This window comes from Taudactylus pleione, unplaced genomic scaffold (assembly GCF_031769625.1).
Source record: "Taudactylus pleione unplaced genomic scaffold, aTauple2 ptg000214l, whole genome shotgun sequence".
In the NCBI taxonomy this organism is placed as follows: domain Eukaryota; kingdom Metazoa; phylum Chordata; class Amphibia; order Anura; family Myobatrachidae; genus Taudactylus; species Taudactylus pleione.
In genome coordinates, this window is record NW_028284616.1 from 6,290,067 (window position 1) to 6,351,014 (window position 60,948).

The 60,948-nt window shown below is 43.6% G+C and overlaps 1 protein-coding gene across 1 annotated transcript; it reads right to left on the minus strand.

Moving 5' to 3' along the window:
• Window positions 1-6,101: 6,101 nt before the first annotated feature.
• Window positions 6,102-50,420, minus strand: CILP2 (cartilage intermediate layer protein 2). Its single transcript, XM_088478391.1, has 8 exons — window positions 50,360-50,420; window positions 20,886-21,155; window positions 18,352-18,534; window positions 15,729-15,878; window positions 12,712-12,984; window positions 9,525-9,633; window positions 8,868-9,025; window positions 6,102-8,784 (listed from the first exon to the last, which is right to left on the minus strand). Exons 1-8 carry the CDS (start codon window positions 50,418-50,420, stop codon window positions 6,398-6,400), a joined length of 3,591 nt encoding a protein of 1,196 aa, XP_088334517.1. The 3' UTR covers window positions 6,102-6,397.
• Between the last annotated feature and the right edge of the window lie 10,528 nt (window positions 50,421-60,948).

Sequence of the window (60,948 nt, forward strand, 5' to 3'; positions counted from 1 at the left end):
GAAAGTAGTGGTGTGTTAGACAGGTAATTATGTGGTGGAAAGATAGTGGTGTGTTAGGCAGCTACTGATGTGTTGGGTAGGTACAGTCGTTGTGTGTTAGGCAGGTACTGATGTTTTAGAAATGTGTTAGGCAGTTGTCACAAACCGTATGGGAAAAGCCGGGGGGTTAGGATGGCTGGGGAAGAAGCAGGTGAGTGATAGTGCTAGGTCTCCCTATTGTGGCCAAACCCAGGTTTGGCTAGACCTGCTCAGAGGCACGGAGCCTAACTCACTTGGTGGTCTTCACCAGTGACCCCTCCAGTTGGAATATGGGTTTCGCTGCACCAAGTGAGCAGGTCGCGGCCCTCTGGACAGGTACCTGGGAGAGGCAGGAAGACCAGAACTATATTAGAATGAATACTTGAACACAGGAGATCAGCGTGAACTGAATACTTGAGCACAAGAGATCAGGGTATGAACTGAATACTTGAACACAGGAGATCAGGGTATGCACTGCATACTTGAATACAGGAGATCAGCAATTGAACAAAATACTTGAACACAGGAGATTGGCAAATTAACTTAATACAGGCATGTACTGGGAAGTACTAGAGATCCAGCTGAGGCCTAACTGGTAATTAGCATGAAAGCTGAAATCACAGGAGCACAGGGAGGTGGTAGAGCTGAGCAGCACACTAAAAGACAACACAGGGATTTACACGAAACACTGGAGTTCTGTGAGAGCTGAAGTAACATGCTGGGAATTAGCATGGGAGCTAATATAAGTAACACTGGTGGTCAGCATGAGGGCTGAAACAACACACTGTAGATACTTTGTGGAAAACACCGAGGAGCATAATAATCACTAGAACAGCGAAGTTGAACAGCAGTTTCCTTTTCCTGGAGTCTGACTTAAATACTCCTGGGTAGCTTGTCACTGGATCAGAGGATCAGCTGAGTTACCACAGGACTAGCATTGGGAGAGACTAGTCAGGTGATATGGACCAACATGGCTGCGCCCATGCCCGGCACCCCGGAACCAGGACACACGAACGGAAGCCCTAGCAGACCCCAGGGAGAATACTCAGACATCACTCACCTCCACTCCCAGTGACTGAACAAAAAAGCCCAAGGACGCGGCACGGAGGTGAGTAGCGGCCGATCCCAGGCCACATCCTGATAGCAGGTACTGATGTGTTGGGCAGCTAGTAGAGTGTTAGGCATCTAATGATGTCTTGGGAAGGTAGTGGTGTGTTAGATAGGTACTGATGTGTTGGGTAGGTACAGTAGTTGTGTGTTAGGCAGGTACTGATATTTTGGGGATGTCTTAGGCAGGTACTGATGTGTTGGGAAGGTAGTGGTGTGTTAGGCAGGTACTGATGTGTTGAGTAGGTACAGTACAGTAGTGGTGTGGTAGGCAGGTACTGATGTGTTGAGTAGGTACAGTACAGTATTGGTGTGTTAGGCAGGTACTGATGTTTTGGGAAGGTAGTGGTGTGTTTGGCAGGTAGCGGTGTGTTAGGCGGTGATTTTTTCCAGTTCTGTAGATGTCAACATGTACTTTGTGCAGTAGCTTTTCTCTGATCCATTTCCAATTTCTTTAAGTACCAAAGTTCCATTGTATGACATGGCAGAAATAAAGATAACATTTGGCTTTCATGCATCTACAGTATTTATATAATATCTGTGCAGTCTATGTCAAAAAGAAAATATGGATAGTTCTTTCACATGCTGTTCAAACCTGCCTGGTAATCAGATTTGTTGTATGATCTTCACTTGCCTCCTGCTAAACATGTTCAGTATTAAGTAACGCTGTACCAAATAATACCCTTTATCAGGGGAATTTAGACTCTGATGTTCTAGATTGTAGCTAATTAATATGTAATAAATTAGTAGTTATCTGTTCTCTGTGCTCATATCAAGCTTTTATACAGTATTGGATTAACTTTATAAACAAGTGAGTGTGAATAACTAAACAAAAAAAAGAAATGACATTTAGTTTTTATCCCCTATGAGATACAAACATGTAAACATCTGCTCAAACTCACAGTTATAATAAAACATCTTAAATGTTTCTAAATAGTATATAAACATTATTTTAACCAATCCTTCCAACATGACCCATGTTTACAGTACGCAATGTTTTGCTCACATTTTTCCCACTGAGTTTCTAATGGAATGGACATCGACTGAATTTAACAATTTATGTTAAAAATTAAAATACCTTTAAGTTGAATTACAGTATATCATTTGGAATGGGTGACGTTGAAAGGTATACATTTATTGGGAAATAGTATATTTTTTCATGCTTTCATTGAATATTAAGACTTTTTGTTCAAAAGTTATTACTGGAATAGCATATCCTAGAACCTTTTCCCTTTAATTTAGTGTATGCTATGATCACACAATTTGTTGTTGTTGCATTGTTTCCATATTTAAAAGTGATTACTAACTATCCCCGTCCTGTTCCTCTCAGGCACTTTCAGACCTATCCTTTGTTCTTACAATCATGTAAGGATGAAGATAAGAGGAATTGCCAAGCATGTGCTGATGACCATGGGAAAAAGTGTAGCACACTCGCAGGATACTAAAAGTATAAAGTAATTCAAGCAATATACATAAAGGGGTCTACCCAATTAGGTGCGAGGTGCAAGTTGCTATTTTCTCTACGAATTTGCATAGCAAATTAATTTTGCAATCCAATTAGCAACTCGCACTGATTCAGTCAGACTGAGGGCCTGATTCAGAGCCGCTCGCTGTTTGTGAGCGCTCGCTCTGAATCAGGGCAGGGTTTTTTTTGGCCCCTAGGCCGCTCGCTAAGCTGTGGGTGACCACCCACAGCTTTTGCGAGCGGCCTGGCGATGGTTGCGATTATCACAACCATTGGGCTTGCGAGGAGACCCTGTGGTAGGGTCTCGGCTCCCGCAAGCCCGAGTGGACTTCCTGCACTAATAGAGCAGGAAGTCCACTACTGACATCACGAGTGATGTCAGTAGGGTTGCCCACAAACACCAGGTGTTCCTAAGGGAACGCCTGCGTTTGTGCAGCCACCCCCCCTCCCCGCCTACAAAACGGGGCAAGCTGTCAATCAACATCGACAGCCGCCCCGTCTTGTAGCAAGACCCGTTGCAACGGAGCTGCCGTCGCAGTACGGGTCTCGTGCATGCGCACGCTGGAGGCAGCGCATGCGCAGTCGGGGACCATCAAGCCACTTGCGAACGGGTCTGAATCAGGCCCTGAATTCACATTTTTCCATTCGCACCTCCCTGAGGGTGAGAGATGGAAAGAAAAATCATTATTTTAAGGTTACAAAGTCGGGACACTGTGTTGAATCACTTGAACCCCCCCTCCCCACCCTTAATGATTAATTAGGCAATTGGAAGTTTCCAATTAGCTTAATTAGTCCAATAATTACATGTAATTTTTTGGGGTAAAAAAATTGTCCTCAAAGTACCCCAAAATAAACTTATTCGTTAGGCGCCCCAAATTTAATAACAACAGTTTTTTAATTAAAAAATAATTGTTTTTATCATTTTTTTTTTTTTCAAGGTGCCCTCAAAATAACCCCAAAATCACCTTTTTTCCTACTTTTTTTTGCATTTTTCGTTTAATTCGTTTAAGATTAAATGAAAATAGTTTGTCTTTTATAATTTTCTTGCATTTAAAAAAAAACAACACAAATCAGTCATTTGACACAATTTAAAAACCTATAGTACCTTCTTAATGCCCACAAACAGCCGTCTATACGGTCCTGCGAACGAAATTATCCATTTTGGGGGGGTTCAAGGATGGTCTCCCCACTTATTCATGCACTTCTCTCAAATCTCATTTGGCAATCAATTCGCACCCCTCCGCAGCGAGTAGTTCGAATAGGCATTTTTAATTAGATTGGAGAATTCTCGGGAGCGTGCTTCGATGCAAAGTCTGCAAGTTTCAAGAAACAAACTTGCTACTTGCAATTCCCACCTAATTGGATTGACCCCAAAGTATCATCCGCAGCAGGCTAGTGTAATTGTGATATAGGGGACAGGATGCACTATCCTAAAATGCAGTTTTCTATGGCTTAAACGCGTTTCACATATGCACCAAGCTTTGTAAAGCAAACTTTCCGCAGCTTGGAGCCAGTGGGCAACACCATATTCAGATGGCATTGCCCAAAAGAAGTCTATGGGCTTCTTTTTGCATTCTGAACTAATTGCGCAGAAGGACGCCAGAGGGAGTTATGGGTCATAAACCCGTAAGTCTCTCTATCGAAAAGGACAGCTCTTATTGGGAGAGCTGTCCTTTGTGATTTTCTTCATGCATACTGGCGTTATTAATGCCGGCATGTATGCAATGAGTGGCGATATGCATTGCTTGCAAAATGTGATGCTTGATGCAGGGGCGTTTCTAGAGAGGAGGGGGCCCGTATGCAGTCTCCGACATGGGCCCCCTCCTCTTTGTCCGGCGGCCGGCAGCGCTCTGAGCTGTGTGCGGCCAGCGCCGGAGTTATAGACTCTGGGCACTAGAGTGCGCCCAGCGTCTATAGAGTATGGGCAGATCACCGGGAAAATGGCCGCAGTGGCCATTTTCCCTGTACTGCGCATGTGCAAATGACAGGAAAATGGTCACGGCGGCCATTTTCCACTCGTCTTTACAGCGCCGGACCCCCGCGCCGACGTGAGACTCCAGAGAGGTAAGGAATACTATTGCAGGGTGTGCAGTTTGGTGGCCCCCCTGGACCTTGGGGCCCATGTGCCCCGCACACCCTGAACCCATTATAGATATGCCCCTGGCTTGATGCATCCCGCCCAGGGTATAAGTCTTACATTGAATCCAGTCTTTGTGTACAGTTATTACAGGGAGTATGTTATGACTTTACACACGTGAGACATATATCATAATTATCAGTGGCGGATTGCTAGGGTCTGCAGTGCTCCGCCACCTCCAATGAGCCCCAGTTCTGTAATTGCAATCGCTTCACATTAGAAGCGCCGTCTGCTAATCACATGCTGTTTTCTACCCCTGTGACTGCCAGTACAGACTGCAATTAGCAATCTATTCTGCCAGCCTTAGGTCACTTCCAGGAGCTACAGCCATTGCAGTCCCTTTTTTTTTTTTACACCTTTTTTTACACATCACAGCTTAGCTTTGCAGCTCCCCTCAAGCCGACAGGTAGGAGCCGCCACTGATTAATATTGATTATGTATTGATCATTTCAATTAGTGGCGATGTAGAATAGCGTAAACAGAACTAAATTAAAGTATAATAAACTGTAATTATTTTCAATATATTTTTTCAAACACTTTCATTATTTTTTGGTCGGCTGATTTTCAGTAGCATGCTACCACTAACCCCTCTCTACTGGAACAAATAGACGTAACATGATTGCAGTACTTCCTAGATCTGTGATTAATTCACTATAAGTCAAGTACAGTAAATGAATTTCAGCTTGTAGTGTTTATAATGCATCCAATCACATGATGAGATAATATGATCATTTGATTTTTGTTTCAGTATACAGTATCTAGGGCAATGTTTCCCAACTCAAGTCCTCAAGGACCCCTAACAGTGCATGTCTACAGACCTCCTCACTATCACAAGTGAACTAATCGGTTCCACTTGTGGATCATTTAAAATATGTCAGCCAGTAATGAAGACACATGTGCACCCACTAGGAGATCTGTAAAACATGCACTGTTAGGGATCCCTGAGGACTGGAGTTTGGAAACACTGCGCTAGAAGTAACTTTTGTTCATTCTCTAATCACCCATAGCTTGTAACACAAACCTTGTTAGTGTAATAGAGGATTGCTTCCCATTGTAGAGCGGTGCCTCTAATTTTAATGCTAAAATATCTCTAATCTCATTGGCTCAGAATTGCAGAAAGGCTAAATAGCCTAGGGCCTTGATTTGTTTCTTCATCCTACTACATTTGTTTGTCTTATTTATGTCTGCCAGCATGACAACAATGCTAATTTGAAATTACAGGTAGAGTACACCTAATTCTTACATTTATTCTTCTACAGATAGTAGATTGGGTCTAAGGAGCTTTATGGCAATGGGGTAGAGGTGGTAGGGGCACAGAAAATGCATAAGTAAATACATTGAATCCAGGCCTGCTATTTCACTTATATGTTTGTCTGGTTGTGCACAACGTTACCTAAGATCTGATGGTATCTTCAAAGTAAATAACTTTGAATTCACTTTTATTAAAAAAAAAACTAATAATCAGTTGTAAAGAGTTTGACTACAGACCTGGGCCCAGCACCTATTTACCTGAAATAAAAACCATTAATAATTACACTTTCATAATTAGTCTTTAGGTTTCACTGACTCCTATCAATGTATTTGTACAGTGGTAATAGGATGTTTTAGGCTCTTCGTTTCAGTTAAGAAGATTTTGTGTCAGGTTCATACATATTAAATTATGATCATCTTCACATCTGTGGCAGTCGAGGTTTTCTTTGGATGGCAGAGTGTTTTCTGGTATGGTTAGAAGAGGAAACACCAGTAACTGGATAAGGCACTACACGTGTAGGTTTTTCTCTTTGTTTATTCTCTTGCATACCACGACGTATCTCACGAAGAGTTTCACCTGGGTTGTTAAGTAAACGTTGAAAGAAGCTTTCTTGTGTAACCGTTTTTTCCTGACAACGAAAAGTGAGTGCAATTCCTACCTGGGATTTCATTTCTCTGGAAAAACCATCTGAGGTGCCATCAAAACATCGCCCAATGGCAATTTCTTTTGCTAGCCTTGGATTCTGATCAGTAACCGTGTAAATTCCATAGTTGTGTCCTAGTGGGTCAACAGGAGCCAACATATTAAATGCTCCAGTGTCATTACCTAATGCAAGTGGTGGGTGTTGGCTGAGATAGTCTACCAGAAGCCTGTTGACTTCTATGACACGACAGCTGCCTTGAGGAGTCACAATAACCAGAGTACGATCAACCATACTTTGGTCATACAGCATTCCGCTGCACTTGAATTCCAGACAGGCTGCAGAACTGCTTTCCACATTCATATCCTTAACACTTCGGGTGTCACGCAATCCATATAGGAGACCCACAGTCTTTGTGTGACTTCCTCCAATATTCCGTGACCTGACCATGTACTCCTGTGCACCCTGTATCCGAACCTTTATATAACATGCCCGGAACTCTTGCGGGTTTGGCCACCAAGATAGATAGCCACCAATCCATGAGGTCAAGTCTGTATCATCAAATGGGACAACATTGTACTCATACTTGTCTTCTTCTACTCTATAAAAACGGAAGTGATTGTCTAAGATTGCAGCTTCTTCACATCCTCGTAAGTTTCGGTAGGCATATATTGGACCACTGGTCTCCTCAAAATTGTTTGGGTTTGGTTTAGCAAGGTTAATTTTAAAAGCTGTCTTTTTACCATTGCGATCTTCATGATCAGTTCGTTGATAGTTGAGTTTAGATAAATAAGGTTGAGAAACTCCGACAACATATGGGTTGAGTTTGGGGTAAGAGGAAGCAGCTTCAAGTTCCTCACCTCCCATTATAGCAGTGACATATGCAGTGTAAGCATCTGGCTGCTTAGTATCACAGAAAGCAGGAAGACAGGCTCCATTCCTTCCTGTTATCATACTGTCAAATCTACCCCAAGCTCTAGGGTTAGATGAAAATCCTAGCATAGGCTCTAGATTTATAAGAGTCACAACTACACCTTCTAGTTGTTCATTTGGCATGAACTTCTCATTCATGTAGGTTCGTACCTTAACAAAGCATCTCCTGAACTCTGGCACATCCAGGTTGAAAAGTCTTCTCTCGCGTATTTCCAACTGACCTATTAAAAATGACCTCTCTTCCCTTCTTTTCCTTTTGGTCTGCCCTGTAACCTGAAAACTACTTTCTTCTTCCCAGAGTCCAGTATTTGGGTTTAAAGACCAAAGTTTCATTTCTTTGAGATGCTGGGGCATTTTAATTTGCTCTGCATTCAGTCGCACCTCCACTTTCCCAGTTTGAAGCCAAGAATTAGTACCTTTTTCCCTGAAGTCCACAGCAAACATTCCATAGGTTCTGAGTGGAGAAATATCTCCATCTCTGTTGACAAAGTTAAGATCACTTGAAGCAGCAGAAGCAGTGCTGATGTTCCTAGGGTCTAGAAAGGTTAAACTGGCCTTGACTGTACCACTGTAGGATTCTCCATTACTTTTGGTGAAGGAGAGAGGCGGTATTACGATCTCACCAACTGGATCTTCTCCAAGCATTTCTCCAAGAGAAATCACATTTGTTACTGTAGGATTTAGATCAATTGGGTCTTTTTTTCTCATTACTTTCACATCCTGGTAGACCGTATTCCCATTTGGATCAAATGGAATTACTTTTATAGTCTCAACAAACTTATTTTGATGATCTACAAATGTGACCACCAATCTTTTGGTCCCATTTGGCACTTCCAGTGTAAAATCTCCTTTGTAACCTGTGAACCCCATATTTTCCCCATTCATAAAGATTTTCCCAAACCGAAGTGGTTCCTCAGTGTCATATGCAGTCACCCGTCCACGAACTAAAACTTTATGCTGAATACATTGGGCACAACCACACTCTACAACAACCATGACTGGTAGAGTGTATCCTGGGCATTTCACCTCCTGTAGTTTCATTAACTTGACCCCACAACAGTAGTCTACTTCATCTTTACACTGTAGGTCAGAGTTTAGATGATCTACACACTGTGAATTAGGACACTTGCCTACATTGTAGTAAAGAGATCCAGTTTTAGTTTGAAAACAGTCAGTTGGTAGCTTGATAAAATGTTCATGGGGGGACTTATCGCAGTGGGATTCACCTTTACCTTGAATGAAAAGAAACCATCATCAATAAAAATCATTAAGAGATGTAAAAATAAAGATCCAAAGCTATTCATTGTTTTGTTACCTATGACTATTAAATGGGCTACAGAAGACCTGATGACTCCCAATCCATTTCTGGCTTTGCATTGATATCTCCCAGCTTGTGTTCCTTTAACATTTTGCAGAGTTAGACTTTTGTTATACTTGAGATTATGCTTGTCCAGTAATGTACCATTGTGATACCTGTAAGAGAAAGGAGAAATGTGTCGATAACAGTTCAGTCAACTTTCCAACATGTATATAGTAATATATATAGTATAGTAGAGTTCTTGAAAGTCAAACACAAAGGATAAGCATCCAAGATCTATGTCCAATTTGGCCTCATATGCTCACGGTCAAATTGTCCTATGGGACACAATAATTGTGACTTGTTGAAAACATTATCTAATATTGTATGACTACATTTTCCACCAGTCACAATGAACATTTCACCAGATATTTATTTCTCCACACATGCATGAATTTTTAACCAAATTGGTCTAAAACAATGAAGTAGGATACCCAAATCACTGTATGCATAAAAACTCAATATTACCTAAACAGTGATGGATACATGGTTTAATAAATTGCAGGAAAGAGAGCATTATTTTATATTTTATCCATCTTCTTTGTAATGAATACATAATTAAGAGAAATTCATTGATGTTATAATTCAAATCAACTAAAGTATTTTATCCCTCACCAGTAATACTTAGAGGGAACTGGATTCCCAGTGGCTTCACAACACAGGGTCACCTTTTGTCCTTCTCTTCGGATTTTCGAGTATGGATGTTGCACCATGTATGGTTTTTCTGTCAAAGTATAAAAACAAGAATCATATTATCAGAGCTATGATACAACCACAGAACCTGGCCAGACTATAACATTGGGTGACACAAGTGATCTGTGCTCCTTCTTACAATCACGGTATTAGGGCTATGGTGACTGACTGACACAGTGAAAGGAATATTCGCATAAGTCCAAGAAAAATGCATCTCTTTGTTCTGTCCCTACTAGATTCCCAATGTCAGTCACTGCAAAACTCAGTCTCATGTCACCCTGCACTTCTTCATTCAATTAGTGCTGAGTCTGGCCAGTGTCCAGAACATGGGTGACACGTTAGATGCCAGGAGGCAAGATAAACACCATGACTAGGACCCGTGGTACCTGAGAAAAGGTTCTCATCTCACCTCATGGGAAGAACGATCCCGAGTCCAGAAAAATGCAAGGGAGCAAGATAAATAAAAGCAGGCCCAAATCCCAAACCTGCTAATGCCTATAGATTGTACATAGCAGGAACATGAGGTTATACCCAGTATATACAATTACCAGTCCAAGGCACAACTAAGCAAATAGTTTCTTTAAGTTAGAATGCTGGCAAGGTACACATACACATACACCTGGTCAGTGGCAGAACTCCTTGAGACAATGGAGTCAGTTGCTACAGGGCGCCAGCCCTGAAGGGCTGGCTCCATTGTCACCCAGGTAACGGTCGTTCCACCTACCGGCTTCAGTGAGTCAGTCTTCTAACTAGAGGAACGGAGACGCTGAGCTAAGCTGAGCTCAGTGGCGCTCCTCCTCCGGCTCCACCACGTCTCTCTGGTCGCGCCATTGCGGACGTCACGTATCATGTGACCGCCCGCGAGTCACGGGCGGTCACATCATACATGACGTCTGCCGCGACCGTGTGGCTGCCCCTTCTGAGGAGCCGAGACTCCGTATACGACACTGCTGCTGGCCTGCTGCGCTGCAACTTGGCACCGTGACCGGCGGCTGGCTGCGGGGAGAGAGTGTCCGGAACCTGGGAGAGAGGCTCTGTGGGCTGGCTGTGGCACTGCAGGAGACAGGCAGTATAAAACATAATTACAGTAAGTCTGTCTCAGTGCCTGTCAGTCAAGTGCAAGCCCTATGAGGGTGGGGTGGGGTGACAAATGAGTAAAGTTGATTGTGCTGTACTTTTGGTGTCTTGGCACAAGGGATATTGGGTAATACAAAGACATATTTTATGATTATATAATTTAATTGTTATTCCAAAAAGTGCAGGTAATTATGAAACATTGGACAAGTCACAACAGGTTCCACTTTATGCTTTTGTGAGGACACTATAGGCCCCATTTAGATCTGAACGAATGCCTGTTAGCTGAGTTTATTTAGAGTGTTTTCGCACTGCATATGCTCTGGAACTGAGCGTGCATACTTTAAGTAGGTCGATGCAGAAATGTACAATTTTTATTAAGCACTTCTACACAGGCGCAGAACTATGGGAGACAATGGAGGCGCCTGCATGCGAATTGCGACATTACAGTGTAATCGGCTTTGAGGGGGGGCACCAAATTATAACTTGCCTCCGGGCGTCTGGGATGAACTTACGCCACTGCACCTGGTAATCTTTTTCTATATGTTTTATTATTTAAAGACAAGCTACAAAGTTATTAAAAGCTGCTTTCTTCAAATCATGTACTCATTTACCCCACACAGGTCATTGACTGAGGATTTTCCTATATGGGATTAAGGGGCAGATTCTGAGTTGCAGGCAAAAGTGTATGCAGCAGTGTCTATTGGTGGACTCCTGTTTTTGACTTTATGCAAATGGCCTACAAACACTCCCTTATGTACATTAGTGCAGCTGAACGTGCAAGGACTGAGACGCCCTTTTTTAGTGCCCGTCCACATTGTAATACCGATTGGTACGTCCTTATACACCACCATCAATCGCACCATCAAAAGTTGCACCAGGCCCATAGCAGGTGAAGTGTTTCCATCTGACCACAGTCTCATATGCTTGCGTCTATGCATCTGGGAATGCAGCCGCTTACATTGACACACCAGTGACACTCCCATAATACACCCAATGAATGGACCATGTTTGCGTGCATTACTAGCCACCCCCAGTCACCACCCAGATGGTAGTGGGATTCACCACAGGTGTCTATAGAAGATGCTGCTGTCACTCCTGTTGGCAGGCTTCAAGCATTCAAAGTGGTCAAACAGAACATCTGTGCCAGTCAGCTTTATAGAGGGCAGACTCAGGAAAAAGATACCAGCCAATTAGGATAGAGCTGGGGTGGAGCTTAAACTTTATAACGGTGCTGTTTCCAGTGGGCTGGCAATCAATGCTGGATAAGCTGGCCGATCTAATAGAAAGGTGATCTATGGTAGGTTAGGAAGAATTGGATGTGTATTTAATTTTAAACATTGTTTGAGCTCCTGACAAGGAAAGTTTCACCAGAAACGTGTTGTCAGGGTCACCTCAGATTTGTCAGTTTCACACTAGTAAATTGAACAATGCAGAAAGCTCCAAACATGACCTGTTTGGGTATTTTAGTGACCCCGGTTTAAATAAACTACCCATGCTGTCATATGAGCTTGTTAACCAAGGATCAAAATATCATACATTTTTGTATAAGCATGTTTTAGTGACATCTTCAAGACAAGTGTAAAGCTCTCAACTACAGTATTACCTTGTGTTCAATATTGTTTTGAGCTATAGCTAGAGGTCTCCCATATGCTTAGATTTGGCATATGACGTATAGAGGGTAGGGTAGTTATTTAATGTGCTAATTACTAAAAACACTGTTTTTTGTTTGTATATACATATTAAATAGCCTGTTTATAGTTCAAAATAATCCAAACATTGTAATAGTACTGTAGTATTAGTCAAATCTCACTGAAATCTGTAAAAACTGATTTGAGTGAAATAAGCAGGATAGGCAAAGAGTATGGGTCTGCTCAGAAATAAGGACATAAGGTTTTTCTAGACATACAGTACTTAAAAGCAGGTAATAAATAAGGATTGTACTGATTAATAATTCAAGGTTTCGCTTCAAAGCAGCAATCATAAACTCTTACAAAATAAATCAATACAAAATTTATATGCATATTTGACCAACCTAAATTCTTTAAAAAGGCCTCAAAATAGGAGATGTTGGAGTCATTCTTAATGCTTTGCAAGGTTACTGAAGAGAATCCATCCCTCGTCACTGTGATGTTTGTGTGAACTTCTGTGCAGATACCTTTCAAGCTGAGCATGCCATGTAGATCTGTTGTACCCACAATCTTGTCATTTATAAGCACTTTGGCATTGTGCTGAACATATCCATGGGTGCTTTGGACTTTGCCCACCAAAGTGTGACCGACACATTTGCATCCAGTGCACAATGCTCCTTTTTCATTAACCAAAACAGATGCCAAGTTGGACAACAGGGGAAAAAAAAGTAATCAGTCTTGCAATTATATGCAACATAAACTAAACATTTCACATTCTTTACAATGTTGAAAGAAGCAAAATAGCAAAAAGTGGATGACATAAAATAAAATGATATGGTAGACGGCCATCTGCAGATACTTGGCTTGTATATATTATTGACATGGTTTTCATTTGAAAGGAAATGCTTCTCAAAACATTGGCATAGTAATGGGGGCTTACTCTGTACCCTATTTTGACAATTTACTTTTGAGCGGTAAGAGAGATAATATGTTTTTGTTGTTTATTTTTAAAAATATACCAATCATTTGGCTATAATAGATGAATGATTTCAGTCACATTTTTGAATGTGTGCAAAAAATTTGTTGAGACATTGAACGATAAAGTCTTATAAACATTCCAAACTTCAGTATTCTAAGGTCATATCAAGCAGGAGCCAATATGTGTCAGCTATTAATTTGACTTAATTGCAGTTATATTTATATAGACTGCTCATTGTGCTTTCTCATGAGATACTACTAGTTGTAATATATACACTGATACTGTGGTAAAAAAAAACACTGGGGATATGTTTTCTAATGGGGTGGTTTATCAAAGCTGCTCTGACCAACTGATTTAATATGGCAACAGAAGTAAATGCTAAACCCGGATTGTTTAGCATTTAGGGGGAGATTTAATAAAGCTTGAAGAGAGATAAAATTGTGAAACATAAAGCACCAACAAATCAGCTCCTAGCTGTCATTTTTCAAACACAGCCTGTAACATGACAGTTAGGAGTTGATTGATTGGTGCATTATCTCTCACAATTTTATCTCTCTCCAAGATTTATTAAATCTCCCCCTTATTTCTGTTGCTGGCTACACTGATTATCGACGTTAGTAAATCTACCACATGGCCTTTGTATGACACTACAGTCTTCTGTTTAACTCTGTTTCTAAGAAAACAATAGCCCACATTGTTACAACCATTAGACTCTATTGCAAACATTTTATTCAAGATTTATATAATAGATTCAAGATTTATATAATAATCCATTTTTTCATTCTCCCTATAAGACAACTGTATAGTGACGGGACCGGAGCTCCAGCTCTCCTACCTTCATATTAACCTAGTACATTCCTCACACTAGATATAGCCATACTGCAAACTGAAAGAGTTTGCAAAATGAAATTAGTGTCCATCACAAATATTAATGTGGAAGTGAGTTCGCTTTATATCTGCTTACTCCAAATATGCAAATTTAAGGGCTTTGAGTAGGTTTTTTTTACGAAAACTGCTCCAAAAGCCCTTTAATACATTTAAGTGATTCTAAAATAATTTTTTCACATTATTTTCGTAAAAATAGTAATGATAAATATGCCTGAATGTGAGAAAAAGAGTAACATGAAAATATACTACACCTGGTTACATAATGAAGAGATAGAGGAACGTGGACAGGCTTTTTCCAAGAAGTAGCAATTAGACCAATCACAGCACACACAATATGGCAATGTAATTTTAAAGTGTGCCTGGGGAAATCCAGGATAGGCAGAGGGAGCAGGGACTTATTTTGTATAATAAGAGATCCACAGACAGTGGCGTCACTAGAGGGGTGCAGGCCGCACCGGGTGACACCATTCGAGGGGGTGACACCAAGATAGCAGAGCTGCTCTGCAGTGGTGATGGATGACATGTGCATGTGCGGATCATCTGCACTGTGCTTGGTGAGGCTGGGGGCTGCCCAGCTGCTCCCTGACATAAATTTTATCAGCAGTCGATTTTGGCCAAAGAACCTGTGTAATTTAAATGTGTCCCTAAACAAAGGGATGATCCGACAATCCTGTCTATGAGCGCTGGGCAAGCCCCTATCATAACGAGAATAAGGGAGTGACATGACACGAAAACGGCACACATGGGTATCACTGGCACGAGGTTACTCCCCCTTTGGCACACACAGGGATTACCTGATTGCCACACTGAGTGTCACTACCCATAGTGACCACACTGTCCGCAGGTTAAGAATTTGAGAGGCCTAGTATATTTTTTTGTTATAATAAATCGACTACAGGTTGAGTCTCCCATATCCAAATATTCCGAAATACGGAATATTCCGAAATACGGAATTATTTTGGCATGATTGAGATAATGAAACCTTTGATTTTGATGGTTCAATGTGCACAAACTTTGCCTAAGGCACAAATTATTAAATATATTGTATAAAATTACCTTCAGGAGGTGTATATGAAACATAAATTAATTTCATTTCTGTACTCAAACTTTGCTTGAGCCACAAAATTATTGAAAATATTGTATAAAATTACGTTCAGGCTGTGTGTATTAAGTGTATATAACACATAAATGCATTCTGTGTGTATATTGAGGTCCCATTCCCAAGATATTTTATTAAGATAAGCAAATATTCCAAAATACGGAATATTCCGTTATCCAAATACCCCTGGTCCCAAGCATTTTGGATATGGGAGACTCAGCCTGTACTACTACAGTACTACAATATTTATGCATGTGTAAGATTTACTGATATGTATCATGCATGCCCCTCTTTTTCTATAGACCGTGTAATTTTCAAGTGTCTTACTAAACTGCTGCTGGTTTATATTTTAATACAGGGAAATTAACATTTTCATTAAACTGTGATATAGCATGGAGGTTATTACCACATGGATTTCATACTTCTTAAAATAGAGTATATTTTATTTGTTTTACCTCTACATGGAGATTTCCCACACTTTTGTATTTGGAATGAGCGTCCAGAACAAGGAATGACTTTACTGGAACATGTCCGGCGTCGGACACTTTCCCCCCCTTCACAAGTTTTTGTGCAAGGCATCCAGGCACTCCAAGCAGACCATTTTCCTGTAAATCACAGAATATAATAAAATTCATTATTTAAAACAAATAAAATTTCCAGTCTGAATTTTACTCACATAGCAATCAAATAATGTGTTAAATTCCACTGTGCGGTGAAAAGAATACTTACAGTTTGTTGATCATAGTATGCTGTTAGTATTTTATGTATGGGTACTGGAGGAACATGAGGGGTATAATTACTAAAGTGCAGATTTATAGAACTTAAGGTGTTGCCCATAGCGACCAATCACATTCTAGCTCTTATTTTCCAGAACAAGGGTGGGGAATCTTTTTTCTGCTGAGGGCAATTTTGATATATATAACATTATTCTCAGGCCTTGTGCAGGCCACGCCCCCTCCGTATGATGTCACATAGGGGCAGGGGCACAATCACTGTTGATTACAGCAATGTTCGAAGCATCCTGAGGATGCTCCGGAGAACTGTAAGGGCAGCGGTGTGACTGTCTGAAGCGTCCTAAAGACACTAAAGACAAAGGCAGCACTGCTTCATAGATTCTGGCTGTGGGGTGCCATTCTAGGCATCCTGCTAGCCCGATGAGGCTAGCAGAAAATAGCTCTGAGAGCCAGACCAACTGATTCCAGGGGCCTTATATGGCCCCCGGGCCGGAGGTTCCCCATCCCTGTTCTAGAAGGTGCTAGATAAATGATAAGTAAAATCTAATTGGCTGCTATGGGCCACACCTCCACTTTTATAAACCCGCACTGTAGCAAATACTGTATACCCCTTATTGTTAAGATAACACATAATTCAAATAGAAATTACTAATTTGCATAGTGCATATGCAGAGTGGAAAAAACAGCCGTAGTTTAAAAGAATGAAGGAAATTATTTAAGGTTTGTTTGTGTAAGAACACAACACCCACTGAAATCAGGAAATGAAATCGGTAGCAATAAAACAACATGTATCCAATTAAATCACAAAGTATTTCAGAAAATAAGGGGTTTCATCTTAAGAGAGGCAGTGACCTGTCCTTTGGTGTGTCTGTGTTAGCAAGGATAGGGGTGCATGTGAAAGTCATGATGGAATGAGTAGCAGGCCCGGCGACAGGGGGCGACTAAGGGTACACCCGTACCGGGCCCCGAGGTCCAGAGGGGCCCCGAGGACCAGATGGGCACAAAACGAGGTCGACCAGCTCTGCCTCCCTTGTAGCCTGGCCCGGGCAGCGCTGGGCTCTTCCAGGTGGCTCAGCTGTGGCCCGGGCCAGACATGGAGTGAGCAATGTGGCAGTGTGACATCATAGGTCATGTCGCCGCACGTCTTCCGTGCCCGTCAGGCAGGCTTCTGCGAACTGCACTGGTGAGGAGACTTGGTTCTAGCAACAACCTTGAGGAGTTTAGGGGAAGATGGAGGAATAGGGGCTGGGGGGCAGAGGAAGATAATAGGTTCTGGGGAAAGAAGAATGTGAAGGGGTAAGCTGATTGGGGTTGAAAACAGAGGAAGGGGGCAGAGGAAGGTGAAGGGTGCTGGGGACAGAAGAAGGTGATAAGGGATGGAGGAAGGTGAAGGGGGCAGAAGAAGATGGAGGGGGCTGGGGCAGAGGGAGGTGATGGGGGCTGGAGACAGAGGAAGGTGATGGGGGCTGGGGCAGAGGAAGTTGATGGGGGATGGGGCAGAGGAAGGTGTGCTTGGACAGAAGGTGATGGATGAAGGTGATGGGGACTTCTGGGCTGAGGATGGTGATGAGAGGCAGAATTTGAGGAAGGTGATGGGAGGCTGAGGACTGAGGATGGCTGGCTGCAGACACTATCCCTCCTACCCCTGAGACATCCACAACACTATCATCAAGAAGACCTTACAAGAGACGGCAGACAAGAACTGCAGCATGAGAAACAAAAAGGGATATTCCCTCCAGCACATTGCAGCAATATTGCTGCAGTGTGCTGGAGGGAATGTCCCTTTTTGTTTCTCTGGTTCAGTGTAAACCCTGCCCTTTACAAGCACCTGGGAAATATCATTAAGCTGATGTGAGCGACCACCATACTTTCTATTTGAAGTACTACATCCTGCATCATCAGGGACAGAGAGACAGTGTGATAAGTCATAGTATATTTTTACTTAATTAAAGGCTGGCATATCTTTCAGTTAACATTCTCATGCTTCACATATCACACATGCAGGGGAGGGATGTGCTGGGTCAAGGTGGTGTTTAGAAGGTGGGACCCCCAGAGACATCAGTGTACCGGACCCAGAGATTTCTGTTGTCGGCCCTGATGAGTAGAATGGAGGAAAACTGGGCAGAGTAAACTGAGAACTATTGGAAAGAGCAGGTTTACTCAGTAACAGAAATAGGCTCCTGTCAAACTGATGTAGGAAAATTGTACTGTCACCTTTATATGGAACAAAGTTTAAGCAGCCAGCTTGTTCTAAGTTAAGATAAAGTTACAATAATTATTTGTTGCATGGTACGTCAAGTGATCACTATGTACTGTTCAGTCTCCTGGCTCTTGTATTTCTCACCAATGCATGGACTGGCAACGCAGACCCTTCGCTCTATGGTCTGGCCAAAACATCTTTCTAGGCTCAATGTACTTAGAGGTTTTACACTTCTGCAGGAGCGCCGTCTGATCTGGATGCCTCTCGCTCCACAAGCTGTCTCAGAGCAAGCACTCCATGGAGACCAATGCGACCAGTACAATAGATCTGAAATTATATAGGGTTATATTAGTTCATTTGATTTTGGTAACCAATAGATCATTCAACTGCATACATACATTATGTACCCCCAAATATTTCCTCATATAATTTTGAAGGGTGTACTATAACTGTATTTTATAATCATATTTACTTCTGATCCAGCCAGTCATTTATTTAGCCCCTGGTTACTGGACTTCCTATAAACAATTTAAACTTCTCAGTGATTTCCTCTCCGTTTGTACAGCTCTTAGAGTTAACCAAATGCACACATGTAAAAACATACATATAAAATTACATACGTACAGGATTAGGGCTTGCCAGGAGTTTTGCCCACAGTCCATGCACAGCACTTTAATTAATTTATTTATTTATATACTTCATATGTAAACTATTATTTTTGTTCTATTTTTCCTCAGGGTGCCCATTTAGCTGGACACATTGGCATTCAGAACATACATTGAAAAATACACACATAATAAAAACGTATTTACTTGCATATGTTCAGTCTGATACATCTCAACATAGAGGAAAGAAGGCCAAATAGGTCTAATAGAGATTACCACAGTGCTGGATCCCTGAGTCATCAATAATATTATAATGACTAGGTAAGGGTTAAGCTGTCAGGAGCCAATGGGACACTTGAGGGTGGTAACTAGTAGAACTTATTTATGGGAAATGCCAGAGGACTGGTGCTTCTTTGTACCCTGGATTTGCCCATCCACCTGCCCTTTGGTCCTTTGATAAAGCTGTGGTTCTAACACAGGGAAACGCGTCAGTACCTGGTTGTGTTTCCTCTCCACCACTTTTTTATGCCAAAGGAGTGCTATCTATATGGTTTATTGGCCTACCATCAGAATTATACCAGCTCATCGCCATACCTTTGCCCAGGGGACCAGATCTTTTGCAGAGGCCTGCCAGCACTGCTAATTAGGACCCCTTATTCAAGTTGGACATTGGACTTGGTAATTATTTTGTTTGGATTTATCCTAAACAATTGAGTACAAACACTCTTGGAATTCTATTCAACCTATAAGCACCCATGGAACATTTTTATATGGTGGATTGGATGATGCATCTTTAATTGTGTCTATATTGATTTTATTGGTACATGTTTACATGTTATTAAATTATATTTTTGTGTAAATGTCAGATTAGCGCTGTGATTTGTGTATTTTTTGTATATTTATCTTAGAGGTCTGACTAACCTCTCTATACAGCTGCTTCCAATATAGAAACCTCACCCCATATTAGCGCTCCTCCAGTATTGATACTGTGTGTGTTTTTGTCTAGAATTAGACGCCTGTCTTTTAACCCTCGCCGGGATAAAGCAGTCGGGAAGCCAGCTCTCGAGCTTACGTCCGCCGGCTTCCCGATTGCATACCCTCTTGAGATGCGATTTCATCACTGAAAGCTCCCCTGCACGCAGTCACATTTTATGTGACCGTACCAGACAAGGGGCCTGATTCAGACCCACTCGCGAGCGGCTGTCCGCTCGCAAGTGGGTCGATGTTATGCACTGAGCATGCGCACGACGGAGGGAGCTCCGTCGTGCGCATGCGCCAGACGCGACGAGCGAAGGAAAGTCCTTCGCTCGTTGTGTCCGATCAAAGGGGGCGTGCTGTCAATGTTGATTGACAGCACGCCCCCTTTGGTGGGTGTGCCGGGGGCGTGCCTCCCTGACGGGGGCGTTCCCACGGGAACGCCTCCCGTCAGAAGCCGGCCCACTGACATCACTAGTGATGTCAGTGGGAGTGATTTTGGCTCTGATAGAGCCAAAATCACTCCGGAGCTTGCGGTTGAAAACCTCAACCGCAGGCTCCGGCTCGCAAATTCGATGGTCGCGATGGTCTCGACCATCGCGGCCATCACAAAGCACGCTCATATAGCCTGTGGGTGGTGACCCACAGCTATACGAGCGTCCAGGAGGACGCTCCATGAAAATGGAGCCCGGCCCTCATTCAGAGCATGCGCTCTGCTCAGAGCGTACGGCTCTGAATGAGGGCCAAGGGGTTAAATATACTCCATTTTGCATATGCTACTTGCGCTTCCGAGTTTTTCTGTTATACCTACTGGGAGATGTAGGAATGCAATTTCTTACTTGTCCCAAGCAGCTGTTTGCATTAAGTGTTTTCCATTGTGGACCAATGATCATAACAATAGTTCTCTATGTTAAGATAGCGAACAAATGAAACTCAAAAAGTAAACAAGAATAGCTAATGGAGATGTATAAAGCAGTCCATTCAATCAATCTATCAAGTCAGCTATAATCTTCACCCCCAATAATAAACTAGCATTTATTTTTCCATATGAGAACAATCATGTTAACTTTAAAATATGGATTATAAATTCTTACTTACCGGGTGGGCATTGAAACCTAACATGGTAGTTGGAGCAGTTTTGGCCTTTCCGCTGCTCTTTGTTGATGCACCAGAAGCCTTTTGCAGGATTAGAGTGAACAATCTCCTTTCTGTCTTTTGGGGTGGCCCATTCTGTAGTTCTGGCTTCAAGAGCTATAGGTCGTAGGCACAAGCGCTGTGGATAATAGAAGCGAATGGCCTCTACTGTTTCATAGTCTCCACCACCTCCTGGATGGTCTACATTAAACCAAGAGGTCCACTGTGTAGCAACTGAAGACATGAGATAATGAAATCATGGGAATTGTTAGAGAGATCAAAAGTGGGATACTCTGATGACCAAGCATTGTTCTTATCTAACAGCAGAATCCTTCTTACATATAATGAATCTATGGTAACATTAACATTTGACCAAAACAACTGCGCAAATCTTTTACCACAAAGTGTTTTTCCTCTGGTGATGGATGATCATAGCTAAATCATCCATTAGGCAACCTAAGCTCCTGACTAGGGCCAGGTGGGCATTGAGGGGCTCAGATTATTTATTATAATAATTATTATTATCGTTTATTTATATGGCACCACAAGTGTTCCGCAGCGCCTTACAAGGTACATAAACAATAAGTGACTTACAGTAAAATACAATACAATGAAGGACAAGGACATGGATAATATACATTGATACATTGGTGGCCATAACACCCAATTAAGCAACAAAGCATAGGCATCAAGTGTTAGGTGTCCTAGTGGTGAGTAAGAAGTAGATGAACATAAAGTAAGGAGAAGCACAAGAGGGTAGAGGGCCCTGCTCACAAGAGCTTACATTCTCAAGGGGAGGGGCAGACAGACGGGCATGATACAGATGGGGAAGACAGGGAGGAGGGAGCATGTAGTAGCAAGTTAGGATGAGAGCTGGAAAGCATTGATGAAGTAGTGGGTCTTGAGAGCCCGTTTGAAGGATTGTAGAGAGGTGGAGAGTATGATGGGGAGAGGGAGAAAGTTCCAGAGGTGTGGAGCAGCACGGGCAAAGTCTTGGAGGTGGGAGTGGGAGGAAGTAATCAGTTGGCATGAGAGGCGGTGTGCATTTGTTGAACGAAGAGGGCGGACAGGAGAGTGAAGCGAGATGAGGTCAGAGATGTATATGGGAGAGGAGTGTGTGAGGGCTTTGTAAGCGAGTGTGAGAACCTTGAATCGGGTTCTGAAGGGGAAAGGGAGCTAGTGGAGGGCTTGTAGGAGAGGGGAGGCAGATGTAGAGCATTTGGAGAGGAAGATAAGCTGTGCAGCAGCATTAAGGATAGACTGGAGAGGAGAGAGATGGGATTTGGGGAGGCCAGATATGAGGAGGAGGTTACAGTAATCCAATCTTGAGATGACCAGTGAGTGTATTAAGGTCTTAGTAGCATCCTGGGTGAGAAAGGATTATGCAAACTTGTTTTTATGTTTTGTGTTTTTTTTGCTAAACAGAGATTGGCCCAAACCAGTACTGTATATTGTCTAAGGACCCATAGGTTATTATCCAGCTCTACAGCAACATAGAGATCACTTCCACAGTTCTTTCAAAAACATCTTTCTCCAAGAGGGGAGTCATATAACTAAACTACTGTTGCAAAATGAAAACAAAAATTGTTGAAAAATTGGAAACTACATTCCCAAATCATTAAATTCAAATTAGTATGTGGGGGTTATGTAATAGGTTTCAGAAACTGTGCAATTCCTACTATCTCAGCTGCAGATTAAAAGGGCAATAATTTAAAAAGTAAACCCAGCCTGGTTTTGCCTTTTAAACTATTGCTGCTTTAAGTCTGCAGCAAAGATTGCCAAAATCACGCTGTTTCTGACAATTAGTTCCCTATTACATAACCCACTTTTTTTTAATGTCCCTTCTCTGGTTGACAATTTGGCATCCTCCACCAATCTTTGTAATATACAGACACTGGCTTCCTTATATTCACCTAAGATTCTGCTACTTTACTATGAGGCACAGGATGTTACTATTAAAAAATAATCTAAAAGCAACTCATGCTTTCAGGCTGTGAATCATAGGGGTATCCAGAGGGGTCCACAACGCACACCCTACACCCATGATTATACATACCTCTCAGGAAAATGGCGCTGAGGCCGTTTTCCCAGTGTTTTGCTCATGTGCAATAGAGAAGTCTCCAGGAACGTGGTACGGGTGCCATGCTCCCGGAGACCTGTACATGCTCAGTAGACTGACACAAAGCCACAGTCCAGGGGCGGATTGGGCCGCCGGGACGCCGGACCATTTTCTGCTGGGCCGGTCCCTTTGTTCCCTTTTGTGGCTGCTACCCATTACTTACCCCTGCACTGCTACCGCTGGCCGGGCTGCCGCGAAGCTCACTGAAGTAAACAAAAAAATGGCAGACGGGGGAGCTGCTGTTGCGCATGCCCAACTGCAGCAGCTCCTCCCATAGGCCATTGCGGAGTAAGTCAGTAACCACTGACGGCTCTGCTTGCAGCCCACCCCCTCTCCGGCATCTACAGCAGCAGCAGCCTTCCTCTGCACAGTCACTGCACACACAGAGCACAGGATCAGGAGGAGCCGCCATTCTGCCAAGCCCAGCTAATTTTGTCTGCTCATGCAAGTGTGGCAGTAAGTAAACTGAACTGTGTATTATATATTTATAGTGAAAATCTGCCTGCCTGTTTATGATAGGATAACAATCTATATATAGTATATAATAGCTCAGCTGCTGTGGCAAGAAAAGTAGTGTATATATATATATATATATATGTATATATATATACAGTCAGGTGCATAAATATTGGGACATTGACAGAATTTTCATTTTTTGGGCTCTATTCACCACCACAATGGCTTTGAAATGAAACAAATGATGTGCTTTAACTGCAGACTTTCAGATTTAATTTGAGTCCTTTCCTAATGGTGGACCTATGGACCCCCATTCTCTCCTTAAACTTACGTGAAGTTTTACCTATATAAGTTAAACCACAAGGGCATACAACTTGGTAAACTACATAGGAGGATTCACATGTTAGATGGTACCGAATTTTTAAGGCTTTGCCTGAATGTGGGTGATAAAACGTGTCACCTATAAGTAAAAATCTACAGGTGACACAAGTGCACCTAAAGCAACCACATTTTCTGGGTAAGAAGCTAGACCCAGGTGGTTTCCCCTTGCCAGTGATGTCACTTTTAACCAAAAGGTCTCTCAAATTTTTGCCTCTAGAGTAACAGGGACGTAGGGGGACATCTGACAGTCCCAAATCTTTATCTGTTTGAATGAGATTCCACAAATTCTTTGTAATAATATTAATTTGTGGCGACAATGTATTGTATTGTGTGACCTAAGTGAGTGTATTATTACTATTAACCTGTACCTTCCTCGTTAATAGGTCCTTCTGTTCCAACACCAACACTTTCTCTTTAAGTTCTAACAAGAGGTTGAAATCATAACCTCTGACCATGAAGCGGTCAATCAATTCATTGATCTGCACCTCCGCTAAAGCATTGTCATTATTGATTCTTTTAAGCCTAATCATCTGAGAATATGGAATCCCATATTTTAAACTTTTAGGATGATAGCAGTTTGCGTGTAGAAAAGTGTTACGGTCAGTGCTTTTCCTATAGACTGTAGTTTGAATTCTGATTCCCGTAGGATCAGTTTCACATCAAGGAATTCCATACTTTCCTGATGCATGTTGTATGTAAATTTCACAGGACACATGGAAAAATTATGGTTATCAAACACCAATTTGAGATCATCACAAGGGCCAATCCAAATTAAAAATACATCATCTATAAATCGCTTGTAAAACAAGATTCTGGACGATATCAAATTATCACCAAAAAACAATTTTTTCTCACTATCAAACATAAAGATGTTGGCACATGTTGGTGCCACAGATGAACCCATGGCATAGCCCCTCGTCTGAAGGAAAAATTCCCCATCAAAAAGAAAAAGTTTTTAGTCAAAATCAATTCTAGAAGCTGTAATATTAACTCCACAAAAGCCAAATCAAACATTCCCTTATTAAGCAGGAGTCTCTTAACCGCGGCTAGACCATCATAATGAGGAATCACCGTATAAAGGTTTGTGACGTCAGCTGTCACAAGCCAAACTTCCCCAGAAGGTATTTCCAGTGTGCCGAACAAAATATAATCGGCCTGCCTGGAGGGGGGGAGATACCCTTATGTTATTTTCTGTAAGGATGTAACTTCTTAGGGATGGAATCCGATCTACTGGGTACAGTAGTAATCTGCTTGGCAAAGTATTCCTTTAATTTTAATTTACGGCTAAGTTGTTGTTTCTCTGCTTGCCATCTTAAATCAGAAAATTAGTTAGAGGGAACGAATGATAGACCTTTAGAAAGTAAACTACGTTCACTTACAGATAGTTCATGACTGGACAAATTGAAAATTATTTCTTCTTCGGCAGAACTGGAGGTTTTCTTCCACGACCTTTGCCGCTGATGTTGGCCCCCTGTCCTTGTTGGTCGTCTATAGGGGCTCCCTTGGTGTGGGTAACCACTCCTAAAGGGACAGACGGGTCACGACGATTATGATGTCTGCTCTCACTCTCACTAGCAGTACTGTTCCATCAGCAGAGGTATCCGTATCCACCAAACTTTTGGGGTATTTATCCCTTCTATGAAATGGCTTTCTAGCATCAGATCTATTGCCTGATAACTTGCGATAGATTTGATGTTGTTCATAGTCTTTCACAACCTTCATAAGCTTCTCTCTTTTAAATGTATTCAAATCCCGTTTGTAGATAGAAAGTTGGTTGTTTATTTTGCTGATCCAATTATCATCTTTGTCAGATACTAGTACTTGTAAATGATCCTTTTCAAATAACGAAATTTTATCTTTAATTAAATCCATTTCCTTATTAGATTGGTCAATGACCAATAGCATCAAGTCTAGTGAACATTTATTTAATACCGCGATCCATTTACGGCAAAATATTGGGTCGAATCTTCCAATCGTCAGACAATTCCGAACACGAAAGCCTCTCGGTATCTTCTTAGATCGAAAATAATCACTTAAAGACATGGCATGATATGTAAAATCAATTTCTGTTTTCTTTAAGTGCAATAAATCGCAATATACAATATCAGTAGAACATGCTTCTAATTGTGAGAACAATGGATCTTTACATAAAATTTGTTCAGCCTCTGATTCCGAGAAACTCAAAATCTCATGTAACGACAGAGTTAGTGGATCAAATTGCGCAGAGTCATTAGTGTTGATAGCAGCCATAACAAGATTGCAGTGTGTCAATAGATATATCAATATCCAAAAATTAAAAACAAACATCAATGTTCCTACAAAACGTAAGAACACAAAGGACAAATGGTAATTCCACTGAATCAAGAGTGTCTAATTACAACAACTTAAGGGTGCCTTCGCCTGGTCCAATTCCATGTGTCAAAAAAGGAACTGTTCCAATATATAGCCCAAACTGGTCCGGCACTCCTATAACAGCAGATAACTTCACCCGGTTTCTATATGTGCCTCCCACTTTTTAAGGGGCCAAAAGTAATGCGACAAACTAAACAATCCTAAATCTAACTTTCACTTTTTAATACTTTGTTGCAAATCCTTTGCAGGCAATTACAGCCTGAAGTCTGGAACGCATAGACATCACCAGACGCTGGGTTTCATCCCTGGTGATGCTCTGCCAGGCCTCTACTGCAAATGTCTTCAGTTCCTGCTTGTTCCTGGGGCATTTTCCCTCCAGTTTTGTCTTCATCAAGTGAAATGCATGCTCACTCGGATTCAGGTCAGGAGATTGACTTGGCCATTGCATAACATTCCACTTTTTAGCCTTAAAAAACTCTTTGGTTGCTTTTGCAGTATGCTTCGGGTCATTGTCCATCTGTACTGTGAAGCGCCGTCCAATGAGTTCTGAAGCATTTGACTGAATATAATATTGCCCGAAACACTTCAGAATTCATTCTGCTGCTTTTGTCAGCAGTCATATCATCAATAAATACACGGGAACCAGTTCCATTGGCAGCCACACATGCCCACGCCATGACACTACCACCACCATGCTTCACTATGTTGCGGTTGTATGTATTATACTTCCTGATGACAATCTAAACCGATTGAAATGTTGAAGATCTACACTACTTGTGTCTGAGTGGTTTTATTAACCGTGAGTGCTGCACCTCTGTATATGCTATTGATCAACATTGTGCTGGCACCGGGTGAAGTTATCTGCTGTTATATAAGTGCCGGACCAGTTTGGGCTATATATATATATATATATATATATATATATATATATATATATACAGTCAGGTGCATAAATATTGGGACATTGACAGAATTTTCATATTTTGGCCTCTATTCACCACCACAGTGGCTTTGAAATGAAACAAACAAGATGTGCTTTAACTGCAGACTTTCAGATTTAATTTGAGGGTAATTACATCCAAATCAGGTGAACGGTGTAAGAATTACAACAGTTTCTATATGTGCCTCCCACTTTTTAAGGGGCCAAAAGTAATGGGACTATCAACTCAAAAGCTAATTCATGGTCAGGTGTGGGCTATTCCCTCGTTATTTCATTATCAATTAAGCAGGTAAAAGGTCTGGAGTTGATTCTAGGTGTGACATTTGCATTTGGAATCAGTTGCTGTCGACTCTCAATATGAGATCCAAAGAGCTGTCACTATCAGTGAAGCAAGCCATCATTAGGCTGAAAAATCAAAACAAACCCATCAGAGAGATAGCAAAAACATTAGGTGTGGTCAAATCAACTGTTTGGAACATTCTTAAAAAGAAAAAATGCACCGGAGAGCTCAGCAACACCAAAAGACCCGAAAGACCACGGAAAACAACTGTGGTGGATGACAGAAGAATTATTTCCCTGGGGAAGAAAAACCCCTTCACAACAGTTGGCCAAATCAAGAACACTCTCCAGGAGGTAGGTGTATAAGTGTCAAAGTCAACAATCAAGAGAATACTTCATAAGAGTGAATATAGAGGGTTCACCACAAGATGTAAACCATTAGTGAGCATCAAAAACAGGAAGACCAGATTACAGTTTGTCAAACAACATCTAAAAAAGCCATTACAGTTCTGGAACAACATCCTATGGACAGATGAGACAAAGATCAACTTGTACCAGAGTGATGGGAAGAGAAGAGTATGGAGAGGGAAAGGAACTGCTCATGATCCAAAACATACCACCTCATCAGTGAAGCATGGTGGTGGTAGTGTCATGGCATGGGCATGTATGGCTGCCAATGGAACTGGTTCCCTTGTATTTATTGATGATGTGACTGCTGACAAAAGCAGCAGAATGAATTCTGAAGTGTTTCGTGCAATATTATATTCTCATATTCAGTCAAATGCTTCAGAACTCATTGGACGGCGCTTCAGAATGCAGATGGACAATGACCCGAAGCATACTGCAAAAGCAACCAAAGAGTTTTTTAAGGCTAAAAAGTGGAATGTTATGCAATGGCCAAGTCAATCCCCTGACCTGAATCCGATTGAGCATGCATTTCACTTGATGAAGACAAAACTGAAGGGAAAATGCCCCAAGAACAAGCAGGAACTGAAAACATTTGCAGTAGAGGCCTGGCAGAGCATCACCAGGGATGAAAGCCAGCGTCTGGTGATGTCTATGCGTTCCAGACTTCAGGCTGTAATTGCCTGCAAAGGATTTGCAACAAAGTATTAAAAAGTGAAAGTTAGATTTAGGATTGTTTAGTTTGTCCCATTACTTTTGGCCCCTTAAAAAGTGGAAGGCACATATAGAAACTGTTGTAATTCCTACACCGTTCACCTGATTTGGATGTAATTACCCTCAAATTAAATCTGAAAGTCTACAGTTAAAGCACATCTTGTTTGTTTAATTTCAAAGCCATTGTGGTGGTGAATAGAGGCCAAAATATGAAAATTCAAGCCAAAGTCAATGTCCCAATATTTATGCACCTGACTGTATATATATATATAAAAAAAAAAATTCTTGCCATAGCAGCTAAGCTATTATATACTATATAAAAACATATATATATATATATATATATATGATTGTATATGTACACACACATGTCTAGGATGCCGCCCAGCCATTTGCTATATATATATATATATATATATACACACACACACACACACATACGCCCCCCTCCACAGACCATCCCCCTCAACAGACCCGCCCCCACTAGGGCTGCTACCGGAAATTTCCTGGTCTGGTTTTTGATCCCATTCAGCCCCTGCCACTGTCTACTGCGCTGCCAGAGACGTATGGTCCGCTCTGAGCCTATACACGGGCCCCCTCTTCTCTTAAACTGCCTCTGCCAGGAATTCTTCAAATTTGCTTCTCTACAAAATATACATCAACCTATAAAGCTACAAGTAGAAAATATGACATTTCAGCTGGAATTTTTGTTGTTGTTGCTGATTGAAGTAAATAATTAACAATATGGATGATCTGAGTCCACTGATTTGATTCTGATTACTTTGTTTTGCTCAACAATGTACAAACCTTTCCTGTCATGGTATGTTTCAAATGTGGAAAGAGTGATCGACATCCCATGCAAACCAAACTAAAAAAGATTTTTTTGAAAGAAACATCTGTTGTTGTGTAGTGAAGGTTGTATAACATTGTATGCATAACTAAAAGATCATGGATATTTTCATTTGTCTAAATCAAGGTCTGAAGAAAATATCCATTCATCCGTGTAATGTGTAACGCTCGAGATTTTACTGCTTACGTGATCTCCTGTGGAACAATGAAATACCAACTTGAAAATAATAGAATACATCATGCACTCTAGAAGGCATATAAACATTATTATTGTAATTAGCCTTTACAAAGATCTGTTATATTGTATCTGCATATGAGCTTACAATGTAATTTCCCTTGGCACATAGTCATAGGGCCAATTACATCAGAAGCCAATAAGTACAGTATGTCTTTTTGTTGTGTACTGGAAAAAAACATGCAAACACATACAAACTCCATGCAGATAGGACATTAGTTTGAAGAATCAAGCTTAAGGCTTTAGTACTGCAAGACAGCTATGCTAACCACTGTGCCACTTATTTTTCTCAATATAAGTAGATGAATGTCATGGCGTATACGCATAGAGAATAGTTTTTTAGCTCCATTGACGAACAACCAGCTCAATTTTCAGAGAACCAAATCTGCAATGTTTGGGATGAAATACCTCAAAATAGAAAGTTCCATTCTTTCAGACTGGTCAATAACTGAACAAACATCAAATATACTCAGGAGTTCGTAATGTCCTTCTGCAGTGACTATGTGCTAAGTATGTGACAGTCCAAAATTAAATAGGGGAGGCACATCAACTGCCAGTGAGTCCTGGACAGCGATGTTTGGCGGAGTTTGGGGTGGCAGTTGGCGTGGCTCCCCCATTTAAATTTTGGACTGCGCTGTAGCCATACCTCTGAAGCCGTCACTATCTGTCACGCACACACAGTCACTCAAAGCTGGTTCCAACCAATTTGGTGCTCTAGGCAAGATTTTGACTGGTGCCCACTATCAGATAATCCCACCAGCAAGCTTAATGTTGCATTCAAAATGAAAATCTGCACTCCAATAAATTCCTTAGTATCTCCTTTCAAACCCAACCAATTTGAATATAAATTAATTTAATGTAGATTAACACTACTGTTCTCCCCTCACAGCACCCCTCTCCTATCATTGCATAATACCCCTCTCCCAGTACAGCACCCATCACCTCTCACCCAGCACCCCTCTCACAGCACAGCACTCATCCGCCTTCACTCAGCACAGCACCTCTCTCCTAGCACAGCAATGTACCACTCAAAAGGCACATCATCTCTCTCCCAGCACAGCAACCATCACCTGGCTGGCTGGCTGTGCACTGCGTCCGGTCTGATGGCTCCATCCAGAACTGTGCTTCGTGGGGGTGGCTGCCACTGGTAGGCTTCAGGAAGAGGAGTCAGTGGTCCATGGGTGGAGGAGTTGGAGGAGTTGCTCAGCCGCCCTCCTCCACGGGCCATTTTTGTTGTTACCTGCAGCCCCCACTGATTGTCTCTGCTCCACCAGCCTGTTTGAGCTGCCCGATTGGAGCTGAGAGCTCTGAACGCAAAAGCCGCTGGTAAGGTAGCCGCGCACACCAGAGCAGAGAGTCTCCCAGTCATCCGTATCCAGCAGTTCCCCATGGCATGCCCCAAACTTCCGCTGCTAGTCATTTGCCTAGCAGTGACTCTGCCTAGGGCCAGAGTCACTGCGGAGGGACTTTCCGCACTCACTGTATAAACCATAGAATTAGGAGCTCGGTTTCAACTCGGTTTGTCCCTGAGAAACAGTCGGAGCACCAACACCGCATGGCCATCGCAGTTAATTGAATAAACCCTATATTGTGAAATTACTATTAAAACATAACTTGCAATGTAAACATGTTAATAACCTACAAAATGTAAATACATTTTAAAATGTAAGTAAATAATTAAACAATATTGAAGTCAAATCTCAGATTTTGCATATTTTGTTATCAGCAATACTATTCAAATGTTATAACTATAATAAATAAACTTTTAAATAAGCAGATATTTTACAAAGGATGCTGCTCATTTATGAACCATAAATATGCATAACAGCCAAACTTGTTTATGTGTTTAATTGAACACATGAAGGTTACAACATGCTGTTTCAAGTCAACTTGTGTATTTAATTGTTATATATTTTTGTAATAGTAAGTTAGCCGGTTACCTGCAGTATAATGCATAAATACAACATACTTGATTACTTTTGAAAAAGCATTTCAGGTAGATTGTGAAAGCAACACCTACTGTATAAGCGTGGTGGTAAAGTGGACGTGTACAGCTACATCTGAGAGGCGTGTAATAAAATGTATTTACATCCAAATGTAAATGAGCCCCAAAGCAGATAGTAAGATCTACGTGTTGATGAAAACACACAGATGTTTATCAGAAAATGCATGTAACCATAGGGATCATTGTGCCTTATAACCAATACAGGGAAATGATACTAATTATCCTATTTTAATGTATATATCTCTGTTTTTTTTATATATAACAGCTTCATAATGGGTGTAAGGTGCAATCGGGAAGATGGCTACACTCTTCAAGGAGACAGGGAGATTGCTACTATATCAGGGAGTCTCCATGACAATCAGGGAGAGTTGGCAAGAATGAAATACAACACAGCCAGTTTTATGTCACAAAGGATCTTCAGTTTCTCCATTATGGAAACACAATATTGAAGTAGCGACTGATGTTGTTACTACCCAAAATGCCTAAGGAATTTTCCTATTGATAGCAGAATATTTAATCTTTGCACTTCAAAGATGATACTTTAAAAGTTAGCAGACTTTTTTGTAGGTGTTGGCCCTGTAAAGCCAGATCTCGCCAGATGAAATTCATGTGATAGGATCTAAGGGTTTACTGCAGCCTCAGTAATTCTGAGTTTTCAAATCTAGAGATTTCAGAGGGGTTTGCAATACAAAGCACAATTCAAGTCTACTAGAAAGTAACACTTTCTTTGTAAGTATCCTGGCAAAAATAAAGTCTGACTCTTAGGGGCGATTTAATTGATTATGTCGGAGCCTGTCAGTGATGGACGCCTGATGATAAACCCTGCCTAATTGGGCACAACATGTGCGATATTTAATGGCCACCCAAAACAATTGAATTGCCCCATTGGGCGCCCATTATTTATTACAGCTATTTAATCGCCCCCTTAAAGGCCATACTGAAAAAACTTTTACGAAACCGAATGTACAATAAGCCCCAGAAAATTAGTTTGTAGCATGAGTAGGAAACAAACTCTTCTAGGTTTGTCATACGTGCAGTAAGTAATCTCAGTTATGACCTTGGATTTATAAATGTAATTGTGCTTTTAGCGAGGGTCTTCAATTGGTTACTAAAGCCAAACAAAAGTACTGCTACTTTATTTATCTAGCAAATGACCAGACACCTTTTTCCACTTGTCACTTCCATCAGTCAGTTCATATGTACATATGATAACAATCCCTGTGTAGCTATATGATGTGCAGCTATGGCAGATAGAAATGTTATAGTTGAGTACGTATATGTGTGAGCTTTGCAGAGAAACCATGATAACCATGATGACCCTCAGATTTAAAAATGAGCCAGTGGCTTATCTGCACTAGCAATTGCTATATATTGGAAATGGAATACATGCATTGTATTGAATATCTTTTAATAGTGTTATTCCTCGATTAGGAGAATATTTCCTGTTTACAAAGTATATACATCAAAGGGATATAAAAATCATTAGCTGCAAAATTCAGCACAATGGCACAAAAGTCTAACTATCTATGACAGTATTCATTAGGCTGTATTGTGTAACTTTCCATGTTAACTCCTAAAATAGAAATAGCCTTTCTCTCCAAGGGGATAAATAATGTTAATATTTAGGTCCTGTCCAACTAGCAAACTTTAGTTTATCCAGGAAGCTGGGACCAGGCTCGGACTGTTACGCCAGGGATTCGGGGGAATTCCCGATGGCCCAGCTGCTTCATAGTCACACCTTCTATCGCGGGAGGGTGTGGCCTAGCGTAGGTTAGTCGGCTATTTTTATTGTGTAGCAGCTGCTTGCTGGGCATTGACTGACCAGGGAGCAGGTGCATGCGGCGGGCAGCATTCTCCATCTGCACCACTGATTCTTCCATTATCCAGAATCAGCGGTGTCGGTGACCTCACGCGCCATCAGCGGGGTGAGGAGTTTAGAGCCCAGTCTGATGAGGAGGCCAAAGTCCAGGCTGCTCTAGGGGGTGGATAGGGCCGGCTCCAGCACGAGCAGTGACCTGTATGGCGAAGGACCCAGACGCCCCAAAACCTTTGCGCGTCCGAAAAGGGAGTGTGGCCTAATTATCATAGGCCACACCCCCTAAATGACGCTATTTGGAGGAGTGCCCGTATGGCACGCCTCCCATTTAACATCAGGCTGGGGGCGAGCCCAGCACTATGTCAGTAGCTTCCTGCAGCTCTCTCCCTGCACTGAATGGATGCCAAGCGCATGTGCGCGGCATCCATTCTTGTGCCTAGGGGCCAGCACCGCTGCACAGCTGCGGCGGTGGAGGTGCCCAATATCCCGACTGCCCGCGGGACACTTCGACCCACGCGTGGAACAGCGGGGCAGTGCCCGAAAAATGGAACTGGCTGGGTGGAGTGCGCCCTCTATGGGGTGGCGCCCCTGTTCGACCGCACTTGACGAACTTGCCTCGAGCCGGCCCTGGTTGTGGAGTCTGGAATCCAGGCTGCTGCAGGGGGGACAAGACTAGAGCCCAGGCTGCTGTAAGAGGAAGGAGTCTGGAGTCCAAGCTGCTTAAAGGGGGGGAGGCTGGAGCCCAGGCTGCTCCAGGCACACAGACACAACGTGACACAGAGGAGCCAGGTCCGGAAGAAAACAACAATGAGAATAGCAGTATAGATTAAGTGGCATATTTATCATAATCCACATCTTAGATGCGGATTGGCTGTGATATATCACAATGCAATATTTGAATACATCACATGTATGTATCAAAAATCGCATGCTGAACCAAGCTTGCAATAAAGCTTCTTCCATGCGAATCCACTTCACACACTGTTCACTGAATTTTTCCCCAAAAATACAGTGAGAAGGTGACCATGCATGCGCCGCCGGGTCAACAACCCACCCCCCTTGACCGCCCCTTCCTCCCCTCCACGACCACCCCCCCACGATATCTCCCCCAGCTGACCAGGGTCACAGTGCAGAAGCCCCCGTACACCAGCTGACTGGAGCCCTAGAGAGAGGACCTCTCCAGGGCACCGATCACCAAACCGAACCGGGATAATGCCATCTCCAGGTGGCATTATCATCACAGGACTTTCACCTTTTTTTTCACAATTTATTTTTAGTAAATTTGAGCAAATCACTTTTCCCATTACAAGTATGGGAAATGCAATCTGTATACTAAAAGTAAGTGAATTTTTCATTTTATTTATAGTAAAAATAATGCCTGTGTCACATCCACCTACCTGTCTGCCTACCTGACATCCACCTACCAGTCTTCTTGCTGCATCACATCCACATATAAGTCTTCTTCCTGTGTCACCTGCCTGACTGCCCGCCTGCGTCACATCCACCTTCCTGCCTGCATCACATCCACCTACCTGTCTGCTTCACATCCATCTATCTGTCTGCCTGCGTCACATCCACCTATAAGTCTTCCTTCTGTGTTACATCCACCTACCTGTCTGCCAACTGTGTCACATTCATCTGTCTGCATCACATTCACTTACTTGCCTGTATCACATCCACTTACCTATCTGCCTGCCTGTTTCACATCCACTTACCTGTCTGCATCACATCCACCTACCAGACTTCTTACTGTGTCACATCCACCTATCTGTCTTCCAGCCTGCGGCACATCCACCGATCAGTCTTTTTACTGTTGTTCCCTTGTACCCACCTGCATCACATCCACCTATCCGTCTGCCCGACTGTGTCACATCAACCTTCCTGTTTACCCACCTGCGTCACATGCACCTACCCGTCTTCCTGATTGTTTCACATCCACTACCTGTCTGTCTGCGTCACATCTACCTATCTGAGAATGCATAAAATGCTGTGTACTTTGTGGGAAGGTCACACCCCTCCCGTTGATGACCACATCTACAAGTGGTTGGTCACACCCCTTCAGCGGGCCCCTGTAGCTACATTTCCCTGATGGGCCCTTAATGCTCCAGTCCGACACTGGCTGGGACCCAGTAACTATTTCCTATTCCTTACCACAATTTCTCCCAATGCCCCAAACCTAAACCAGTGTCCAGTACACAAATATGGTTATGAAACTTTATCATTATCCACATTCACATGCTGCATGCTTAGTATCAGCTGCATCAGTCTTTTACGGAAGGTTTCTGGCTTAGACAAATATTAGACAATTCAGCTAATTAATTCCATTCCTCTAATGCAATACATATTTACTCTAGGGGGCACATTCAGTTGGGAGCGAGGTTTGAACCGCAAAAAACCTTGCGGACCTTGCGCCCAATTTTGGATTACTGCAGGTATGCACGCTCCCGATACCCGTGGTATCCAATTTAAAAAAATGCACATGGGATTTTCTGCTTAGAAGACCCTGTGGTGCGAGAAAAATCACTTATCGGTCCGGTGGTCTCGGATCGTCTTCCCTCCATCTTTGCACTCATAACAACCTACACCATGTCACCACAGTCCCCTGTATCTCACCACAGTCCCTGAATCTCACAACAGCCTCCTGCTTCCTACTCCTGCCCCCTGCATTGCACAACAACCTCCTGCTTCTCACTATGGCCCTGCATTTCACACACTATCCTATATTTCAACACAGCCCCTTGCATCTCACCACAGGCGCCTTGCTTCTCATTCTGCTTTTTACCATAGCCCCTGGCAGCACACCACAGGCCTCTGCATCTCACCACAACCCCCCTGCTTCTCACTCCTGCCCCCTGCATCTCACCAGTGTCACCACAACCCCCACTGCTGCTGCCCTGCAGCTGGCTGGGGCCCAGCCACTTGGATGTGCTGGGAAGGGCAGGAGGATCATGGATGAGAGATTTGTTTTGCAGCTACTGTAAGCATTATCAGCAGTATGTCCCCAGGGCTGGGGTGTACCTTGCATATTTTTGCAGCCTCCATGCGCATCCCTCTCCAGCTGCCGAACATGGTGATGAGCAATGTCCTTTTTGCATAATGTACCCTGTATTTCCTGGGCTTCCTGTTGAGCTTCCTCGCCGTGATGCCCCTTTTTGAGAACAGCACTGACTTCCATTGGAAGTGTCTCCTGTTCACCGAGGGCGAGTGGGAACATCACGCTGGAGAGGGAGCACAGTGGAGGAGTGGTGGCCGGAGTCCACCTAGAGATTCAGCGTAGGGATCAACATTGGAATCCAATGGCTACTAGCCATCAATGTTTGGTAGTATTTGTACTATTTGATGGTGGTGGTCCAATGTTTGCCACCATCGAATGGAAAAACATTGGATGGTGTTCTAATGGTTGTTTGTTTTTATTAAGTTCCTGATAGCTATGCCTCACCTGGCTGCTGCATCAGGGCATCTTTATGGGTTATTTGGAGGCTTTATCTCACTCTCTATCTGAATCAGATGTTTTCCTGCTCACTCCCTGTCTCCCTCCCCTGTCTAGGCTGCTGCTAAGCAACAGGGCACATTGCTAGCTCTGATTTGCTGTTTCAGTACCATGGGCAGCTACTGTGCTTCAGCTTGGTGTAAGATTAGATTCTTTTCTGTGACTGCTTCACTAAAATAGCTACTGCTTGGCTCCCTTTTGTCACAGATGAATGGTTTACACCTAGGGCCTCATTCAGAGGCGGTCGGAGGATGCAAGCGGTCGCTCAGAAACTGGGCGGCCACTTGCATCCTGACCGGCCGCCTCTGTTGCGGTCGTTAGGCTGTGGGTTAACACCCACAGCTCTAACGACCGCTCCGGTGATGGTCACGATGGTCAGAGACCATCGCGACAATCGGGGCTTACGACGAGACCCTAGGGTAGGGTCTCCCTTGTCGTAAGCCCCGGAGAGCTTCTGGCTCTGTCTGAGCCGGAAGCTCTCCACCGGCATCACTAGTGATGTCAGTGGGGCCGCCCCCAAACGGTAGGCGTTCCCATGGGGACGCCTCCGTTTGGGCTGCCACCCCCACGGCCCGCCTTCCAAACGGGGCGAGCTGTCAATCAACATCGACAGCTCGTCACCTTTGGATCGAGACCCGCTACGACCAGTGCTGTTGGTCGTAACGGGTCTCACGCATGCGCACGACGGCGCCGGTGCCGTCATGCGCAAGCTCTGTGGGGGGCCATCGACCCGGTCCCAGCGCATCGGCGCTAACGACCAGGTCTGAATGACCCCCCTAATCCTTTCTTGGCCAATGCTGTATAGAACAGTCAAAACCCTATCATAATCTGTCCAGTGGTTCAAGAGGTTAGCCCAAATGAACACACAGACCCCTGAACTGGGAACTTAATTTTATATATAGAGCGATAACAGGATACAAGTAATAGAATATAAAGAACAGTCAATTGGATAAGGTAGTAATCTCTCTTAGGCTAAATACTGTACAGGTCTGTGAGGCTCCAGTACATACAGTAACAGACTTGGGCACATGCAGACCCTTTTATAGAGCTAAATAAAGTCTTGCCGCCTGAGGCAAATTACTCTAATCTTTAAGTCCGGTGCATAATCATACTTACCTACTCTCCCAAAACGGGAATCGGGTGGCGTTCCCGGTCACTCCCGGAAAAGTGGTCAAGACTGCCGGCCAGCCGCCACCCACCCACCCACATAGTCCCCCCCCCTCTACACACACTAACACAGCAGGGGGAGCATGATGTGATTTGCTGAATTGCAGTCATTGTGGCTCTACCCCATCCTTCACAATGCTAGTCTCTGTATTGTGTAGAGGTGGTGGAGCTCCAGCAGGGTGCAGCCAAAATGTTTGCAAGTATGTGTATAATATTTACTCAGACATGGAATGTGTATTCAGACAGATTAGTCATGCACCATAATACACAATTAAGAGACATGTGATGCTATTGAGTCTGATGAGTCTTGCACAATAGCACTAGTTATAGAGTTTGTAGAGTTTAACCATTTAAATACATGTCTACCTTTTTTCTATAAGCTCTAATTGATAGTGGTGTGGCCCCATTTTCTTTTTTACTTGTGAAGGCAGTCTGTTCTATTTGCACCAAGCATTTATTTTCAACCTAACATACTTTTCTTTATTATGTGACAAAATTAAGTATGTACACATACCAAATTGTAGATCAAACTATAGTATCCCTGGTTAGTCAAGCACTTGAGAAAACATCAATATTCAAGCATGGACAAACTTGCTACATAGGCTATCTGGTTGCACTGCTTCGGATCTGTGAAAAAGCACTCCTGCAGCCCCTAGGTCAGTGATTCCCTAACCAGTGGCGCAACTAGGGGGAGTAGTGCGGGGCACTTGCCCTGGGCGCTGTTTGAACCGGCGTCGGGGTGTGTGGGTTTGTGTCCAGGTTAGTGCGGTTTGTGGCACTACACTGTCTACACACTTAAAAGAACACACCGGCACAGGGTAGTAACATTCACTGACAGTGAGTGTACTACCCGGCGGTGGTGTGTTTGTTTTAGCAGCCAATAAGAGTCAGCCAGACTTATTGGCTGCTGCACCGGGCTGGAGTCACTCATTAGCTCTGCCTTCTGACTCCCACAGTGGTTGAAGGGAGAGACGTCATGAGGTCTCTCCCATAGTGCCGAGTGGGAGGAGCAGACAGTGGCAGGCACAAGAGTGGGGATTCAGATAAGTACAGTTTTGTGTTCTGTGTGTTTTATGTATAAGGAACACTACTACTGGGGGCACTGTATAAGGGGCACTACATAAGGGGCACTGCATAAGGGGCACTACTACTTGGGGCACTGCATAAGGGGCAAAATTACTGGCAGCACTGCATAAAGGGCACTACTACTGGGGGAACTGCATAACTGCATAAGGGGCACTATTACTAGAGGTATTGCATAAGGGGCACTACTACTGGGGGCATTAAATGGAATGGAAAGCAATGTTCCCAGAGTGACGAGAAATGGTGGCATGTCATGTTGACATGCCCCCATGTTTTCAGTGACCATGCCCCTTTTGGCATGTGGCCATGCCCACTTTTTTGGTACGTACGGCTTCGACACGTTCACACAGTAGGGGGGGTTTCCAATTTTTCATCTTGCCCTGGGCGCCAAAGACCCTAGTTATGCCACTGTCCCTAACTCAGGGGCTAATTCGCACATGTGTGCAATGCTAAATGGAAATTCCCGATTATCGGAAATCTGCACGTATGCAGGACCTGTTCTGTGAATATGCAGAACGGGTCCTGTATGATTGCACCTTCTGTATGATAGACCCTTCTATGCCTCTGCCTGATTGACAGGCAGAGGCAATTAAGGAGCAGCGCGGAGGCGTCTGGTGTTCCCAGGGGAAGTAGTCGGAGAGGCCGACAGACGTAAGCTGGGCACCAGGCGCGGACAGCCGCGGTTTAGGTTAAGGGCTCCTGGGGGGGAACTTATGAATAGGCACCCCCCCGGTGGACTTAGGTTTAGGCAGCGGGGAAGCGGGGGTTAGGTTTAGGCACCTATGGAGGATTAGGGTTAGGCACTTGGTGGGGAGGTTAGGGTTAGGCACCCTTAAGGGAGGGTTAGGGTGTAGAATTAGGTTAGTGAATACTTACCTTTTGACGATCAAGAATTTTCACCCCTGCCGGGCTGCCAGCGGTGAATCATACTGATTCCGTTCCCGGAAACGGGGGCATGTCTGCCTCATTTTCCCGGGAGTGGCAAGGCCAGGTGCTACATCCATGAATGCAGTTTCTTGGCCTCGCAAGCCAGCCAGCCTGAGTAAGCTGAGGATCGCGATGATGATCCCAGCCTGCGACATGGGATTGGAAATGCAGCAAGGAGTGTCATACACCTCTTGGTGCATTTGCATATTTACAAAGACGGAATTGCAAAGCTGTTTGCATGCAGCTTTACAATTCCGTCCCAAGCTAAATCACCCCCTGAGTCCTCAAGGCACCTTAACTGTCCAGTTTGGGAAACCCTACCCTAGGTAAAATTACTTCCCAGTAGAAGTACTCTCTCTGCTTATCGCGGCCCGGAATTACAGTCCCAGTAGGAGAAAACTGCCACGAAAGACTCTGGGGTCAAACCAATTAGGTGCAAGTTTGCAAAAGCGAGTTTTGTAATAATCACACCAGTGTGTGCGATTTTTTTACAAAATGCAACCTGGGAGAAATGCATGAAAAAGTGGAGATACCATCTTGGACCCCTTAAAGTGCCAAGTTCAAATGGCTGATGTGTGCATTTTTTAAAAAATAAATAAATAAAAAAAATTATAAAAAGCAAACTTTTTTCGTTTAATCACAAAGGATTTAAACAAAAAATGCAAAATAAAAGTATAAAAAAAGGTGATTATTTTTGGTAATTTGAGGGCACTTTAATTTCTTTTAAAAAAAATAAAAAAAGAAGGATAAAAAGCAATTATTTTTCCTTTAAAACTACCTAAAATTAAATTTAGGATGCCTAATACAAGGAAAAAATTGATTTTGGGCTAATTTGAAGCCATTTTTTAACCACAATAATGACATGTAATTATTGGCCCAGTTAGGATAATTTAAAACTTGTAATTGCCTAATTAGTCTAATTAGGGAAGGGGGTGTCCAAGGGATTCTGAAGGAATTCCCAAACTGTTTTCCTTAAAATGAATATATTCCCTACTGTGTCACACCCTCAGGGAAGTGCAAACACCTAGCAGGACCCGACTCACACTTCATTGTATTGACTCCTCTGTCTCCCTGGAGGCAGGGGTGGATTGGGCATTACATTTTGCGGGGAAAATACCGGTGGGCCGCTTGTTATTTGAGGCCCCGCCCCCCCGCAAGTCGGCTCCTGTGTGTTTTACACAAGCAGCCCGGCTGCCTATCAGTACTACTTGGCCGCGCGTGCCTGAGCCTCCATCGCGAGAAGAGTGGCCAGCGGCCAGCAGCCTATGAAAGCCTCACAAAGTGTACAGTCGGCGTCATCAAGGAGGAGTGAGGTGAAGTGGCACGGGACCGCGGATGACAGCGTAGCCGCAGTGATGGTAAGTTGCGGCGGGGATGGGGGGCCGGTCAGAGTCAGTCTGTCAGCCTGATCACATCCTCTCCACTCTCCCCTCCCCAGGTTGTGAAGTGTCATGTTTAAGTTTCATTTCACAGTCTGGGGAGGGGGCAGAGTGGAGAGGAGACAATCGGGTTTGGCTGCAGTCTAAGGGGGAGATGAGGATCTGTCTGGGGATGGGGGTCTTCTACATTAGGGGTGGGGGAGATGATCTGTCTGGGAAAGGGGGGGTCTGCTATACTAAGGGCGAGGGAAATGATGATCTGTCTGTGGGGACGGGGGGGTTGATATGTCTGTGGGGAGGGGAGTATTCTGTGCTAAGGGGAGATGATGTGTCTGGGGGAGTCTGCTATACTAGGGGTGGGGGAGATGATGATCTGTCTGGGGATGGGGGTCTTCTACATTAGGGGTGGAGGAGATGATCTGTCTGGGGGAGGGGGGTCTGCTATACTAAGGGCGGGGGAGATGATGATCTGTCTGTGGGGAGGGAGGGTATTCTGTGCTAAGGGGAGATAATCTGTCTGGGGGAGTCTGCTATATTAGGGGCGGGGGAGATGATGATCTGTCTGGGGGAGGGGGGGTCTGCTATACTAAGGGCGGGGGAGATGATCTGTCTGTGGGAAGGGGGGTCTGCTATACTAGGAGTGGGGGAGATGATGATCTGTCTGGGGATGGGGGTCTTCTACATTAGGGGTGGGGGAGATGATCTGTCTGTGAGAGGGGGGGTCTGCTATACTAAGGGTGGGGGAAATGATGATCTGTCTGCGGGGAGGGGGGTATTCTGTGCTAAGGGGAGATGATCTGTGTGTGAGAAAGAAGGGCTATTCTGTGCTAGGGCAGGAGGATGCCACTGAGGAGATGCAGGATGATGGCGCTCGGGAGACGCAGGATGATGGCACTGTTGGTGGATGGTGCCGGAAAGAATTGGGGGTGGCACTGGAGAGGCACAGGGAGATAGCGCTGAAGAAACACATGAGAGGGGATAGGCAGGAGACACACCAAGGCAGTGGTGCTGGAGACACACATATAGGACGGTAGGAACGCTGATACTATTAGAAGAAAACACTGGGGCACAGTAATCTTCAGTAAGATAACAATTCTAATGAAACCATATTCTGATGCAAATGGTACCAAAGGAGCAAATATATTTTATTAATATAAAATTGTTTGATCTGGGAAACCCACATTTATTATCTGGTTGAACCTCTGTTGCATGATAATGACATTGGTTTTATTGGGACACATACAGGCAGCTTCCAGACCATGGGATCTCGTGCATGAATAGCAAATACCAACTCAAGATACTGCCTGTCCGGGGAGGATCAATTTCTTCAGAAGTCCCCCATTGGCGTTGCAGAGAAATCATATAGGTAAGAAAATACTCATTCACATGCTCACTGTGCTTATTCACTGGAGAGAGGGACTGTGGGCATAGCTATCAGCTCCTGGAGCGGTAGGCATACCCCCAGTATGACTATGACTGAAACAGGGGGAGTGGCTTGCGGGTATGGTGTTTTGCATTAGGCCGCACCCCTTTCCACGAGGCCACACCCACTTTTTCAGCGCGCGCCTTCGGCGTGCACACCGAGGGCCACTTTCACAGTTTTTTCCAGGGCCACTTTCAATTGCCAATCCGCCGCTGCCTGGAGGTGACAGTAAAATCCACCACTGATTGCCAGTCATAATACTCAAATAAGCAGCAAAGCAGCAGAATCCAAGGGTTTGATGCTGCTGTAGGCAGTGGGGAGAAAATGATACATTGGCATATCTAGAATGGTGCAGGGCATGCGGTCCAGAATGTAAATAGACATCATCAACAAGACATCTTATATCCTAAGTGATAATGAATGAAATACTATCACCTCTTCTGCAGTGCTTAGACACACTCAGACTGATGTCTGAAGGACAGTTTTGTTATCTCCCCACTTTCACTGCTGTCTGCCAGCAAGAACATGAACTCACTATTTCTGATCGTCAATGGAAAAAATATTTTTATTTACGCAAGTCTCCTCGCAGAGCATCTCGGTTGTTGACACCCGCTGTACATTTCTTGGGAGATGATACAGGTGCCCAAGTGTTCTCTGTAAAATGTTCCCATGTCAACCTAACTCATGTTGTGGAGGTTTGCTGGAGTCCCCCTACATATACAGTATGATGGGATTACCCCAAGATTCCTGAGCTCCGGGATATGGTTATCTGGATCTCTAGGGCTGTGGTTGTGGAGACTACACCATCTGACCCTGGATGCTGGCTGCTTAATCTTAGAAAACTATCCATATCTAGATACAAGAAATCTCTACTCAAACATTTTATCAGTGCTGCAAAAGCTGTAATCCCTTTTCAGTGGAAGGCCACTCAATCACCTCCGACATCTGTATGGTTTAAAGAAATGATATGTACATGAAAACGGAAGACCTATCCCTTTCCAGCCAGGATTGGTACCAGGAATTCAGTGCCTGGTTAGATACAAAGAATCTGCTGAGTATCGGGTTTGTCTGCAGAAGTGAAACTGTTTGGTTTTGATCTATTGGAATCCCCCTCTATCCAATAGATCACCCTTGAGCTGGAATTTTACCACCCTCATATTTTACTACATCCCCAATTCTCACCCCCATCCTTCTTGGTGTGTGTTTATTCCTCTCTTTTTCTTGTTATGTTGGAAAATGTGCTCACAATATGACAGTACTTGTTGATTCTCTGATTGCTTCTGTATATTTGTGACTGCCAATAAACACTGATTACACAAAAAATATTCTACTGCTTCATAAATGCATTGATTTGTGCCCAAGTATTACATTGGTAACTATTTATAGCTAGTAAAAAAAAGAAAACTTCAGTGAGTGCTGCTGTTATGTTTCCCATTATATAAAGCAGCATGCTTTAAAGCCTACAGTATATAGTGTTTTCTTGTATTTTGTTTATCCATCACTTTATGCTTGAGTGAATCTTATTTCCGCTAACCCTTCCTGCTTATACTTAAATTGTATTTATCCACTATTCATATTTTTTCACAATTTTCTAAAGTATACAGTATATAGAAGAAAAAAATGCTAATTCAGTATATGAAACAAATGTATCTTAGAATGCAAATAAATAATGCAGTAACTCAGAGGAGGGTACAGCTGTTGAAAAGTTTCTGCAATCTCCAGTACTGTGTACAAAAAGGAAAATGATATCGAAATCTCAGGTTAAGGCTCTGACTGTGAGTTGAGAGAAATGCTGATATTCAGGTAAATAGTCAATGTTATTCATCTACTCATGCGCCTAAGTAGCTAAAGAGACGCACATGTCCCAAGGTGTGTGTGCACAGAGGAGCAGTAGTGACTGAGATGCATGGTCTCCCAAATGTAGTAGATGTGTGAGTGTTGCGGGTGTGTCACATGACTGGTTGCCAACGCAGATGCCTAATCGCTGACATGGGAAGCCATACTGTGATGTGATTCTGCACCTAGCATGGGGCTGGTCAGGGCCAGTGCAAGGTTTCTTGGCACCCTAACCATTTCTTCAGCATTGCGCTTACCCCCACCCTCGGATAGCTACACAAGCCCTTATACAGTGCCCCCAGTAGTGGCCCCCTCTATGCAGTGCCCACAGTAGTGCCCCTTATACAGTGCCCCCAGTGGTGGCCCCCTATGCAGTGCTTCCAGTAGTGCCCCTTATACAGTGCCCCCAGTGGTGGCCCCCTATGCAGTGCTCCCAGTAGTGGTACACCTATGCAGTGCCCCTTATATAATGCCCCCAGTAGTAGTCCCACCTACACAGTGCCCCTTATATAGTGCCCCAGGTAGTGGTCCCCCTATGCAGTGCCCCTTATATAATGCTCCCAGTAGTAGTCCCCTCCTGTGCAGTGACTCTTATATAGTGCCCCCAGTACTAACCCACCAGTGCAGTGCCCCCAATAGTAGTCTCCCCCGATGCAGTGCCTCCAGTAGTCTCCCCCCCAGCTGTGCCCCCAGCAGTAGTCCCCCACCTATGCAGTGCCCCCAGCAGTAATGCCCACCTTTGCAGCACCCCCAGTAGTGGTCCCACCAGTGCAGTGCCCCCAGCAGTAACCCCCCAGAAGTGCCCCCAGTAGTAGTCCTCCAGCAGTGCCCTCAGTAATAGTCCCCCACCAGCAGTGCCCCCAGTAGTAGTCCCCCCCAGCAGTGCCCCCAGTAGTAGTCCCCCCCAGCAGTGCCCCCAGTAGTGATACACTTCCCCCCCCCCCCCAGACAGACACACACGGAAGAAAAAACAAAAACCTCCACTTACCTTAATCCCCGCTCTGGCGTCCGCTCCTCTGTCCCCTGGGACGGCCCGCTCTGCATGATGGGAGAGACGTCATGACGTCTCTCCCATTACTCACTGCGGGAGCCGGAAAATGGAGCTCATGAGTGAGCTCCAGCCCGGCTCCGGCAGTGAGTGCAGCAGCCGATGAGAGTCTGTGTGACTCTCATCGGCTGCTAAAACAAACACATAGCTTTCCGGCGCCAGCGGCTGTGTGTTTGTTCCCAGTAGTGTAGTGCAGACTGCACTTATGTGTGGTCCACACTACATATCAATCCAGCAGCGCCCTGCAGTTTACCTGGGGCTGGTGCATGTTTCAATGGTGCAACTAATGGTTGTGTCTAAAAACGCACCAAGCGGAATTGTTACATCTAAAGACACACAAAGTAGGTGTCCCAGTCCTTGTACATTCAGATGCATTCTTGTACACCATGGGAAGGGCTTTTACTAGTGTTAGCATAAAGTGTCATACGCGACTATGGCAAAAGATGCTAAAGAAGTCGCAGAAGCGTGTGAATCAGAATCAGCCCTTTTGTATCCTATTTGATCATTTGTATAAGGGTAGCTTCTGTTTATGTCTGTCTTTAGGCCGTCTGTTGGAAAATATAAGGAATAAGATATACATAAAGGGGCTCGTATATAGGTAAACATATTTGCGCTCTGAACATATAGAATCAGATATGATTAAGAGATATAAGCATCTCAAGAGGTAGGCTTGAATAAGATTCATTTTAAGTAGAGATGTGCGCCGACTAGAGATGAGCGGGTCCGGTTCCCTGAGAACCGGACCCACCCGAATTTCGGGGATCCGTGGCGATCCAAGCTCATCCAAGCTCGGATCCCTGACCAGAGGCAAAACCTCGCGACCCCTCTGTCAAGTCGCAAGGTTTTGTTTTCAGCGGGCTTAACGCTGATTGGCAGAGAGAGCCGTTTGACATGGCTCTCAGCCAATCAGCGTTAAGCCCATTGAAATCAATACAAAGAAAGAAAAAACGCCTAACACCGCTGGCACCCCCCGCTGCCGACACACTGCCAGCACCCCCACTGGCAGCATCCCCCGCTGCCGACACCACCGCTGCCGACACTCCTGCACTGCTGCCCAACGTACTGAGGACACCATCAGCGACCCCCACACTGCCGACACTCCCACAGTGAGGACACCACCAGCACCCCTGCACTGCCGACAGTAGACCTGCATGGAGGACACCGCCGGCACCCTGCATTAAGAATACCCCTGCACTGCCGACACAGTCAGCAAACCTGCACTGAGGACACTGCTGGCATCCCCACTCTGCCGACACCGCCAGCACCTTGCATTGAGAACACCCCTGCACTGCTGACACAGTCAGCAAACCTGCAATGAGGACACTGCGCTGGCACCCCCGCTCTGCCGACACCGCCGGTACCCTTCACTGAGAACACTGCCAGCACTGCCATTCCATGTACTGAGGACACTGCCAGCAAAATTCGGGTGGGTTCGGATCTCTGAGATCCAAACTCGCTCATCTCTAATTTTAAGAGCACGCTGGTGATCAGGATGAGGAGACTAGACAATTGTTAGGAGTATGTATTGACTAAATTAGGTTGTAGATGAATTGTGTTTTGAACTTGATTCTCATTAGGACTAGGAACCAGTAAAGTGACTGAAAGAGGGAAGCAGTAGAAGTGGATTGGGAAGAGAGGAATATTATCCTTACAGTTGAGGAGGGACTGATGAGGGGCAAGGGGAGAGTATGGTAAGTCAGGAGGATAGGTTACAGTTATCAATATGAGAGATGACACTGTCATGGATTATAGTTCTAGTGGCATCCGATTGGACCTGATGCTGAAAATATTACAGAAGTGTAAGGATTAGGAGAGGAACTAAATGTAGTGGCTGAAGTAGAGGGTGGAATTTAGGATGGCATCTAGACAGAGGACTTGCATCGAAAGAGGAGAGGCGTTATTGTCAATTGAGAGACAGAGGGATGAGGAAAGACTATGACCAGTAGTTGTGATGTTAAATTTAAGGAATAACTGGACTATCCATGAGGAAATGGTTGACAGACAGTTGGTGATACAGGAGATGACAGATGTGGAAAGGTCATGTCAAGAGAAGAAAATTGGAGTGTCATGAGGTGGCAATGTAAGCTGACGGGGATGATGAGCATACCAATGGAAACAGTACAGAGAGAAAAGCTAAGGGGCCAAGGACAGATACCTGTGGGGCAATGACAGGAAGGTTGAGTGGAGGGGAGTTGGAGGCAAGCATAAACACAGAGCAGTTGAGTGATTAGAAAATTAAACATCAGAGCACAGATTCATGGACACAGATAGAGTGTAGGATTTTCAGGAGGAGGGGATCTTGATGATATTTAAGGCTGCCCTCAGGTCAAGGAGGATAAAAATAAAGAAGTGACCCTTTAAATCTGTTATGAGTAGGTGTTTGGTGACCTTAGTGAGGACGATTCAGTGATGTGGAAAAATCAGATTGGAGCGAGTCTAGAAGGGAATGGAAGGAAAAAAGAGACGAGGCAGTTGTAGATAAAAAATAGTTTTGAGTCTTAGGGAGGAGAGAGATGAGGCAGTGCATGGATTGAGGATTTCTTCATTATGTGGATACCAGGACATGTTTATGAGGGTATGTACCAGCCGAGAGGGATAGGTTAAACAGATTAAATACAGTAGGTGGGCAATGTGTTAGCAGGCGTTCAAAGATGGACTGGAGGGATTGGAGTCAAAAGGGCAAATGATGGAAGAGAGCAAGCAAGAAGGTGCTTCAAATCGTGGTAAGGGGTAGGGGGAAGGGAATGAGAGGAGATTGATGGGAACTAATATCATGTTGGGTAGAATCAATTTTAGATGTATAGTGGGATATACAGAGTGAAGTGGGGGAGAGGAAAAAGGAGGCTGTTCAAGGTGGCAAAGTGATGGTTAGAGGATTGGGAAGAATAGAGCGACTTACTGTAAACTAGGATTGCTTAGATAGGGAAAGAGCAGAACTTCTAAAAGAGACAATGAATTTGAATAAGTGAAGTATGACTTCATTTCAATTCACTAATAATATATGTTGTTTACTCCTTTGTAGATCAATATGTAATCTTATCAATGCTGTAACAATCCAAAAAATTGCTACATTTTAAAAGAGGAATTGGCCAACCATGGGCAAAACATAGTAAGGTGCATCCACGTAAACACAATAAACTGCAGACATCTCCAGAGATACGCTGTTAGGAGGCAGATAACAGCTTGGCATGGAGAATGCAGCCCCATGTCACTTTAACCAGCTTAAGTTTATTTACTTATCTAGCATATGTATCAGTTTGGTCCTGGTTCACACTTTTAACGTTACCCTCCCAAATGAACTCTACACTGAGCTTCTGTGGGAGGCTTTCTCCCGGTCCCAGCACTTGGGCTTGGAGAAGGCAGGTCAGATACATCCATCATGTGACCCGATCCTGAGTGGAATGCCAGGGTAAGTGCTATTTCTAACCAGGGAAAATATACATTTACACAGGAAGTAAAGGGGGAAGGCAGACCCAACAACCAACCCCTTTTCCCAATTTTGAGATCTGTAAATGTCTTCAAGACAACAACATTTCAATTCTATCTAATCAATGGAGAGTTTCTTATCAAATATTATATTAATTGCAATATGCTCACAGAACTTTTGAAAGATATGAACTTAGAAGAACTATATTAGATATCACTTTTTTAAAACAGTTACCCCACAAGGTCTTAAAGTGGAAAACAATACTCAACTATTTTCATGCACATAGAGACTGAGGTGCACTGGTTGATCCCTAAGCCACTTGCATTTTAATAGCACTGTACATGCAATCAGCGCATTATTAGTTACTACAGCATGCACAACACATAGTAACTGAGATATGTGAATGAGCCATTGTGGAAACACCCTCCTTACTGCATTTTAACTTAGATAAGCCTGTTCCCTTCTGACCCTTGGTATATATAAATTTTCCATTTCATTAATAATATTCCCAAGTGAGAGAATAAACTATTACATTAATGTAATCTACTTTGCCACATGCAAACAAATATGCTGAGAAAAAAAAATCACAAAGGGAAATAAAACAAGGTAATTCCAAAAAATGTGTGTCATTTAGTACTAATCATAGTAGGATTTATACACTGTACATGGCACGGTAGCATTATATTTCAAACAGAATAAATAAATGTAGGTATTGCATTTACAGAATATACTTTTTTTATTACACAGAAGAAAGACAATACCTATAGAGGCTATTCCAGCAAGAAGCAGGTGTCTGTCCAAAAATGTGAATCAAAATTCCTGCAATATTTCCAGCAGTTTTATGCATTATAGCAGGAGTGAAACAGAGTTAAATAGTAAACATAACTCTAAAGGTAATTGTTTGTCTTTATTTACCATTTATTATATATAAGTTCCAGTTCATCAAATTAACTGAATATGTGTTATTATATAAGATATTTTAGTGCTAAAGACAGCCCATTTAGGTACCAGTTGTATAGAAGGCTGAACAGTTTGTGCATCAAATTAAACTTGCAGATTGAACCTAAAAAAATTAAGAAAAAGTTTATTTGAGAGTTTTTCACTTACCAAAGGTGGCTACAACTTTCACAAGGACAGAGAGCAGCAGTGCTTGACAGCAAGCTGGCATGACTGCCCTGTATAGAACAGATGGTGCAGGATCTACCTCTCTCTCTGATGCTGGACAGGTAGTGAGCTCCACAGCATGCTGAATATAAAGCCTCTTCTAGACCAACATGAGGGGTCAGCTTGCAGGAGATGAAATAGGAGCCTAACTGGTGTGTAAGAACTGGAGGCATCTCAAAATGTAAAACAACACTACAGTGTGTATATGTCTGTGCCTCTTTTCTGCTTGTTGTAGCCATTATTTTCTATTTCTTAATGTTGTCTTACCTGTAGATACTTCTTTTTTTCTGGTGGTGATTTCTTATCATCGAGTTCATGTATTTTATACATTTCTTACCCCACTGTGTGTAAAGTAACCATTATAATTAATATATTTCACTGGGTCAATAATTACTCTTTAAAAAGAAAACTAAAGTTTCCACACTTGTTTTCTTATATTGTTTCTTGCAATATGTTTCCTTACCACATCTTTTTCTGTAAACATTGATTATGGTTGCACTATTACAGCCTACAGTAAGAAGGTTATTATGAGGAAAGTAGGAAATTCTGTTAATATTGATTTTGACAGGGCCAGGTTGTGTCTCTTCCTTGAACTGTAACATTCACAGTGTATTACTGTGTCTACTTGACCAGCTGAGGGACACCTCTGTACACAGATGGGGCTTTACATTTGCTCTTATTGTCAAAAGTTTAGATCTTCTGCTGACTTTACCTTCTGGAAAATATAGGGCTTCCACAGATTTATCCATCAGCTTGGCCACCAATAGATCCTTCAATGCCACTTGTCCTATCTCATATTTAACCAAAACAATAGAGAAACTAAGCTCACCCCCAACCCTACCAGCAATGCAAGTCAAATTCCTTTTTAAGAAAGAGGAATAAATACGATAATATCATAACCTTTGGAGACAACATTATAATTAGAGCTGAGTAGATCGGATTTTGGCTCAGATCTTTCTGCCAAATGTGGATCTTCGAATGATGCAAAAATCTGTCGTAGACATAACATAATTTTTGTCTGTGAAAGATGATGTTTTGCCTTGTTCTGAGATCCAAACTTGGCATGAAGATCCATGCCAAATCCGAACCACTCATCTCTAATTATAATATATTCGTGTCTCTTATTTATTTGTTCATAAGATGCTCTATTATTTTAATATAATATAATTCTTCTCTAATGTACACACAAGCAGAGATATAATATGGTTGAAGCATTCCTAAGTTCAGCATGTTTTCTGAAAAGAGTCATCAAACCTAATTTGCATCCACACAAAAACTGACCAGTGACTACAAAAGGGTGCCATTTAACAGCCCAAGATGCCATTTGACAGCCCAATAAAATGCCATGTCGGATACACAAACTTTGCTCAATTCTTTGGGAGTCATTCTGAATTTGGATAATTGTGCTATCTTTTTGCATCTCCCCACAAACAGCTATGATTATGTAATTTATGAAATTTTTGTTAATTCCTCTTGCCTAATAATATCTTTGTTAGTAATTTTTATTAATTGTTTTTGTATATCCTTTAAGTATTGTATTTTCTCATATCAAACTGTATTTAATAAGCTTGGTCTCTGTGATTCTTATTAACAAACAGAAGCAACTAATTGCAGAACAAGATAAAGCAGAAAATAATTTGCTATATTAACCACAGGGCAAGCTTAGGCAGCTTCCTAAGGGCGCCGGCCACTAGAGGGCGCCCGGCCCTCCGATCACACCCCCCACTTGCGGGGTGCCCGCTGAGAATGTGTTACCAGGGGGCGCCCAGCTCCTTCTCTCCCACCAGTTACGTCCCTGATACTGTGGGTGTGTGTGTGTGTATATATATATATATATATATATATATATGTAAATATATATATATACTGTAAATATGTATATATTTATATGTGTGTATATATACATACTTCTGCCTGTGCCCCCCCCTCTTTGTACTCATTCAACCCCACAGATGAAAATTACTTTGCACAGGTGGAGTGGCGGATGAGTTTTGTGTCTTATATATAAATATTATATATAAGTATATAAAAATATTTTTTCTGTAACACAAACCATATCCTCTACTCCACCTGTGCAAGGTCATTTTCACCTGAGGAGCTAAATGAGTACAGGGGGGGTGCGGGGGCGCATGAAGAAGTTTTGTCTAGGGTGCCTAGAAGTCTAGCACCGGCCCTGATTAACCACCAATATTGTGTAAAAGTAATTCAAATTAAATGAATATAGGCCCTCATTCAGAGCCGTACGCTCTGAGCAGAGCGCACGCTCTGAATGAGGGCCGGCCTCCATGAAAATGGAGCGTCCTTCTGGACGCTCGTATAGCTGTGGGTCACCACCCACAGGCTATACGAGCGTGCATTTTGATGGCCGCGATGGTCGAGACCATCGCGACCATCGAAATTGCGAGCCGGAGCCTGCGGTTGAGGTTTTCAACCGCAAGCTCCGGAGTGATTTTGGCTCTATCAGAGCCAAAATCACTCCCACTGACATCACTAGTGATGTCAGTGGGCCGGCTTTTGACGGGAGGCGTTCCCGTGGAAACGCCCCCGTCAGGGAGGCACGCCCCCGGCACGCCTACCAAAGGGGGCGTGCTGTCAATCAACATTGACAGCACGCCCCCTTTGATCGGACACAACGAGCGAAGGACTTTCCTTCGCTCGTCGCGTCTGGCGCATGCGCACGACGGAGCTCCCTCCGTCGTGCGCATGCTCAGTCCAGAACATCGACCCACTTGCGAGCGGACAGCCGCTCGCGAGTGGGTCTGAATCAGGCCCATAGTTAGCTGCAATATTTCCTCACAATTGGGGTAGTTGTGCAACCAAACAGTAAAATGTTAGCAACATATACAACATCAACAAATAACCAGAAGATACTGTTGACAGAAACTCTCATATACAGGGCACACAGCTGCAAAGTGAAAATAATGATTATATACAGCAAATATGATGAACAAAGTACACTTTCAAACTGTATTATAGAAAATTCTTAAATGTTAGACTTTACTTTTATTTCTCCAGTATTTTAAAACAGATTCATCATAATATATATCTATAATTGTTATTATTATCGTTTATTTATATGGCGCCACAAGTGTTCCGCAGCGCCTTACAAAGTACATAACCAAAAAAGTGACTTACAGTACAATACAATACAGGACAAGGACGTGGATAAGATACATTGGTTGCCATAACACCCAAATAAGCAACAGAGCAAAAGCAACCAAGTGTTAGGTGTCCTAGTGGTGAGTAAGAAGTAGATGAAAATAAAGTAATGAGAAGCACAAGAGGGTAGAGGGCCCTGCTCGCAAGAGCTTACATTCTCAAGGGGAGGGGCAGACATGGCATGATACAGATGGGGAAGACAGGGAGGAGGGAGCATGTAGCAGCAAGTTAGGTGGTGGTAGAATTTGAGAATTAATAGTGCATGAGATACTGGGGAGTATAATCATATTTAGATAGGCCAGGTGTTTTTTATTATTATTATTATTATTATTTTTAACGATCACGCTCACATCACTCAGGCTTAAGTGAATGCTAGTCATGAGAAGGTATCGACAGTGGTTAGAGATAATCATACTGATAGGACAAAAAATGAACCCGTGTGTATGTGTATCCATGTGGTGGGAATATAGATTGTAAGCTACACTGGAGCAGGGACTGATGTGAGTAACTGCAATATTCTCTGTAAAACACTGCATAATATACAATTAACTGCTATTAAGTAACGGCCCCCATACATCTGATCAAGGATATTGCGATCCTGCGATCAGATGGGAACGCCGATCCGCTGGTCGGAAATGCCGACCGGGGACCATCAATGTTCAGCGATCCGTCGCAGGATTGCTAAAATTGTTACATTTAAATGTTACATTTCACCAATTTGACAATCACAATCATTTTTTGATCGTGATTGTCATATCTGTGAAATACAACATGTTGGATTTCTGTGATCCTGCGATGCCGGGTTGCAGCATGGCAGGATCGCAGCAATCCATCGCAGATGGATGGGGGCCTTAAGGCCTTGAAGGGGCCTAGTCAAATCCCAGATCTCAATCCAACTGAGCATCTGTGGCAACATCTAATTGTTGTCCAACAATGATCCCTGCCCAACCTGATGGATCATGAGGATAAAAAAATGAACTCAAATACCAGTAGGTAGATGTGCAAAATGAAAAGACATTTACAGAAATAGACCAGTTATCATTTGCGTGTGGGCAAAAGGGGTGTGTCCTCACGCCCAATAGGCCATGCCCCCTCATGTGTGAAGTTTTGAGGGCGTGACTGCATGCAGGGGCAAATGCAGGATTTATAAAGGGAGGTTTCCAAATGCTTGATTTTAGAGTGTGGCCAGTCATAGAAGAGGGCATAATTAGCACTTATCCAGCTTTAATATGTGTCATACAAAGTGTATTTTGCACCATAATTCCAGCATATAGAGGACCAGCAATCACAGTAAGCCATTAGATACGGCAGTCGGACCATTCTGCCTGAGCGGAATATTTTTATTTCAGATGTGGGCACCATTCCAGAGCATTGGAGCAAGTTCTGGAGTCTGGGGAACATCAGAAGAACCTAGCACTGACCTGGACATATATGTACATATTGGTCTCCTTATGCACTGCATAATAGTATTAATAATGAACCCTGTAGATAGTCTTTAGCAGTGCACCCCTAACAGTGCATGTTTTGTAGATCTCTTAGGTGGTTACACAAGTGTATTAAATACTGGCTGACACGTGTTAAAAGATCCACAGGTAGTGCTAATTATTTCAGTTGTGATACTGAGGAGAACATGCAGCACTAGTAAAATTGTATTATATACTATTTCTATTGTGGTCATGGTGTGGCCTGGGGAGGGGGAGTTCTAGGCAACCAGACCACCCCCCGTGTGTTTGCCTATGGCATGTGCAGACCCCCATTCTTGTCATGCTGAGGGCTTGTCCAGCAATCTGGAGCTACTGGACAGTCCCAGTCTCTCCCAGCACAGTTGATGATGCGCCCATGCACATACCATCCATTACCGCTGCAGCGCTGCTCTGTGACGCCATCCGAGGGGGTGACACCAAAATAGCAGAGCAGATCTGCTATTTTAGTGTAATCCTCTTGGATGGTGTCATCTAGTGCAGCCAGCCTGCACCTCTGTACCTCCTAGTGACACCACTGACTGGCCATGAAACATTTCCACAATCATTAGTTATTATCATATTTAGGGGTCTATTTACTAAGCAGTGTTAGGAGACAGAGTGAAAATTGATAAGAAAGTGATAAGGTGCCAGCCAATCAGCTCCCAGCTGTCATTTTTAGCATGTGAGATGGCAGTTGGGAGCTGATTGGCTGGCACCTCATCACTTTCTTATCACTTTTCACTCGGTCTCCTAACACTGCTTAGTAAATAGACCCCTCAGAATAATTTATTCCAATATTCATGCTTCTTTCAGACACAATTTTTTAGTATTCGCATATTTATATATATATATATATATATACACTGTATATATATGTATAATACTGTAATATTAATTACATATGTAGGTGAACTTAGGTATTCAGTTGCATTTTGTGTCCATTTTATGTAACAATTTTTGCTATTCAGAAAAAAATGTGTAGAATAAATAGTTGTATACTGTTTATAAATATGCAGTATATATTGACGGAACTTCTTCACATTTACTGCTGTTTTCATGGTGCTTTAAGTCCCATACATATCCTCATGTGAATAAAGGTAGCAGTGACATCCGCAGGCCATAAGCAGGTACTACTACTAAAAGACTAGAAAATTTATTTAAAACATTTAAAAAACAAAATAGGGAATAACATTTATTTTGGCATACTATAATAAATAATACTTTTTAAATTTATTTCAGGCAGAACAATGTGGTCAAAATTTTCATTGCCAGGAATGAACCTTAATATCATAATCAGGCAGCTTCACTGGTGTTCCAAATGGAACGAACTAGAGAAAATGATGGCTGTTGTACAGCAGGACAGAGACCAGTTGATCAGGTGACTATGAAGCACATTTCGTTAAGGCTACACACATATAGGGGTCTATTCACTAAGCCTTGGAGAGAGATAAACTGGAGATACAGTAGGTAAGTACCAATAATTCAGCTCCTAACTGTGATATTACAGCCAGTGTTTAAAAAATGACAGTTAAGAGCCAATTGGTTGGTACTTATTTTTCTACACTTTATCTCTCTCCAAGGCTTACTGAATAGACCCCTAAGCTTGGTTCAGAGTTAGAAGAAAATAATGAAAGTAGCAATAATGGAGCACCATGCACAACCATGTTGCACTACTGTTGAAGCAAATTTAAAACGTGCAGATTTAGCGACTGATTCTTAGCCGGACTCTGGGCCTGATTCAGCAAGGAACGGAAAGGAGAGAACGCACGCACTTGGCCAATGTTTTTGCTCTGCACATGCCTATGCATCGCACTGCGCGTGTGCAAACTAGTCAGTGAGCTCAGGTTATGGTACGCAGACTACTCGCAGTGTGTACACAGACCCTCCCGATATTGACAGGAAGTGCCATTTGTGGGTGGTGACGGGGGGTGGTCAGGCGAACGCAGGCGGGCAGTGTGGTGGCATATGCAGCAATGCCAATACCCAGGTGTCTGGGCATCCTAGGCAACATTTCATCCACCACCCCTGCTCCCTCCAATTCATACTATGCCACATATTAGTGTCGCCAATTTATAATATGACACTCAGCAGTGTCCAAAATTCCTAATATATGCCCAACTAATATGCCACACAGAAGAGCACCAAAATCATACTTTGCCTCACAACACTGCCCTCAATTCATAATATGTCATACATCTGTGCCACAAAATCATCATATGCCACACAGCTGTATCCCCAATTCATAATTATGCCACACATCAATGCCTCCAATCAGGGCCGAAACTAGGATTTTTGTCACCCGGGGCAAGGCAGTAATTTGGTGCCCTCCCCCAAAAAAACAAAGAGGTGTTCTTCGGCGCAGGGACTCCTGAAAAGGGAGTGTGGTTTCATGACACAGTAATGCCCCTTACACATTATGCCACACTAAGCAATGCCAAAGTTATAACATATTATGTCAAACTGTAATGCGCTTTGCACATTATGCCACACAGTAATGCCCCCTATAAAATTACGCCACACAGTATCTTCCCTCACTAGAAAAATACACTACTGATCTAGCAGGTATATAAAAGGGCAAAGATGATTTAAATGAAAACACTGTCAGTCTCTAGGAGACTGTGCTATAAGCTCCACCAGCACCAAAGTAAGCCACACAGGCCTGCAACTATTTGGCATTCAGCCTGGTGCCCTGTGCCGTTTATTCAGCATTACATGGCAAGACAGCATTATGTATCAAGTTCTTCAAACCCTCTCTGTACTTGTATGCAATAACGCATGACAGTCACAGTGACAGCACTGAGAGTTGTGACTTGTGTAGTTAGGGCAGAGGCCAGGTGAAGGACTGGCTGTGCTGCTACCTGGCCGCCGTGTGACAAGTGCAGCATCTGAGGTGGTGGTGGCTGCAGCTGTATGGACTTTGTTATATTGCATCCTTAGCAGCAGTGGCAGATGGAAGGCACACACACATACACATGGCAATCGCAGCTCACTCACCTTCCCTGTGGCAGAGAGGGAGGCTTGAGATGGAAGGCAGCAGCCTGGCAGCAGTGGCAGACGGAAGTTAGCAGCCGTGCACACATACATTGCAATCACAGCTCACTCACCTTCCCTGCAGTAGAAATGGGGCCCGGGGTTTCTTGTCCCATGTGCCCCTGCACTTAATCCGGGCCTGGTGTCAGCGCTGCGCCCCTTCAGATCCGGCACCCGGGTCACATGCCCCCCTAGCTCCCCCTAGTTGTGGCCCTGCTCCAATAAATAATATGCCACACATTTGTGCCCCCAATACATATGCTGTGCACCAAATGTATTATATGCCACACAGCCATGAATTATGCCACACAATGCCCCTAATATATGTCACACATGTGCTCCAAATGATTTATATGCCATACAGCTGTGCCCCAATACATTATGCCACATATCCATGCCCCAATATATATTTATGCCACACATCCATGTCCCAATATATGGCAGCACCCATTAACCCCCCCACGCACATACATATACACCTCACCATACCAGCACTCATTAAACCTCCCCCCACACACATACACTAAACCTGTCAGCACTCAATAAAACCACCCCCCACACTAAGCCTGTCTGCACTCATTTACACACACACACACAAGTCCCCCACTACCTACACACACCTGCATCAGGCTTGGTCATCAGTAGCCCCGGTCGGGACTGAAAGAGACATCCTTCGTTGCTGTTTGTTTTGTGGACTCAACAGCGCCCTCCAGTGGCGGGCGCCCCTAGACAGCCACCTAAAGCTGCCTAATAGTAGCAGCGGCCCTGGCAATACCGTAAGCTGTACACAGGAAGCGGGTAAAATCCTGCAGCCAGGCCAACCACTATTGTGCGTATGGATCTGATGGTTATCGATGTTACCGATTTTTACGCTATCTTGCGTACTGATCAGGCTGTGAGTAAAAGGAGATGGGCGGCTTAATATAGGGCTGGGCATTTGCATCTTGTGGTGCGGTCTCCGTGCGTATGCATTGATTAGCATATTCTCGCAGCGGACGGGTGCATGCGTCTGCTAATGTGTGTTCCTTGCTGAATCAGGCCCTCAGTGCCTGCATCTTTTGCTGCTGTAGCATCACCAACTATAAGCTAATACAGTTACAAACCCATTCCATGGTGTACAGCTGTGCGACCGAATGTGCAAGAACTGAGACCCAAACTGTAGTGTATACCATGGAAAACCTCAGCCATACTGCGTCCGACTCAGAATTGGTCTCTTAGAGTTGGAAGATGTGTGTCTAGCTTAATTCTAAATCTCAGTGTAAAAACAAAGCTGTGTTGTATTTGTTCGCTGCATGCAAAATCAACCGGTATTTACCCTACATGCAAAAAAATAAAAATAAATAGTTGTCATAAAAAGAAGACACAGGGCCTGATTCAGCAGTGAATGCAAGTGCACTGTTGAACACAGATTCCTGATTATCGGGAATCTGCGCGTGCACAGGACCCATTCTGCGAGTTTGCCGAATAGGTCCTGCTTAATCGCATGGAAGCGCTTGAATGCCTCTGCCTGATTTATGCAGAGGCATTTGAGGAGCGGGGTGGGGGCGGCTAGCGTGCCTGGAAACAGGGCTTGTCCACCCTGTTTTCCAGGAGTGGCCAGCCCAGGGACTGCGTGGACATAGTGTGGGCCCACATATATATAATATGCGGCCCACTCCCCTGCCACGATCGGAGCTCAGCGACGAGAGGAGCCTGCGCCTGCCAGTCAGTGGCAGCTCTGCATTAGGGGCATTACTGGGGGCACTACTAGGGACATTACTGGGAGCTCTGCATAAGGGGCATTACTGGGGGGTCTGCATAAGGGGTACTACTAGGTGCATTACTAGGGCACTGCATAAGGGGCACTACTATGGACATTACTGGGGCACAACATAAGGAGCATTACTGGGGCAATGCATAATGGGCACTACTAGGGCACTGCATAAGGGGCATTGCATAATGGGCACAAGTTCATGGGGCATTGCATAAGGGGCACTACTACAGGGGCCACTGCATTGGTTTTTATTACTAATAAACATTTCAAAATTGCATATAAGACTTTTTTTTTGTTGCGGCCCACACACTCTTAAGACCTTTTTTTATTTTCAGTTTGACATGCCTGATCTACACTGTTAGGCGCTCCTTTCTCTCTTTTATATATATACACACAGTTGACTTACATTATTATGACCACCTCCCACATTTGACGTCGGCAGCGCGTAGTCCATGAAGTAAGTCACATGCCATGCGCTGGCTTGGTGGGTATATATGGTGTGCGATAGGCTGTCTGCATGGAATCGGTATGAAATACCGCCGGCGGTTCGATTCCCGGCAGCGCCTGGCCGACAAAAGCTGAGTTCCCGGCAGCGGAAGCCCGACAGCGCTGGAAATCCTGAACGTCACTAAGGTAAGTATAAACTAACCTAACCCCCTAACTCTGCTTAGGGGTGCCTCACCCTAACCTCCCCCCAAGTGCCTAACCCTAATCCCCCCTCTAAGTGCCTAACCCTAAACCCCCCTTCCCCGCTGCCTAGACCTAAGTCCCCCGGAGGGGTGCCTAACCCTAAGTCCCACCGGGGGTGCCTAACCCTAACCCTCCCTCCCCCTATCCTAACCTTAACCCTCTCAGGGGGGTGCCTAACCGTAAGTCCCCCCTGGGTGCACTAAACCTAACCTTCCCCACCCCACCCCCCCGCGTCTGTCCGCTCGCGGCGCCTGGTATCCCTTCGATCGGGATGCCGGACGGGCCAAGGGTGTCAATATTTCTGAAATTGCACAGTTTGTGACCTATTCGTGTGTTGCTGTGGTGAAGGTGTACCGTGACTGGACAAATGGCACCATTGCGAATAACCGAAATAGAAACTGCGGAGCACCACGTGCCATTGATGTAAGAGGTGAACG

Bases quoted from the DNA above. Each gene is read 5' to 3' on its own strand.
- CILP2 (XM_088478391.1), bottom strand. From the start codon at position 50,420: ATGCCAGCTTGCTGTCAAGCACTGCTGCTCTCTGTCCTTGTGAAAGTT. The intron at 9,026-9,524 runs GTGAGGGATAAA...TTTCTCTTACAG, and splicing joins GTTCCCTCTAAGTATTACTG to GTATCACAATGGTACATTAC. The intron at 8,785-8,867 runs GTAACAAAACAA...TTTTCATTCAAG, and splicing joins AGCCCATTTAATAGTCATAG to GTAAAGGTGAATCCCACTGC.